Raw genomic sequence first — 72,089 nt, forward strand, 5'->3', positions numbered from 1 at the left:
TAGAACAGAATCGTCGCTCCCAAAAACAGAAAAAAAATAAAAGAGAAACTAAACAAAAATAGAGAACAGTTATTCCACAAACAAATTCATCAAACAGCCTCCAACAAGCAAAAAATAAAAGAAAAATTAAGAGTCGTCGCAGACCCGAGTCGTCTCCGCCGGTGCTTTTTGGGCTGCGCTACAAGAGAGGGAGAGTTGAGTCATCGTTGCTGCTGGTGAACTTGGATTATGGTGCTTTCTGGACGGGAGGGAGACAGATACATGAGGGAGAGAGAATGCGAGAGTGAAGAGGGAATGCGAGTCGTCGCGCGCCTTCAAAATCAAGTTGCGAGGGAGAGAGAGCCAGTGACGCCGGTGCAAGGGAGAGATCCAAGTCGTCGTCGCTGCCGGTGGGAGGGAGAGATTAGGAATGATTCAATGAGGGTTTAGAGAGAGAGCGCGCGCCTTCCAATCGAGTTGTGAGGGAGAGACAGAGATAATAACGCTGCCACGCCAGTGTGAGGAAGAGCGGGGATGTCGTCGGAGGGAGACGAAGGCTGCTGTGTGGTGACGTGAAGACCTATTTTACCATCCTTACTCTTTGTAGATTCTTCAACTATTAAGTAATAATTCTTTTTTATATTATATTACGTCTAGTATTAAAAATAAATAAATTAAACATGACTAAAATATTAAAATGCGAAGAAATTTGATTAATATATTTTAAATTATAAATATTTAAATATATTAATATTAATTTTTATATTATTTTTTTAATACTTTTACTCCTGTTATTAAATTTTCTTGAATCCGTCACTATATATAATCGTATAACTAAGGGATAAGTATTGTTTTGGTCCCTAACGTTGAGGGTCAGAATCGAAACCGTCCCTGGTATAATTTTGGATTTAAAATCATCCTTAATGTTATATTTCATTTTAAAATCGTCCTTTCTAATAATTTTTTTTGTAAATGACAAAACTACCCTTTTTTATAAATAATTTTTTTAATAAAAAATATATAAAATTAAAAAAAAAAGAAAAGAAAAGACACGAGGGGGGAGGGGAGACACGTGGGGGAAAGGTGAAAGGATGCGGGAGGGGGTGGGGTGAGGAAGAAAGGAAAAGGAGAAAGGGAGAGGGGGAAGGAGAAGGGGGAGAGGGACGGCGCTGGCGAAGCTTGGAGCTGCCGTCGCCGTTGTGGTCGCGAGTCAGGGAGAGAGCCTCGACTTCTGCACCGCTACTCCTCACTGCCGTGTTCTTGCCACTGTTCTTCGCCGCCTCGCCGCCTCACCGTTTCTGCTTCTTGCTTCGATCTCTGTTTCTGCTTCGTCTTCTGCTTCTTCTGGTCTGCTTGAGTGCTTCTGCTTCTGTATCTTCTGCTTTGTCTTCTACTTTTTGCTTCTGCTTGAGTGCTTCTACTTCTGCATCTTCTACTTCTGGGTTTGCATCTTCTGATTTTAATTTGTTATTTTTTGATTTTATCATTATTGTGTGTTGATTTGTTGAAGCTGATTTTGATTTGTTGAATCTGGATTTGAATAATAGATTTGTTCATCATAATCTCTAATTTCCTAATTTTATTGTTGGTTTTGTTGTTGTTTTGATTTCTGAATTGCTATTGCTTTTTGTTGTTTTTGGTTTTGTTGTTGTTTTTGATTTCTGAATTATGGATCCTTTAATTTAGAACAGCAGATTGTAGAATAAATGTGAGACACCAAAAATGAATTTGAGTGAAACAAAATGAATGAATGAAGTGAGATACCAAGAGGAGGAAGGTTGAATGGCTGAATCTTGAGTGTGTTAATGACAACAAGAATTTGTTAATGGAAGAAAAATGAAAGAAGAATTTGTTCTTCTTGAAGAAGAAGAGAATTTCTTCTCCTGGAAGAAGAAGAATGAAATGGTAAAAAAAGGGTATTTTTGTCATTTAAAAAAAAATTTATTAGAAAGGACGATTTTAAAATGAAATGCAACATTAAGGATGATTTTAAATTCAAAATTACACAAGGGACGATTTCGATTCTGACCCTCAACGTTAGAGATCAAAACAATTCTTATTCCTATAACTAACTACTTATACAAGCAGACAAGATTCTGATGAAGATGGCTGTTCATATCAAATTCTGCTGCTTTCTTTTTTAATGCGAACTTGAATTCAGCAGCATGGCATAATAACTGCATGGCCATGCCATGAGGCCATGGACAATCAATTCGATTTCCAAATGGTGGACCTCTTCTCTCACGACATAAAATATATATAGAAAAAAAACTCTGTTACATGGCGAATAATAATGTTGCAGTTATAGCATATAGCCAACAGAGTTTAACTAGGAGACTGTTTTTTTAACCAATATCAATTAATTTTTTAATTTTAAATTTAAAATCTTAAATTTTAAATTTTAACCGTAAATTCTATATCCTTAAAAATTATTTAAAGAATAATGTTATATTAACTGATTTAAAGTTGATTCCTATAGTTATTTCTCTGGAATATATATACATTGACATGCATACATTGAATTTAGGCCATCACGTGTTTTCACCTAACACTTGGGGACCAATTTAATTATTGATGACAGAACTAATAAAAATTAGAGTAATGCTATATATCTATCTAAATTTTTTTTAATCAAGTTTAATTAAATTAAACAATAAAATTTAAAACAATACTAACAATAATCGATATATTAGACTAATTTAATTGAATTTAGTTAACAACAAAAATTTAGATATACATCATTATTCTAAAAACTAATATATTTTTTATCTCTCTTGGATAATTCATCAACGAAAAGAATGATGAGAAACAATGTGCAGCAGCAGCAGCAGTTCAAAGATTCAGCTCTTAAGATGATCTCATTGTGCTCCCTAATTATTGTAGGTGTAGTTGAAACAAAATCAACAATAGAACCATGCAACTCCTCCCAGGCATGCCCCTCACTTCTCTCATACCTCTTGCCATGGGACTCAATGCTATCCGAAATAGCAACACGCTTCAACGTGAACGTCTCAGATATCATGGCCGCAAACTCTGCCTTCCCAATAACAGCATCGTGCGGCAACGAAATCGTGAGAGCAGGATCAACGGTGAAGATACCAGCCACGTGTCAGTGCGTGGATGGAATCAGAAGGTCGGTGTCAGCAGTGTACAGGGTGAAAGCATCGGACACACTGGAATCGATATCAGAGGGTTATGGAGGGCTTGTTACTGCAGATCAAATTAGGAGTTTCAACAAAGGCGTGCCTTTGGTGGATGGAGATGTGGTAGTTATACCGTTGCCGTGCAGTTGCATGAAGAACCAGAATAATGGGGAAAGTGCGGTTTATATGTCCTATGTGGTTCAGAAAGGGGAGACACTGGGAAGCGTGGCGGCTTATTTTGGTACAACTGTTTCTGATTTGGAATTTGTTAACGGTCTTGGACAACCTACCGTTCTACCTGGCGATATTCTATCGATTCCTATTCCAGGTACCTACCTAAAAATCTTATACAAAGTTACATTAAGAACTACTATATTTACTTACACGCCAAACATGTCAAATTATTTAATCCTTGTGTGAGTAATCACACCTATAATGATTGATGACATATCTTGTGTAGAAAATTGTAACGTCCTTTGCAGCATGTTCATCAGCTACTCTGAATTGGTACAATGAGAGTTTGATAGTCCCAAATGGCTCATATGCTTTAACTGCCACCAACTGTATTAAATGCACTTGTGCTCCACAGGGTCTCAAGTAAGCAACCATATGCAAATTCACTCTTAGTAACAATAACGAATTTTAATGCTTGTTGATCGATAAGCTATGTCTTGAATATGGCTAGGATGCAATGTTTTCCTTCTGGAATGGATGTACCTTGCTATAATTTACGTTGCAAGGGATCCAATCTTGCTATTGGGGATGAACATCTGGAATATTCCAATGCTGGATGCAATGTCACCCAATGTGTGTACCGTGGCCATAGGGGTGGAAAAATTCTGAGTAGGTAAGCAAATAAATTCAATAAACCTCTGCATAGCAGAATCCTAAAGACCTACCCAAAAAAAATTTTCTATTTTGGCTTCAAGTTTTTTTGTCTTCTTGTAGCAACACGTTCTTTGTTTTGAATTTTGCAGTCTGATAAACTCTTCTTATCTGCAATGTCCGGGTAACTTCTTCATATATAGCAAGAGCAGCAGAAATTTCAGAATTCTGATGTGAAATGTTTTTTTTTTATTTTATCATTCTTTAATGTCTTTATTTTATTAATTTTATTTTATCTGTGTTCTTTTGGGCAGATAATAAAAGCTCTAGTGGAGCAACATGTTGGCAACCCTCAGCACCATATTTGGCAGACCCATTTGTTTTGTCTCCAGGCCCAAGCCCAAGCCTATTCCCCTTGCCTGTTTCTGAGGCTGCTCTAATGACTCATGCCTATAACTATGACTATGACCATGAGAGAAGGCTCCATCTGTTCTCACTCATCTGTCGTATGCTACACTTGTTATTCCCAATGCTTCTACTTTGTTTTTTAATCTGATCAAGTGTATGTTGATGATGCTGATTTGTAATGAATAAATCGTCCTAAATCATGTGGTATGCTGCACTTGTTCTTCCCAATGCAATGGTACTAGTGTAAACACAGATTCCTCTGCATCTCACATTTTACATTTCATTATCCACTTGTGTTTCTCAATTCTGAGTATTGACCTGATAATAAAATCCAATAATGTTTCAGACAAGGAAAAGTTTAGGGTGAGTAATTTTATTAATTTTTGGTTAATTTTATTAATTTTTGATCAGTATGTAATCAATAAAAAAAATAAATAATTTTACATTATTAAAATTATCATTGATAACTATTTAATAATTACAAATTACAAAAATTATTAATTCTCTAATACTCCTCTCCAGAGAATATAGAAAAAGCTGACTACCTGCTTGAAATAGTACTAGTAGAAAATTCAAATAGAATTATCATGTTTCATACATGCTAACAATATTCTGTTTTCGAGTTTTTATTTAAGTATAGAAAAAATTTCAAGTATACTATGTGTTTTAATAATTGTTAATCGTTAATTTTAATTATAAAAAATATATATAATATATATAATTAAAATCAATTTATTGAAATACTGATATTCCGATATACTTTTACGTTTTTCGTAAGTATAATTCTACATTTCGTTATAAGACTAGATTTTCCATTGAAATATAAACGACAAGAAGTACAAATAAATTCTACTCATAGGAATAAGAAAAATGTGTATGTGTTTATTTAAGACTCATCATTATAATTTATATAGTGACCTCTTAGTTTAAATAGAATTTTATTAATTGAAGTATAGCGTCTAAGTATAATAATAAGGGTAAACTATTAAAACATACTTAAAAGTTATTTATATTGTTGATAAAAAATAATTTTAAAAGATAAAAAGACAAATAAATTATTAAAAGATTTAAAACTATAATAAAAATATCAAATATTAAATATATATTTTTAAAATAAATTTTACAAATTAGATTTTGATATATTTTTATAAATATAATTAAAAAAGATAATTTTTTTAAAAATTTGATAATTTTATACCAAAAAAATGTTTTTCGATTTTTTTTGCTGAATGATTGAAATTTTTTTAGATTTTTTTGTTATATTTTTAAATTGTTCAAAACTTATTTATCGTTTATATATCAGAACTATTTTTATCATTTGTACGAATTTTTGGATATTATATTAGTTTACCCTAACATTACATAATAAAAGTATCAGGACAGACATAACTTATACATAAGTACCAGGTTTCGAAGCTAGACCATACTTTTTTTCTTCTTTTTGGTGTCTGAAGGTAGACCATATTGATTCTGATAAATACGCGCAAATATGACTAAGAAATAATAACTACAAACACTGGTAGGCTTGGATAAAGTTGATAGTTATGGCTTATAAGCATCATCACAAGCAACAGGTTTTGGCAATAATATCTTGCCCCAATTCTAGCAAGAATATCTATCTGAACGATAAGTTGCATTCATGAGGTCGTTTGAACAAAACACAGGTGTCATCAGATAATTCGCTTCTACTTTTCCATCACTTCAAGATTTTAAAATGTATACCCATACCATCATCACATTGATATTTACATTATGCTAAGATTCCTAATTAATATTTAGCCACATGGCACTAGTTATTGCATAGTAACACACAAAGCTAAGTTTGTTCTATCTTTACTTGCCTTTGTCCCCTCTTTTTTTCCTCGTCAGCTGTTAACTTCCCTGATAAGGATATATATAGACAATAGAGAATTTAGTGACAAGAATACATGTTGGAGAATTCTGCATATCCGATGGAACCCCCAAAAAATTGAATCTATATATATACATACACATCCATCATGTGGCTTTGGTATATTTAAAATTTACTGTGAAAATAAATATATAATAAAATTCATGGTGATCTATTATTTGGATTTTGGACTGACTCCTATAATATCAACGGCCACCTCGGTTGATTTGTATAGGTTGTGTAGACTTATGTGCTTTCTGTTACATCAGTATTGCCTTTCATGCATGCAATTCTGAGTTAACCATAAACAGATAACATATCGGCAGAGAAACTAATTTGTTACCAAATAAATGAGTTATGAGTTATGACCAATTTGTAAAATTTGAACCCAATGGTAAGAAATTTATCCGTTTCTTGACATTAGGATATACACAACAATCTTAATTATCCCCTTTTAGTTTCATCAATTAGATCAACTTCTGTAGAGCAAAGAAAGGAAACTAATAATGATGAGGCAATGAATACTATGTGTATGTGGTTTTGAAACATAAAAATTGAAGGTGAGTCAAGCACGAACATTATGTAAAATAGGCAGGGAAGGCGAAGAGAATCTAATGGGTGAAAAGAAGTATGAGAAAGAGAGAGGGGAAGCGAAAGCAACATGAGTAGGGGACCGCAAGCAGGAATTTTAAAGTCTTAGGCGGAATTATTGAATCAATAGGGTGGATCCCAACAAAAGCGTCTTACTCAGAAATTTAACTCTCACCACTGCCCATAACACACAGTCGAGTAAACACTTAAACTTACCAGGTGCAGCTCCAAGTGGGGCCCATGTGAAATCCCGTTGTTACAAGCACAACCAATCACAATTCAGAGAACAAGATGAACATGAAATCACCAACCAATGGGATGTTGGATGAGCCCGAATTGCGGGGACCATTAGCAAAATGACCAAAAGTGCATAGGATGGTATAGGGTTTCTCCCACACCACACTGTCAAGTCTCAACACACAAATAATTGAATTGAAGTGAATCATTTTGGGGGTACCCCAAATAAATAGACTAAACACCTTGCAAAGTTCCTGTTGCAATTGCAACTTGCAATCACTAACTAACTGCCATTTTCATTGCTCTGACAAGTTTGTTATTTTTAGTTCTTCTATGAGCATAGACATGAAAGAAGCAGCTGCAACTGCAACAACTGCAAGTGCCTTGGGTGCCAAGACGGCCAGGGCTTGCGACAGCTGCTTACGGAGGAGGGCACGGTGGTTCTGCGCTGCAGATGATGCATTCCTCTGCCATGCCTGCGACAACTTGGTCCACTCCGCGAACCAGTTAGCGAGCAGGCACGAGAGGGTTAGGCTTCAAACGGCGTCGTGCAAGCTCACCAACAAGGTAACCACCGCACACGCATGGCACAGTGGGTTCACGCGCAAGGCAAGAACACCACGCCACAACAACAACAAGCACTTAGCCTTACAACAAAGGCTTAAGGACCAAGTTTTATTCAACACCGCTTGTGTTCTTCCCGTTGTGCCGGAGCTTGGAGTTGAAGAAACAGCTCTTCTGGATGATCATGAGAGTGAGGAGCAGCTGCTGTGTCGCGTGCCCGTGTTTGACCCTTTCGATGCAGAGCTTTGCAATGATGTGTACAGTGAAGTCAGGGACGAGAAGAATCACGAAGAACGAGGTTGTTGTGATGACTTGGAGAGCTTCTCTGAGTTTCTGCCATCGGATATGGATCTTGCTGAGTTTGCTGCTGATGTTGAAACCCTGCTTGGAAGTGGGATTGATGAAGATTCATTAGGAATTGATTGCAAAGAAGAAGTTCAAAGAGAAGATGCATGCGTTAGAGCCGAAACCACCATTAATATTAAGGAGGGTGCAATGGTAATGGTAAAGGTGAAGGATGAGGAGCTTGATTCAGATACAGCAAGTCATCTTCAGTCAGTTTTTGACATCACAAACGATGACGAATTTGATTGGAATATCGAATCGGTGCTCTTATCGGCGGAGGAAAAGGCGACCACTGCCGCACCAGTAAGTAATAATAGTGATAGTGTTGGTGAAGAGAAAAAGAGGGACATATTTTTGAGACTAAACTATGAAGAGGTTATAAATGCTTGGGCAAGCCAAGGTTCTCCGTGGACAACAGGAACCCCTCCTCCGTTCAACCCTCATGATCATTCCTGGCTAAATTTCTTGGTACTTATTAGTACTTCTCTACTCCGTCTATGTATATGTATTTTTGTACTAGTATTTGATGCAGATGCGCATACATATTTGTGAATTTCAGGATCCAAGTGGTGGAGATGTTCATCAGTGCTCTTCTTATGGGGATGGCAGAAGCGTGAGGGGACATGTTGGAGATGGGGGAAGAGAAGCAAGAGTATCTAGGTACAGAGAGAAGAGAAGGACTCGTTTGTTTGCTAAGAAGATAAGATATGAAGTGAGGAAACTGAATGCGGAGAAGAGACCTAGAATGAAAGGTAGATTTGTCAAGAGATCATGCCTTGTTGGAGGAGCCACATCTTCCTTTCAACCCTCCTATAACTGAGCGAGACTGACATCAATCAATCATTCAATCAAGTTCCTTGTTTGCTTTTTCTGCAAATCTGGAATGCTTCTGTGACATAATAATATCACTATTATTCTAGGTCAGGTTTCGCTAAAGTTGTTGCTTGGGATTGAATCTCTCTATCTCTAGCAGGTCTCTTAGTTGGGTAATCAGATTTAGGAATTCGGGTTATGTTGATGCATGCATTACCCAGTTAACTTTCTAGCTAGGCTACTGATATTTAACAATGTTTACTACATATATATATCAAGTTCAGATGTTAATTGTTGAATTAGTTTGTACATTATCTACATATATATATATATGCTTGTGACGATTTCGGTTTAATGTACTCCTTTGTCCCATGTACACGAAGAAGTAAAAAACAGGAGGGTGGTTGTTATATTAATTAGAAAGATGAACATGCTTACATACTAAGTTTAATTTCAGCAATGCGAATCCACCAAACTAGTTTTCACAATAAGCTATATGCAGATGTGGTTAAATTCTGGCCAGCACTTAACTATCAAAAGAAAATTGAATAATTCTATACCATTAGATATAATTTTACACTATTAAAAATATCATTAATGACTAATTAATGACTAACCACAAAATCTACTAACTTCCTAAACTTTCTCTATAAAAATGATGGAAACTTAAGTGTGCAATCTATTTTTAAAAGAAATGGATAGTCGTCAAATTATTAAATATGTTAAATTATTTAAAAATTTTTAATTAATGTCACATAAAAATAACATATTTTTATCTTTAAAAATTTATTAGAATAACAAAGTTACGAATGGTTGGATACAAATGAATAAATATTAAAAAATAATAATATAAAATTATTTTATTTATTTTAAAATATATATATATATATATATATATATATATATATAATCATTTATGTATTTTGAAAATAATTAAAAAACAAAGAATAAAGATATGAATGCATATATAAAAAAAGTTATGATTTCTCATCATTCTCAAATTATGCTTCTCAAACATTATTCTTCCAGTTATTTGGTTTAGTAAGAAAAAACGGAAACATCTAAGTTCTAATCATTATAATATTTAATTTGTACAATCTATAAAAGTTAATTAAGGAGGGAATGGTTATAATGGAAGCTATAACATTATAATAAAGTTTCGCTAGGTTATGTCGTGAATAACGTATTGTATTTTAGATTTATTAAACATTTAATTTTATTTTTGCTAAAGTGAAATTCGCGTGATGTGTAAAGAAGTATATTAATTATAGTTTTAACTATTTTATATGTTGTTATAATTTTATCGAAATTTTAATTAAATTTTTATATTTTTTTAATTGATTATTTATATTATATATTTTTTTAATTTAGTTCCTATTAACGTTAAATACCTAAAAAAACGTTAGTACATTATACATTTACTTATATATCTTTATCTTCATATTCAGAGACTCTCAAGTTTCATCAATAGCTTCCTTATTCCCCTTTTTCCTAATATTCAGTCTCTCTATCATTTATCTCTCCATTGCCCGACGCCAACGACATCCTCGCCGACTCAAGCTTCGTCTTTATAGCTCTTATAGCAGTAGAATTTCTCTTAGTGTTCTATTATTAGAAAAATTATTTTGATTGATTAGATATTACATAGAGATTCAAATATTTTCGTTGCGAAGCTGTCTAAGAATCTTGGAATAAGAGGCATCATTATGACATCCTGGTTTTTTTGCGATAGATTCGCGTATGTAAATTTTACGTTTTATTCGCATAACGCTTATGATAAGTTTTTCTGCAATTCTTAAATAAAATGAACAATAATGTGATATTAATATTATGTTATTATTTAATTTTATTTGATGAAAGACAGTCACTTGATATTGGTCTCGAAATATTGTAAAAATTCAACTTTACTAATGTCATTTACATTAGTAATTTACTCAATCCTTATTTTAATTAAGTACCACCACTTGATCAGATAATTAATTGAGTTTTTATCATGTCCAATTACCTTAATTACCTTTCAAGATAATTAAAAATTAACCTCGCTGACTCACCGGTTTAAAATCGCAGCATGCAACACTTGATGCGCCACGTGTCGTGACGCATGCCTCCTTCCCCTTGATTAAGTGATACTTAGTCACTAATCAAGCTATATAAAAGTATAAAATTCTCTCTCTTTTCTCAAGGAACATTCGAGGCATGCATGGAGAGAAAAGGGAGGATTTTGGTTGATTTTTGACTTTTCAAGCTTGATTTCTTGAGATCTGTGACCCCCACAAAAATTTTGATATGATATAAGTGACCGTATCTTCCTCCTCTACGCGGTGACGTGCATTTTGTTCAGTGGAATCACAAAATGGAGCTGCCCATGTCAAGAACTAGTTTGGCCGAACCAATTAAGGGAGGGGAAGAACCACCAAATTTTTTACGTTTTCACTCCGTTTGACCGATCAGAAACTTCCTCAAGTATCTTTTGTGTGTGTTCTGTGCTTCACAGAGGTAGAGTTTGACACTTTAATCGGTCAAAATTATGATTTAATTGATATACGTGATTGGATTATTGTTCGTTGATATTTGTTGTTTAAATATGTGATTATTGGCTGTTAAAATTTTAACTGAATTGCTGCTGGAATTGTTGTTGTGATTCGGCCATGTTGAGAAATTGAAAACTGAGATATTGTTGTTGAATAATTGGCTGAAATCTGAGTTATATAACAGTATGTAACTGAGTTTTGTCGGTTGGATGTTGATTTGGGATTAAATATAACCAAAACGAATATTTTGAATAGAAATTTCAAGTAAAAAGGAGAAGAGGCTTGCTTTGAGAAAGATTTAATGAATAAAAATTTTTTATTTATAAATATGTGAACTTTATTAAAATAAAATTGAGTTTAGTTTTTTTAAGAAAAATAATTGGTTTGAAATAAAGGGTTTAAAGTGGAAGACGGCTTTAGAAAAAATATGACTCTAATTGAACGAAATAATTTTTATTTTAAAATGGAAGAACCGTGCTCAATTTACTTATTTTAATGAATTTTTAAGTATTTGAAAATTGTACAATATTTTGAATAATTATAAAGTAACTAGTGATGACTGGGTGATTTTATAGAAGTTCAAAGTTATTTAGAGTGATTTTTAAAATACGCAATTTTAATAAAAGTAACTTACAGAATATGCCATTTTTTTTTTCAAATTTTAAGCATATTTATGTATTTTAGTTCAATGGGCATATTTATGCATTTTTTCAAAAAGTATTTATAGAATTTAAGCATAACTCTGAGATATTTAGAAAAGTGATTCTAAAGTTAAATCTTATGACCCGTTCTATTTTAGTTTATTATTTTAAGAAAATAATAAAATTTTGGATAAAGAATTATTATATCTTGAAAGTTATTTAATTATGTGATGAAATAATTTTGGTTGGAAGTGCTACACCAATGACTCTTCTTGTCATTGATTTATCCGATGATTTTTCGAAAAGCGGTATGGAAGCTATAGCCCAAGAGTGTGACCCGTCACTTTAATCGTAGGAGCGGTATGGGCGCTATAGCCCAAGAGCGTGCGGGCACTATAACCCAAGAGTGTACTCGACACTATTTAAGTATAGTCTCTAAACCAACAATAATCCTCTCATACAAAAATTTGTTTGTCACAAGTACAAACCCCTAAAATCTATAAACCGAAGTATTTAAACCTCGGGTCGTCTCTTAAAGGACTTGCAGGGTAGTGTTCTTGTTATTGGTTATGGATTTATTTATTTTAGGGTTTTAGATGAGAAAAATGAATAGCAAATGGTAATGAAATTGTATTAACAAAATGGTCTTGGCAAGGTTTGGTTGTCAAGGGTCTTCATCATTATCACTAGCCACAAGCATGGTAGTTGCAAGGATTAATCTCACTAAGTCATCCTTTAATCAAGTAGCAAAGGAAAGTCAAGTGAGTAATATCAATCCAAGTCCATAAGTCCTAGCTTTTCACTAATTGGATTATTGAAGGCTAGAGTCAATGGCTATCAACTATCAATCAATTGGACACTAGAAACTCAAGAAATCCTAAGTCACCTTCTCAAGCCAAGAACATAGAATTTTACTCTAACATCCTCTCAAGCATTTCATCAAACACTTGGAGGGTAATGAAAGAAAGCATTTTTATTTGTAAGAATAAAAGGAATCAACAACCAACAATTACAAAGAATTAACAAAACAACAATCAACAACATCACAATCATATGAATTATCTCAAATTGCATTATTAAAAGAAAACAAAAGAACAAAAATATCTCAATTACAAAACCTAGAAACAAAATAAGAGAAATTACAACAAGAGGATAGGGATAGAAAGAAGAACCAAAGTGTAGCAATCATCAAGTGAAGGTAGAAGTAGAAGGAGACTTGAATTAAACCTAGAACTATGAGATCCTAATCTAACCCTAATTCCTAATCCTAATTCTAGAGAGAAGTGAGAGCTTCTCTCTCTAACTCTAACTACTTCTAAAACTAAACTATGACTAATGATTAAAAGTATGAAAAGTATGAAAAGTATGAAAAAGTATATTGATTCCCATTCAATCCTTGGCTTAAATAGCATCATAAATGAGTTGGATTGGGCCCACAAGGCTTCTAAAATCGCTGGCCACGTGTTGCATTAAGTGGGTCATGTGCCACCATCGGCGCGTCCGCGTACCGTGCGCGTGCGCGCCCCTATGCGCAATGCAACTATGGCAAATCTTATATTGTTTCGAAGTCCCGGATGTTAGCTTTCTAACCCAATTGGAACGGCATCATTTGGACCTCTGTAGCTCAAGTTATGGTCAATTAAGTGCGAAGAGGTCAGGCTTGACAGCTTTTTGGTTCCATCATTTCTTCATGAGTTCTCCAACTTTACATGCTTTTTCTTCATTCCCTTGATCCAATCTTTGCCTCCTAAACCTTAAATCACTTAACAAACATATCAAGGCATCTAATAGAGTCAAGGTGAATTAAATTTATCTATTTTGAGTCCTAAAAAGTATGTTTTCACTCTCAAGCACAATTAAAGGAGAATATACAAAACCATGCTATTTTATTGAATAAATGTGGGTGAAAGGTGATAAAATCCCCTAAAATCAATACAAGATAAACCCTACAAATGGGGTTTGTCAACCTCCCCACACTTAAACCAAGCATGTCCTCATGCTTAAGCCAAGAGAAAGCAAAGGGCATCAACATTTATTCAATGTAAATAAACTATATGCAACCTAAACTATATGCAACTAATTGCGAAATGGTTTTACCTACTTGGTTAAAAATAAATCAATCTCCAAGACATATATGAACAAGTAGGGCCAAGATCATATAACGATTCATGAGTCCTACCAATTGAAGTATAAACATGAAGTTCACATAGACTTGCAAGAAGAACGCTCGTGAAAGCCGGGAATCAAGGAATTGAGCATCGAACCCTCACCGGGAGTGTTTGCACTCTAGTCGCTCGGTGTTTGGGGTTGATTCTCTCAATTCTCCCCTAATCATGCTTTCCAAGATTTGTTTTTTTATCTAACAATCAACAATTATTCAATGCACGCATGCAATTATCATGAGGTCTTTTCTTTAGGTTGTAATGGGGCTAGGGTCAAGGTAGGGTCATATATGGCTAGTGGACTTAGGATTTGAATCTTTGATTAACTTAAACTTTCCCACCTAACCTATATAATGACCTATACAATTAAGTACTAATCTAACTACCCATTCCTCACTTTTTCACATACTCATGCATTTTCTTTTCATTTCACAACACTTACGCATTGATTCTTATTGAGCTTCACTTTGGGGCATTTTGTCCCCTTTATTGCTCTTCTTTTTTTCTTTCTTTTTCTATTTACATTTTTTTCTTTTCTTTTCTTTTTTTTATTTTTCACTTTTATTTCTTTTTCTTTTCATTTTTTCTTTTTTTCTTTCAAACTATACACAAGGACATCAATGCATAAGGTCTATACATTTAATCAATACATGAGTATGTACCAATTCCCCAATATAAAAATACAAAACACAAACACCCTTTTATCCCAACCAATGTCCCAAAGTTTTCCCACTCTTGGATGACACTCACACTCACTAGCCTAAGCCAATCAAAGATCCAAATAAAGGACATTCATTGTTTTCCGCTTTAAGGCTTGTAATGTGCTAAAATAAGAACAAGTGGGTTAAGCGTAGGCTCAAAATCGGCTAACAAAGGAGAGTAAAAGGTAAGGCTATCTGGATAAGTGAGCTAATGAAATGATGGCCTCAATCATATAAATGCATGAATACAAGGAATAATGGACATATAGACTCAAACAAATCAAAGATTACAATCATAGAAAGAGAACAATTACACGTAAGAAGGAAAATAAGTGGTTATAAGATGTAACCACACCATTAGGCTCAAATCTCACAAGCTTGTGTTCTTAGCTCAAAAACCATGTTCCAAAATAAATTCTTTCAAGCAAGTTCAACAAAAATTTTCAAATTGGTAGGGTGCCCTAAAAACATAGTTTTTTTTTTGGAAAGGAAATCATCACCATAACCAAGTAGTCCTAATATGAAAGAAGTGGTAAGAATATGTACAAATTCTAACTAACATGCAACCTATCATGCAATGCAATAGCTAATCTAACAAAGAAAATAAAAAATTTGGTGTTGAAAAGGAAATCTTTACCCATGGAGATCGGTCGAACGACCTCCCCACACTTGAAGATTGCACCGTCCTCGGTGCATGCAAAGAAGAGCAAGGTGGATGGGTTGCTACAATTGATGAGCTTCTTCGAAAGATTGTGCGGATGACTTGTTCGTTGCCCCATTTAAAAGCCTTTCCGTTTCCTCCTTTCTTGGTGGCCAGCCTAAAAGGAGAGAAAAAGAAAGAAAATTAAGCCTACAACAAAGATATCAAAGTAAATAGAACATAGGCGGGGGCTAATGCCAAATAAGAGTATGATTCTCTACTACATGGTAGCTACAACATGTGAGTGAGAAATCAATATAAGCAAAAGGCATATCAACTGATACTTGATGCAAGAGTAAAGTTAAAGCATGGAGAGTATATTGAGCATCAAGATCAAATAAGAATTGACACAAACAAGATTAGTGATACGCATGAAAGCATTTAATTCTATCCTAACTCAATGATGAAGCGGTACAAGAAAAAAACAAAGGGTAATGAATTAGGAAGGACTAAAGCACTAATCTTGTGTGTTGACAAATATTACAATGAATGTAACAAGTCATGAAGCACCAAAACAAATGCAAGAAATTCTCAACAATTGAGTGAGAGAATTCAACACCATTATTAAAATGAGAAATTTAGAAAAGAAAATGAGAACAAATTATAGAAACAAAATTAAAATGCAAAGAATAAAAGTATGCAAATGTAATAGACAAAAGGAAATGGAAGAAGAGAAAAATTTTTTTTTTATATTTTTAGTAATTTTTTTATTTTTTTAGTATTTTATTTATTTATTTATTTATTTATTTATTTATTTATTATATATTTTTTATTAAAATTTTTTTTTATATTAAAAGAGAAAAGAAAAAAAATCTTTCAAGAGAGGAAGAAGAAAAAAAAAATGAGAAAGAAAGAAGAAGAGAAGAGGAAAGAAGGAGAAAGGAGGAAGGAGAAAAGCAGGGAGCAAATCCGCGCGCGCGCACAGCGCGCTTACGCGTGGATGAGGTTGGGACGATCTGCGCGCGCGCACAGCGCGCTTACGCGTGGATGAGCTTGTGCTCTGGTGGACGAAATTGTGATCACTTGTTCTTTGTTTATAAAGGATGTATACTCTGAGGGCATTGTTTATTTTCTTCACAACTCCGTTCAACTAACCAGCAAGTGTACTGGGTCGTCCAAGTAATAAACCTTACGTGAGTAAGGGTCGAATCCACAGAGATTGTTGGTATGAAGCAAGCTATGGTCACCTTGCAAATCTCAGTTAGGCAGATTTAAAATAGTTTTATGGGTTTTCGAATAATTAATAATAAAAAGAAGAAATAAAAGGGATAGAACACTTATGCAGATTCATTAGTAGAGGTATCAGTTAAGTATATGCAGATGCTGCATGGCTCAAGCACGCCTGCTCTCCTACTGCTTCTACTCAATCCTTCTTACTCCTTTCCATGGCAAGCTTTGTATAGGGGTTCACCATCAACTGTGGCTACTTTCATTCCTCACGGGGAAATATCCTGTGCGGCTGTCACTCGCACAGCTAACCAGTCTGGAGGCATCACCCATGGCTGATGGCTACATCCCATCCTCGCAGTGAAAACTATGCTAACGCACTCTGTCACAGTACGGCTAATCACCGGTTGGTTCCCGCTCCTACTGGAATAGAATCCCTCTTTTGCGTCTGTCACCAACGCCCAGCAGGTTAAAGTTTGAAGCACGTCACGATCATTCATTACCGGAATCCTACTCGGAACACCACAGACAAGGTTGGACTTTCCGGATTCCCAGGATCCTACTCGGAATACCACAGACAAGGTGAGACTTTCCGGATCCTCATAAATGCCGCCAACTATCTAACTTATACCACGAAGATTCTGTTGGGAATCTAAGAGATACACATTCAAGCTCTTGTTGCATGTAGAACGGACATGGTTGTCAATCACGCGCATTCATAAGTGAGAATGATGATGAGGGTAATTTTGACTCATAACATTCATCATGTTCTTGGGTACGAATGAATATCTTGGAATAAGAATAAAAGAGATTTGAATAAAAGATAATAGAATTTCATTAATACTTGAGGTACAGCAGAGCTCCACACCCTTAATCTATGGTGTGCAGAAACTCTACCGTTGAAAATACATAAGCAAAGAGTTCAGGCATGGCCGAATGGCCAGCCCTCTCTAACGTGATCACAGGATTCAAAATACAATCCAGGATGTCTAATACAATAGATAAATGTCCTATATATACTAGACTAGCTACTAGGGTTTACATGAGTAAGTAATTGATGCATAAATCCACTTCCGGGGCCCACTTGGTGTGTGCTTGGGCTGAGCTTGATGAATTCACGTGTAGAGGCATTTCTTGGCGTCAAACTTCAGGTTATGACGTGTTTTGGGCGTTCAACTCCGGATCATGACGTTTTTCTGGCGTTTAACTCCAGACAGCAGCGTGTACTTGGCGTTCAACGCCAAGTTACGTCGTCATTCTTCGAATAAAGTATGGACTATTATATATTGCTGGAAAGCCCTGAATGTCTACTTTCCAACGCCGTTGAGAGCGCGCTAATTGGAGTTCTGTAGCTCCAGAAAATCCATTTCGAGTGCAGGGAGGTCAGATTCCAACAGCATCAGCAGTCCTTTTGTTAGCCTTCTTCAGAGTTTTGCTCAAATCCCTCAATTTCAGTCAGAATTTACCTGAAATCACAGAAAAACACACAAACTCATAGTAAAGTCCAGAAATGTGAATTTAACATAAAAACTAATGAAAACATCCCTAAAAGTAGCTTAAACTTACTAAAAACTATATGAAAACAATGCCAAAAAGCGTATAAATTATCCGCTCATCATGCTCCCAGCACAATGCTGGCACGACGCGCGCACAACTCTCTGGTTTTTGTACCAGAAGTTGCGGAAGTGCAATGTGCGCGCGCGCGCACAGAGTGCTAGCGCGCCGATAGTCGTTTTTTTTTGCCCAAAAAGTAGAAAAAAATGCATCCTTATTGTCATGGTGGCTTATGTTTGTACTCATCCTTGAATCTCCAAGGATCTTTGCTTCTCAATTGATTGAGAGAATTTTCAACCATCTTCATCAGGCTTGGGCAAAGTTCTACCCAAGATATGAGTCCCCATAGTTGGTCTTCACATAGCGAACCGGGATCCCATATCTTGTTTTCGCACCCGTCTTCGATTTGGTCTTCATACTCTCACTTTCCGGGTGGTTGACATATAGAATTCTCTTTAACATACCAAGCCTTCCGTTGAGACCCTTGTAAAGTGGCATTCTTCCAATCATCGTTCCTATACCTTGAAGCTTTGACCTTAATGAGCCTAATTCCTAACTTGCAACCACTACACAACTCTCTTATACTTTTAACTCCACAAAGAGCTCTAAGTTGACCATCATTTTCAATTAAACCATATTCAAGTGAGAAAGTAAAGCTTAGGGATAAGAGTTTTACCCACTTGAATGTTGTGTTGGATGGTGACTTGGGAAGGGAGACCTCCCCACACTTAGACAATGCAAGGTCTACTTCCTTGTGCTCTTCTTTGTGTATTTCCACCTCTTTGCGAGCTTCCTCGATTTCAACCTTTTCCCTTTTATCACATGGCTTGGTGTTGTCTTCAAGAACTTCATCTTGCCCAATGGGAGGTGAGTCAATTTTAGATAGGAATTCATTGATGAATGAATCCATCTCTTGATCAACCTCTTCATATTCTTCAACTTCAATATACACCATGCCAACTTTTTCCTCATGGTAGCTCTCTTTTGATTCACTCTCTTCTTCATTGTTCACCAAGGGTATGGGAGGTTATGCACATTCTTTTATAATTTCAACTTCATGTCCAATGGGGGAGGATTCCATTGTATAGAGAAATTCATCCATGATTGAATCCATCTCTTGATAAGCCTCTTCCAAGTCTCCAACGATGACATGCCTTGGAGATTGCGCACCCTCCTCAACATCAATATCAAGCTTCTTGGAAGAGTTCTCCATGATGCTACATTCCCATGGACTTTCAACATCTCCTAAATCTTCAACCACTTCTTCCTTTTCTTCAAAAATCATAGGCTCCTCCAAATGTTCTAACACAAAATTTGATTCCTCTTTCTCCACCGGATTTTCCAATTTCTCCTTCATGCTTTGCTCTTCTTTTGACATTTCACATGTGGTCACGGAATTACCTTGAGTCTTCAAACATTGGTGGGCTAAAGTATGCACCACTTTGGTCAAATTGGTCACAAACTCAAGTGTATCCCGCTTCATGGCCTCTTGTCCTTGAAGTAACAAAGTGAGAGGATCGTCTATTGGGGCTTGGGGTGAGTAAGAAGGTTCATTACTTTGGAGAGAGGGTTCATAATGGGAAGGTGATTCTTCTTGGTAAGGTTGTGGAGATTGTGTGTATTGAGGTGGTTCTTGGGAGTAATCTTGATAGGTTTGTGGTGGTTCTAAAGGTTCTTGCTCATAATGGTCACAAGGATGTGGTGTGGGTGATTGGTTATATGATGGATAAGGGTCACATAAAGGTACTTGGTAGAAAGGAGCTTGTGAGTATGGTTGAGCATCATGTTGAGGATAAGATTCATAAGTATATGGTGGTGGTTGATTGTCATAAAAGGAGTCACCATAACCATTGAATTGACATGCATTAGGATGAGAATTATACCTATAAGTGTCCGGAAGTTGATGCCAATAGGAGTGATCAATTCCTTGAGGCTCCTCCCATCTTGGAGTGTTCCATCCTTGGTACATGTTAGCATTGAAGTCCACATTTCCTACAACACAATTAGAACCAAACTCAAAGCCAAAGTGAGAATTCATAGTGAGAGAACAAAATAAAACTAACAAAAATTAAGAAACAAACAAAAGATAAACCTATTCACAATATTCACATATGTACAATAACCAATAACACAACACCATTGTAAATCCCCGGCAACGGCGCCATTTTTATGAACGGATTTTTGACGGTTTAGAATTTCACTAATGAAATCTCGTTGTAAAGTATAGTTTCTAAACTAAACAATAATCCTTTCATACAAAAAGTTGTTTGTCACTAGTACAAACCCCTAAAATTTATAAACCAAAGTATTTAAACCTCGGGTCGTTCTCCCTAGGAATTACAATAAAATGTCTTGTTATTGGTTGTGAGTTATATTTGGGGTTTTTAAGATTTTAGACAAGAAATATAAATGGCAATGAAAATAAACTAACAACTATAAAAGACTCTTGGTAAGGTATGAAAATTAGAAGTCCTATCCTAGTTATCCTTCTCAATTGTGATGAGAGTTGTTCATTGCTACCACTTAGTTAACCTCTAACCATAGAGGAAAGTCAAGTGGATGAATCAATTTGATTCCTCAAGTCCTAATCAACTCCTAAAGGAAAGACTAGCTTTAGAGGCATTCAAATCAATTAGCAACTTCTAATTATCAATCAACAAAGGAATTAGATAACTCAAGAGTCACTAATTACTCTACCTAGGCCAAGAGGAACAAAAAAACCTACCCTAAAATCCAACCAAGCATTTTATCAAACACTTGGAAGGCATATAAGAAAAGCATAGTAAATGGATAACAAGAATAGAATCTAACAACAATTATTGCAAAGAATTAACAACAACAATCAAGGAAATCACAATTATCATGAATTACCTCAAATTGCATTATTGAAAGAAAACAAAGGAACAACAATCTATCCAAAATAAAATGAAGAATTACAATTATTAAAGCACATAACTAGAAAGAGGAGGAGGAGAAGATTAAGAATTGGTAAAGGAAAAGTGAATCAAAGTATGAATTAAACCTAGATCTAAGAAGAGAGATTAACCTAAACCTAATCCTAATTCTAGAGAGAAGTGAAGGCTTCTCTCTCTAAAACTAACTCTAAACTAATCCAAATTAGGCTATATGCTAGATTGATTGCCTTACCCTCAATCCTTGATCTTTTTATTCCTTTCTATCAGCATTTGGCGCCAAAATAGGTTCAGAAACCCTCTCAAATCGCCAGGCACGTGTTGCTTTAATGAAGTCATGTGCGGTCATCAACGCGTGCGCGCACGGTACGCGTGCGCGTCTCTGGTCGATTCTGCAATGTGCGCGTGGGTGCCTTGTGCGCGTGCGCGTGCATGGCTGACTTTGCTTCTTTGACTTTTTATGCTTCTCTCCACTTGTATGCTTCCTTCCTTGCTTCCTTTGATCCATGCCTAGCCTATTTCAATCCTGGAATTACTAGCAAACACATCAAGGCATCTTATGGAATCAAGGAGAAATTAGAATTCATCAAAATAAGGTTTAAAAAGCATGTTTTTACACTTAAGCACAAACACGGGAGAGATAACAAAACCATGCTAATTCACAGGTTAAATGTGAGAAAAGGTCATCAAAATACTCTAAATTCAATACAAGATAAACCCTAAAAATGGGGTTTATCAATGGCAATGAGAGACAATGTCTGTAAGGATGTAATGTCGGGTGTGGGTCGAAAACAGACAGATGAGCTCATCACCCGCACTTGGGCTAGACATGCATCATACTTGGTTTCGCATATCTCTTGTAAGTTTTTTATTTGTTCTTGTAATTGTATGTTATGTTTCTATTTGCTTTTATTTGTTGTTTGCTCTATAGTCTTTTGTTGTGATTTGATTGATCTGGGACACGAGGCCGTTATAGAAAAAACAAATTAACTTGTTTCATCTCGACCCTACTAAAAACTCTTCAGTTCTTATTCCCTGTCTTCCTACCCCCTATAGATAGGGACGAATGTTATCTTCTACGAGATCGAGCAGCCTTATATGTACGAGGATCTTGTCCTTTTTAGCTTCTACGTGGTGGCCACGGAACCTCGAGTCCATAAGTACGTAGTTAGAGATCATCCCTTTCAGCACTCGCTAGTTTCACCTCTCTTTAATCATGATGCATTGTATGTTTTTCCACTATCTTGGTTACATCCCGATTCTGTCCATTATCCTTTTGATCACATGCATGGAGGTCCAGTTCCAGCACAACAGAATGGTCAGGCGGTGCCTCAGTCTGACCCTGTTGTTGATGACTACATCCCTGAGTCTCCTCCAATAAGTTTAGATATGTCGATAGAGTCTCTTTCTACTCGTTCCTCTTACCCTTTCACCATATAGCTTATCAGGACTTTTGCCGCGACTTCTGGTCAGCTCTCAGCAGTTTTCGAGTAGATTTCTCCTAGTAGTACAGTTTTTACAGGCAACAGCAGTGATGGTAGTCCTTAGAGTACATCAGAGATCATCATTATTTCTGATGACGAGGATATCGAGGAGATAGAGATTGTGGATCTAACTTCTGAGGATGATGAGGATCCTGATATGGATATGGAGATCGTGGACTTGACTTCTGACAGCGATTAGGTAATGACATCAACATCTTCTTTTGGCAGCTCTCTGGTTTAGTATTTCTTTTGTCTTAGACTCTCACTTTTGTTTTTCGAGAGATTAGGTCAGAAGGCTATGCTAGTCTGGGAGTCAGATTGGGGGCTTCCTATATGGGCCAGGCCCCGGAGATATTGAGTTATATATATGTATATAACTGTGAATGAGTAACTAACTCTTCATAAAAATTGAGTTTCGTTAACCCGATTTCAAGCTTGATATTATTAATAATATTGTCGGTGTACTTTCAAGTTGGTAACACTTGATGTTTCAGTATAAGCATGCGAAATTGGGTCATTACAATCATGGTCATCACGCATAGCATTCTGTCGCCATATCTTAGTGGCCCTCCTCAGATATTCCTCCGCCGTGTCCAACTACTCTAGCAGCCATCCTATCACACCACCACTCCCCACTTCCCTTCTTGAATCCGCCGTCCTGTCCGATGCACGACTCACAAGGTTCCTCATGTTCGCGATCTCCAACTCCGACAAGGGCGATGCCTTGTGGTCTTTGAAGTAACCTCTGTCATCCTTGCCTACTCAAGCTTCGTTTCCATGGACTTTACCCTCCAAGTTGTGGTAGAATCTCTCTTGGAGCAGTCCCCTTCCATTACCATCTTCGTCCCCACTGACTCTGCCTACAAGAAGTCTGGTCAGCCCTCTCTCTACCTCTTCCACTTCCACCTTGCTCCTCTTCCTTTATCGCCGTAGAGACTCTGCCTCCTCCCAGCCAGCACCAAGATCCCGACCATGCTCCCTGACCAGTCCCTCGTCATGTCCACATCTCCCTCCAACCGCATTACCTCCCTCAACATCCTTGAACCACCTCATTCGTAGTTGAAAACTTTGAAATTCGCCACAACATATGAAAGGCTCGATTATCAGTCGCAACCGATACCCTCAGACTCCTCTTCGAAAAACTGCGATTCCGGCCATGTGGTTCAAGAACTATTCTCTCCCTTCTGCACACAAACACAATTGAGCCAAGATCTTGAATATAAGCTCCGTTAGGTTTTTCTCCATTGGTTTATCAATGGAGAGTTCGATAAGTTTGGCAATTGCACCGGATTCCATGATCTTCGTTTCTTTCCAAGGGTTATTTTTGAATTTTAAAAATATAGAGGTGTCCTCAGTTAGATTTTCAACCCTAACAGTGAAAATATTCATTTTTTTAACAGAATATTTTGCTATCTAAAACGTTTTTGTCATGGTAGGGACTAAATTGAAAAAAAATTATGGTATAAGGACCCAGTTGAAAAGAAAAAAAGTATAAAGACCTAATTGAGAATTCGATAAAACTATAGGACCTGCAGAAAAATTAAACCTTAATTATACTATATAGTCCATTCTAATAAGTGTTATATTATTTAAAAATTAATTAGATAATATGTAAACTAATGTTAAATTTGAATTGTATTATATTAAAAATATTTTGTAGAATGCTTATTTGATAATTTGTATATAATTTCATATAATTATTCAACTAAAATATAATATAAATTAAAATATAATTTATTATTTTAAAAATTCATTTATTTTTAAAAAAGACATAGGCTTTTTATATTAGAGTTATACAAAACTGCATTTTCATTTATTGCTTCCATTTTTATATATTTGCTTTAGTTGTCATATTTTGAGTTTTCATATGGTGTTTTTTGGGTTGTAAATAATTAAAAAAATTAAAAAATGAATGAGAGTGAAAAATAGAAAAAATATAAATTAGTTTTATAATCATGATGTGTTTAAATATACCTAGTAAGGAAATAAGTCGAATTTGAACTTACTTGGGTTTAGAAAGATAAATGAGAATGAAAAATATAAAAAATATAAAAATTATGTATTAATTTAATAATCATGATATATTTGAATGTATATAGTAAGAAAATGTGGCCAATTTAAACTTATTTGAAAGAATTTTTGTTAATTATTAGTATAAGAGAGTAAGAAATAAAGGGTAATAGAATCTTATGTAGTAAGAGTATTAACATGTATAAGTTATAAAATTTTAATATTTATAACTAAAATTTTTATAATAATTATTATTATTATGACACTTTTTATTGTATTTAATTAGTACTTTATGTTTTAATTGAATAATAATAATAATAATAATAATAATAATAGAAAAGAATTTTTTGTTTATTTTTTTTAAAAAAATTTTACTAAAAGATGATTGGTTAATTTTCAAGTTTTGGCAAATAAACAAAATTGCTGACATGACATTGTTAGAAGGAAAAATATAGCTTAAACACAATATAAAAAAACTTAGATATTAACTTTTATATAATAAGAATAGATTCTTCACCCTCGCTTTTACTTAATTTCACCACTCTTAACCTTAAACATTTTTCAACACAACTATCCCACCGCCCATCAACCCTAGCACGCAGCCAGTGTCGTCAGCAACGAAACTCCCCAGCGTGGCCCTTGCCCGCCGTCACTAACCCCATGAGGAGAATTGTTGTTCCATCATCACCCCAATGCCACACCACTGCCCCCTTGTCAACAACGCATTGTCGCGTTTCATCCTCAACCACCATGCGCTGCTGCTCTTGTCGCTAACCCACTGAAGAGAATCACATTTCTCCCATTATCAGACGTCGCACCACTACCCCTGTGTCACTGCCGTGCAGTCGCGTCTTCTTCCCATCCTTTTGTGCACCACTATTTTGCCCATTTTGAAGCCCACGAAGTGACGTCGCACCGTCGCCAAGCTAGAGACATTGTTCCGTGTGCCGCTGCTCCAACGCTACACCTCTGTCTTTGCTTCCATGCCGCTGTGTCGTGTTTTGCCACTTCCATCGCGTGCCGCTTTGCTTCATTCACTCAAATAGTATGGCCCAAATAAACATCCACATCTTAGTGAAAAGAATCATCCGCATACATAGTAAAATAAACATCTTGCGGAGCATGTGTATGTAAAATCAAACAAATAAAGTAAAATATCAATCATATACTCAAATAAACATCCACTTTAAAATGAAAAAAAAACATCAACATATATAGTAAAATGAGTATCAAACTTAATTGATAAAAAATAAATAACGAGACTGTAGCTGCAGAGACACCGGGGTTGTGAAACAGCAGCGGCGGTAACACATAATTGCGAGAGAGCAGTTACAGCAAAAATAAAAAAAGTCAAAATTATAATTTAACTTAATTAATTTAAATTTTAATTTTTAAAATTAAAATTAAATTTCTTTTTTTAATTTATTATTTACGTTATTAAAAAAAACGTTATTCTCCTATATTTTATCTTAAAATAATAATGGTATTAAAGTTAATTTAAGTAATAATTAGTATGTCGATTCCATGAGGTTTATTATTTGGTTTAATATTTGGTCCTTAAATTTTATCTAATTTATTTTTTATTACAAATTTAAAATATTTAAAAATTATTTATTTTTATGTTTTTAAAATTAAATATTAATTTTTAAACATTTTTTTAATATCTTAATTACTATCTTTTAGACACAACATCAATTACCTAATTAGTATATTGATTTATTCATATATATGCACGATGTATAAATTGAATTAGATGAAAACGGATCGACTGGTGCTAAATTGCCAAATCCATCATTTTCTAAAAAAATAAACAGAAGAAGCACAACATCATCATGGCCTCCTTGTAAGGTGATATGTTTAAATAAATTAGTAAAAAAGAGTGAGAATTTATCTTATTTAATATTTAATAATTATTATAATAATAATTAATAAATATTAAATAAAATAAATTTTAGTTAAATTTTTATCTCTCTTACAAAATTGAATAGTTAAAATTTTAGTTTAGCTAACCTGTATTTTTAAGACACAAATTAAGATTGTTAATAATAAAAAATTTTAAATAATTTATTTTAATAAATACATAATAAATAAATTAAAAATTTAGATTTTGCATCGTTTTTTGTAAATATTTTTTAATTAGTAACTTTATCATGTATCTTAAGAGTATATAGTAGTTAAATTTTTATAATTTAATGAAAATATTTAAAAAAAAAATTAGCAAAAAATAGTACGAATTTATCTTATTTAATATTAATTAATTATTGTAATAATTAATAAATACTACATAAGATAAGTTACGACTATTTTTTTTCGTCTTTCTAACATTATTGATAATTTAATTGAAAAAATTTTATGTGTTCCATTTACTTTATTGAAACAGCTGTAACACCTTAACTATCAAAATGTCACGCTTCCAGCTGCACCACTCTGATAGCTCGAGTATTATGACGACTCTTATAATATTTAATACTAAAATATGAGCCTGTTTAAAACTTAAAAACCGTATAACCTTTCATAAACACTTTTTTTGTGAAAACATAAACATATATGTACATACAAACCAAATACCTATATATATATATATATATATATATATAACACTAGCTTACAACCATACATATCACAATTTCCTATCCCTCTTACAAACTTAATAAAGATAAAGGCGAGGGAAAATAATAGCTAAGATAATACAACAATACCGAATAAACAAAAAATAAACATAACTATTCTGAAGCTCCGTCGTCCATATCCTGAAAGGAAATAACCTGTAGGGGAGTGAGAACGTCGTCCTCGCTTGTTCTCACTATAGGATTACAGAAATTGCTATAACAAGATACTTAAAATAAAATTTATTCTTAGAATACAGTGATCATTGCTCGTCTTATGAGTCTTAAAATAAAAACCTTGGGTACATATTCGAAATCCAGAAAATCCCTTTTTGAAGACTTGGTAAATTTCTCAAAAAATTTAAAACAAAATCTTTTTCCTTTCTTGTAAAATCTGAAAAGTTTTTCCTAAACAGTATGAATGACCAACATGTCCCAAACATAGGTTCAATTAAGTCTATGCTGTAAGAGTTTGATTTTTCATACTTTTCTAGACTACAACCATGAAAGCAGTTACCTACGTGGTATAAATGACCATCCCATTCTAAGCATAGGTTCATTAAGTCTATGCTGAATCGGTCAGATACTTTATATAAAATTAGAACTCAATATACCAATCACGGCCTCAAGCCCATCCAATCCAACACGGCCCCCAGCACAAACAACTCAATCATCAACCAATTCATCACAAATCACCCAATCAAACACAATCACAATTAATGTAGTTTAAACACAATCAATAGCAATTACAACAAGTATAACAATTAGCAATTAACATAAGTATTCACATGGGCAAACCAATTACAATATGCACACCCAAATAATGTCATATAAATGCAAATGATGAATGTATGCCCTACTGGCTGTGATATCACATTGTCGGTTCAACTGCCAACCCGACACATCCCCATGGAGATGTTGCCCTTCGGATTCATGGTGTGAAAACCCCCCGAGATATAGTACTCGGATCACTATTCAGGGTTTTGCGCCTGTACGCTCTGATGATCCAAAGGGATGCGAGCGGGATCTATTGCCGCCGACCTCACATCTAAGCGCAAGCAAGATGAACCACCACCCTTACGCCGCTGCTACCTCGACAGGCGGGATCCAACCACAGCCCCTGCCGGGCGCATAGCATCTCATAATCTCAATATAAACAGTAGTTCAGTGGTTTTTCATAAACATTTTCAACACATCAATCGGGCTTAATATCTTACTTCAAAATCATTCTTGGCCAATTTACTTTTAAATACAACCATATCCAACTCACATCTTGGCAAGAATTCACTTTTCAAAATGGAGCCACTTTTCACGTCTTTCCAACACTTCCGAACAATCTCAAAACCATGCCAAATTCAAAATCATCTTTCAAAAGACTTAAAATCATTCATTTCTAAATCAGGATTTTGGTCATAAAATTCCTCAGCAGAGTCTCAATACTTCAGAGGAGAGTAACCTAACTCATTTCTTAAATTCATTGAAAACCTCTGAAACATTAACTTCTTGTTTTAAGTAAAAAAAAATTGAATTTAAACCAAAACAAGTCATGTGTCCAATTATTCCGAACCAATTTCAAAATCAACTCACTTAGACCAAAACCAAGTTATTTGAACCGAAAATCAATTTCAGTTTCATTCTTAAATATGTTTCCAAAGGCTCGGGAATGGTATCAGTTTTACTAAGTCAAAGTTTCCTAAAATACTTCAAACTTTTCTTAAAACGTCGTAAAGTGAAATTAGTTAATCAAAATCCAAGTTCCTTTTAAATCCATTAAAACTCCTTCAAATTTGCTTATTTAATCAATTTCCAAAACATAATTATTTTCATCTTTAAATTTAACTTTAAAACCTAATTCTTTTCTAAAATAGTTTACATTCAAAATATAACAATTTTCTTAATAAAAGAGTTCAAACCTATTTCATATATTCATAATTCAATTCAAGGTATAATTCATTCTTTTCAAAAACTTCGTTTGAAATAAAGTATCAGATTTTATAAAAATTTTGACAGCATCTCTCCTAAAACTTGGACTTTGCCACCCTTTCCGGGTTCCAACAAAACCAATCATCAACTCTTTCCAACAGGTTCAAGACCAAATCAGTTTCCAATAAAACAAAAACTCAACTTTCAGATTATCAAAAGCATTCAAATAAGCCAATCCAGAAATCTCCAATTTATCAAAATCAGACATTGTTTCAATCAAACAGGCAACCATATTCATTCAAAATAAAATCAGACAATTCATAAGACTCACATAACCACCAGAAATACATTTTGTACAGTATATCTATTTATAACAATTTCCAATTTAAACAAAATTAGTTTGTATAAAAAGCCCCTTTCTCGATGTCGCAATTGCATAACTTAATACAAAAATCCCTTTATTCCCAATTGTGGCAGCAGCAGCGATAATTCCCAATGTAACCGGGATAGAGACAGTGGCACCAACTATGATCACACTCACAGCAACAATTTTGACACTCCCAACAGAACACAGCAGTACTAAAACAAGGATATCGGCTATCGTAATTAAAATAAGAATATAACAGAGAAACAAAATGCTAAATAGAACAAGAGTGGAAGCATTATAGCGTTATGAACGGGAGAATCAATTCAGAATGAAAAAGGATGGCACAGCAGCTTGTTTTCTCCAGTGACCAACTCCAGCTGCGATGATTCCAACAAACCCAGCAGAGTCAAGAACTTCATAAACAAACACAGGGCTGTTACAGAACAAATAAGATCCAGAGGTGGTGCTAATGGTAGCTAGGCATGATTAACTCACCATAAATTCCGGCAACGACCATGAATTCCGGCGGCCTGAACCCCTTTTCTGACGGCGCATGTTCTGACGGAGGCGGCGCCGGCGACGCGAGAACAGCTGGGCACGATGGTTGAACCCCACTCAGCCTCAGATCTCTCTGTCTCTCACCTTTTGCAGGCTCTCTCTCTCTCTCCGACGGTAGCGTCCGGCAGCAGGGATGATGAATGGCGGCGGCGCAGGCAACGGGACGCGGCGGCGAACTCCTTCCTGCGGTGACTCCCTCACGAGTTCTCTCTCTCCCTTTGCCCGATCTCTCTCTCTCTCTCTCTCTCATCGGCGTTTGGGTTGCAACGGCGGGTGACGTGAGCAGAAATTGGCAGATTAAAAATTATTTAGAAAAATGGCGTTGCGAGTACAGTTCTTAACCGGCGAAAATCCACTTATCAATTTAGAAAAGAGTTGTCACAAATTTTAGAAATAAAATACTGGGAGTATGAGTCCCAAGTTGTCTCCCAACGAGTTGCAGGAAAATGTGCTATTTTATCAATCAGAGGTTTTTCAAATGGGTTTTTGAGTTTGATAAACAGAAAATTAAATTAGAGAATTTATATTATTTAAATAAAATATTGACCAGGAGAAGATTAATTGGAAGTTCTATCCTTGTTAGAATTTTGTCACGATCAATTAATAATTAGTCATTGTTTCCATTTAGTTAACCCTCAACGAATGAAGGAAAGTCAAATTAAAAGTCAACTTCTATTCACAAGTCCTAATTCTCTCCCTTGGGAAGGATTAGAGTTAGTAACTAACAAGCCAACCAACAATGAACCAATTACAATTGAACTCTTGAGTATTCCAACTCAAGGTTCTCCTTTTAATCAACTCCCAATCAAGTTGGGGAACTACTCCATCATCATAAATGTAGACTTCAAAAAATCAATGGGAAAAATAAAAAGAGACATAATAAATAATAATGAAAGAGATTAATTAAAAGTAAAAATAGTTTTGTATTAATAAACTCTGAAAATAATCCAATATCAACTCTGGACAAATTAAGAATATGGAAGAGTAAATGAAAAGTAAATAACAAACTATAATGACCAGTTCCAGAGGTAGACTCTTCTCAAAAGTCAAAGCCAAAAATCTTCAAATCCTAATTTATGAATGTCAAAAGAGAAACCTAGGGGAGGAGTAAAATCAGATCTAAAAACTAGAAATTATGTGGAATGAATTGTTCTTCTTGTCTCTGCATGTTCCCTGGCTCTAATCTGTGTTTCTAGGCCAAAAACTGGGTTGAAACGCGGCCCAGAATCCACGCGTTCGCATCACTCAGCATTTTCCGTGCCACGCGTGCGCGTCGTCCATGCATTCGCGTCACTTGTGCAACTTCCAATCCACGCGGTCGCATTAGGCATGCGAGCGCGTCACTGTGATTTCCTCCATTTTGTGGCTGCGTGAGCCATGCGCCCGCGTCACTTCTCGCTGGTCATCTCCTTAATTCCTTGTGTTCCTTCCATCTTTGCAAGCTTCATCTCAATTCCTTACGCCATTCCTGTCCTATGAAGCCTGAAACACTTAACACACAGATCATTGCATCGAATGGTACGAAGGAGAATAAAAATATACAATTAAAAGATCTTTAGGAAGCAAGTTTTCAATCATGGAACATTTTCAGGAAAGAATTGTAAATACATGCAAATTATATGAATAAGTGGGTGAAGACTTGATAAAACCACTCAATTAAACACAATATAATTCATAAAATAATGTTTTATCAACCTCCCTACCATAGTTGTAAGAACCGGACCGGACCGGCCGGTTCGACCGGAAAACCGGTGAACCGGACCTATAACCGGTCCGGTTGAGTGATGTAACCGGATAAGGAAGAGAATCGTTTTGAACCGGGTTGAACCGGTCGGTTTTGATAAAAACCGGAAAACCGGCAGTTTCTAGTTAACCGACCGGTTCGAAAATGTTTTTTTTTTAATTCCTTTTCCAAAACGACGTCGTTTTGGTTTATTTTTTTTTTAAAAAAAAAGAAAAGCCCTACGGGTACCCCAGCCCCAAACCCCACCGGCCCACCCCCAGTTTCCACTTTCCACATTTCTGATTTCCCCCCAACCCTAATGGCGCCTAACCCTCTCTGCCTCACCTCACTCTTTTACAGTGTCACCCAGCCGCCAGCCGCCTGCCGCCCGCCGTCATCCTCTTCGTCTCACCGCCGGCCTGAACTCTGAAGGAACTAAGGAAGTAGGAACAGCCGAACAGAACAGAGCCGCGGCTGTCCATCATTGCCGTCGCCGTCGCGCTTGCTGCGCCGTCAAACTCGCCCTTGCTGCGCCGTCGAACTCGCCGTTGCCTCGCTCTTCTGCTCTGTCAAACAGGTTAGCTCCAGTTCTCCTCTGTAGTCTGCTCTGTTCTGCACTTCTTGCTGTTACAGTGTTATGAATATGCTTGTTGAAATTTCTGGGATGAATATGCTTGTTGAAAGCTTGAATCTATGAAATATGAATTATGTTGTTTTGTTGATTTGTTCTGTGTTTTACATGCTTGTTAAAAACGTGAAAATTTGTTGTTTTATTGATTTGTTCTTGAAATATGAAATATAAATTATATGCTTGAATCTATGAAATATGAATATCCTTGTCTTGCTGAATAGGAAATTTAACTATTTAAGATTGCTTGTTGACTAATGCTTGTCTAGGTCTCTAGGATGAATATGCTTGTGCTGTGAAATACTTGTATTCATCTTCTGCTTTCAGTTGCACCAAACACACACTCACAACAATACAGAACAAATGCACCAACCCTTTCTAGATCATTTATCTCAAGTATGATTACATCAAACTGAGAAGTTTCTTCATATTTAAACACAACTAAATGTCCTTCATTAAGAGAGTAGTTTTTGGTAAATTCCTTCCATCCTTTTACAAACCAAACTTCATCACTATTCTTTTTTGTCCAATACACTTTCCATAGAGTGCCATCTGGAGGCTTAAGAAACACTGGATTTGAAAGAGCGCTTCCATGTCTCCTTGAAAACTTATTGGGTATTTTCTGTGTGAAAACCTGTTAGTTAGTGTGCCAAAAGTTCTAACACCTTAACTAGAAATAAAAAAACAAACAAAGAAAATAGCCTAAATTATAATTTTCATCTATGTATAAAAATAAATAAATTCCTGCTTTTAGTTTTTTATTTTTGTTCTGAAGATGGCTATTACATCCGGAATGCTCTCGCCTGTTGATGATGATAATAATAATGAATAGATGAATAAATTACCTTCTAAATAAAAACTCTCTTTGTTAACTATTATATATGATATGATCATAAAACCAATAGCAAATATGTATAGCTCTAATGCAAATAAAACAAAAATATGCTTACAATCCTTTGAAGATTAGTTTTGAGTATAGCCTTGAAGAAACGGAAATGCAACATAATGTTGAATTTATTAAGTTTATGACTATTTTTAGTATTTTATATTTTTTATTTATGTGAAACCGGTTTTACCGGTTTAACCAGCGGTTTATCGGTTGAACCAATAAACCAGTAAACCAGTAACCTGACCGGTTCGATCATCGGTTCGGTTCTTACAACTATGCTCCCTACACTTAAACATTAGCATGTCCTCATGCTTAGTTGAAGGAGACAAATCTAAATGGATAGGGACATGTGAGATTCATGCAATGCAATACAACCTATATATACATAAATGCAACTATATGATTTTATCTATATGATTAAAAATAGATAAGTTCTCTAAGACAAAACATGGGGGCAGATTCCACTAATTCAAATCATACAGTAAAAGCAGGTAAATTTGTAAGAAGATAGCTCGTGAAAGCAGGGAACACAGGATCAAGCATTGAACCCTTACTATTGGTGTGTGTGCACTTTAATCCTCTCTAGTATATGGGGCAATCACTCTATCTTTCTCTAATCATGCTTTCAAAAATTTTGTTTTTCACCTAACCAATCAACAATTTTAAAGTGCCAATGCAAACATCATGAGGTCTTTTCACGGTTGTAATGGGGCTAAGGTAAGGTGAGGGTACACATATGGCTAAGTGAGCTTATACATTGAATCTTTAATTAACATAAGCTCTCACCTAACATACATATACTCTATATAATTTCAACATTCATACTTAGCTACCCAAAATTTCCTTTTCACATTCCATAGTCATGCATCAACCTTTATTTTAATTTTATCACATGTGCATTGATTATTGAACTCTGACTTATCATTGGGGTGATTTTGTCCGCTTATTCACTAAAATAAAGATTTTTTTAATTATAGCTTATCAATGCACATAGATTTGTAATCTTTCTTTTATGGTTTCACATGAATAGGTACCCAAATTCCCTTTATTTTATCATGACATATTCTCCTATTACCCTTTATTCCCACAATTTTCCCGTACTCAGTTAACACACAAATTCTATCTTAAGCTAACCAAAGATTCAATTGGGATTTTCAATTGTTTTTCTGCTTAAGGCTAGTGATGAGCGGATAATTTATACGCTTTTTGGCATTATTTTTAGGTAGTTTTTAGTAGATCTAGCTACTTTTAGGGATGTTTTCATTAGTTTTTATGTAAAATTCACATTTCTGGACTTTACTATGAGTTTATGTATTTTTCTATGATTTCAGGTATTTTCTGGCTGAAATTGAGAGACCTGAGCAAAACTTTGATAGAAGGCTGACAAAGGATTGATGATGTTGTTGGATTCTGACCTTCCTGCACTCGAAATAGATTTTCTAGAGCTATAGAACTCCAAATGGTGCGATCTCAATGGCGTTGGAAAGTAGACATCCAGAGCTTTCCAGCAATATATAATAGTCCATACTTTGTTCGAGGTTAAACGATGTAAACTGGCGCTCAATGCCAGTTCCATGCTGCATTCTAGAGTCAAACACCAGAAACACGTCACAAACCATAGTTGAACGCTAAAAACACGTTACAACTTGGCGTTCAACTCCAAAAGAAGCCTCTGCACGTGTAAAGCTCAAGCTCAGCCCAAGCACACACCAAGTGGGCCCCGGAAGTAGATTTCTGCATCAATTACTTACTTCTGTAAACCCTAGTAGCAAGTCTAGTATAAATAGGACATTTTACTATTGTATTAGACATATTTGGTCTCAGTTTTATTCTATTATTCATCTTAGGAGACTATTGATCACGTTTATGGGGGCTGGCCATTCAGCCATGCCTGGACCATCACTTATGTATTTTCAACGGTGGAGTTTCTACACGCCATAGATTAAGGGTGTGGAGCTCTGCTGTACCTCAAGTTTTAATGCAATTACTACTATTTTCCATTCAATTCAGTTTATTCCTGTTCTAAGATATTCGTTGCACTTCACCATGATGAATGTGATGATCCGTGACACTCATCATCATTCTCACCTATGAACGCGTGACTGACAACCACCCCCGTTCTACCTTAGACCGAGCGCATATCTCTTGGATTCCTTAATCAGAGTCTTCGTGGTATAAGCTATAATTGATGGCGGCATTCATGAGAGTTCGGGAAGTCTAAACCTTGTCTGTGATATTCCGAGTAGGATTCAGGGATTGAATGACTGTGATGAGCTTCAAACTCGCGATTGTTGGGCGTGATGACAAACGCAAAAGAATCAATGGATTCTATTCCGACATGATCGAGAACCAACAGATGATTAGCCATGACGTGACAGAGCATTTGGACCTTTTTCACTGAGAGGATGGGATGTAGCCATTGACAACGGTGATGCCCTACATACAGCTTGCCATGGAAAGGAGTAAGAAGGATTGGATGAAGGCAGTAGGAAAGCAGAGATGCAAAAGGAACACAACATCTTCATACACCTATCTGAAATTCCCACCAATGATTTACATAAGTATTTCTATCTTTATTTTCTGTTTATTTATTATTATTATTATTATTATTCGAAAACTCCATAATCATTTATTATCTGCCTAATTGACATTTACAAGATGACCATAGCTTGCTTTATACCAACAATCTCCGTGGGATCGACCCTTACTCACGTAAGGTTTATTACTTGGACGACCCAGTGCACTTGCTGGTTAGTTGTGCGAAGTTGTGAAGTTATGTTTGGACCATGGTATCGTGCACCAAGTTTTTTTTGGCGCCATTACCAGGGAGAGAACGAACATGAATGCCATTATCAGAAATCACAATTTTGCCTATCAAGTTTTTGGCGCCGTTGCCGGGGATTGTTCAAGTTTGGACAACTGACGGTTCATCTTGTTGCTCAGATTACGTAATTTTCTTTTCAAAAAGTTTTCAAAAATCTTTTCAAAAATTTTTTTCTTCTTTTTTCATTTTTTTCTAAAAATTATTTTCGAAAAAAACCAAAAAAATTTAATAAAATAAAAAAAATTGTGTTTCTTGTTTGAGTCTTGTGTCATGTTTTAAGTTTGGTGTCAATTGCACATTCATCTTGTTCTTGTATTTTTCGAAAATTCATGTATTCATAGTGTTCTTCATGATCTTCAAGTTGTTCTTGGTAAGTCTTCTTGTTTGATCTTTAAATTTTCTTGTTTTGTGTTGTATGATGTTTTTCATGTGCATTTTTGCATTCATAGTGTCTAAACATGAAAGATTTCTAAGTTTGGTGTCTTGCATGTTTTCTTTACTTCAAAAATTTTTCAAAAATATGTTCTTGATGTTCATCATGATCTTCAAAGTATTCTTGGTATTCATCTTGACATTTATAGTGTTCTTGCATGCATCATGTGTTTTGATTCATAATTTTCATGTTGTGAGTCATTTTTATGTTTTTCTCTCTCATAATAAAAAAATTCAAAAATAAAAAATATCTTGTCCTTATTTTTCACAAAATTTTGAAAATTTGAGTTGACTTAGTCAAAAATTTTTAAAACTTAGCTATTTCTTATAAGTGAAGTCAAAATTTCAATTTTAAAAATCTTATCTTTTCAAAAACTTTTTCAAAAATAAATTCTCTTTCATTTTTTTTATTTTTCGAAAAGTTAAAAATATTTTTCAAAATCTTCTTCTTAATTTTATTTCAAATTTTCGGAACTTAACTAATAAGTAATGTGATTGATTAAAAAATTTGAAGTCTTACTTTCTTGTTAAGAAAGGTTCAATCTTTAAATTCTAGAATCTTATCTTTTAGTTTCTTATTAGTCAAGTAATTAATTTTAATTTTAAAAATAAAATCTTTTTCAACCATATATTTTTAATCATATCTTTTCCATCATATCTTTTTTAAAATTTTATCTTTTTCAAAAATTTGATTTCAAAATATCTTCCAACTTCTTATCTTTTCAAAATTAAATTTCAAATCTTTTTCAACTAACTAGTTGAGTTTTTGTTTGTTTTAATTATATTTTATCTTTTTCAAAACCACCTAACTACTTTCCTCTCCCTAATTTTTGAAAATTACCTCTCTCTTTTTCAAAATTCTTTTAATTAACTAATGTTTTAAATTTTAATTTTAATTTTATTTCTTCTCTTAATTTTCGAAAATCACTAACTTTTTTTCAAAATTTATTTTTGAATTTCTCCTTCTCTCATCCTATTCTATTTATTTATTTATTTACTAACACTTCTCTTCATCTCAAGAATCTGAACCTATCTTCACATTTGTGTTTGGATTCTTACCTTTTCCTTCTTCTATTCCCTCCTTCTTCTACTAACATAAAGAAATCTCTCTACTGTGGTAAAGAGGATCCCTATTATTATTATTTTCTGTTTCTTTCTTTTTCATATGAGCAGGAGCAAGGACAAGAACATTCTTGTTGAAGCAGATCCTGAACCTGAAAAGGACTCTGAAGAGGAAATTAAGAGAAGCTAAATTACAACAATCCAGAGACAACCTTACAGAAACTTTCGAAAAAGAAGAGGAGATGGCAGCCGAAAATAATAATCCAAGGAGGATGCTCGGTGATTACACTACACCTACTTCCAAGTTTGATGGAAGAAGCATCTCAATTCCTGCCATTGGAGCAAACAATTTTGAGCTGAAACCTCAACTAGTTGCTCTACTGCAATAGAACTACAAGTTCCATGGACTTCCATCAGAAGATCCCTACCAGTTTTTAACTGAGTTCTTGCAGATCTATGAGACTATTAAGACTAATGGAGTAGATCCTGAAGTCTATAGGCTCATGCTTTTCCCTTTTGTTGTAAGAGACAGAGCTAGAATATGGTAGGATTCCCAACCTAAAGATAGCCTGGACTCCTGGGATAGGCTGGTCACGGCCTTCTTGGCTAAGTTTTTTCCTCCTCAAAAGCTGAGCAAGCTTAGAGTGGATGTTCAGACCTTTAAACAAAAAGATGGTGAATCCCTCTATAAAGCTTGGGAAAGATACAAGCAGATAACCAAAAGGTGTCCTTTTGACATGCTTTCAGAGTGGACCATTTTGGATATACTCTATTATGGTCTATCTGAATTCTCTAAGATGTCACTGGACCATTCTGCAGGTGGATCCATTCACTTAAAGAAAACGCCTCCAGAAGCTCAAGAACTCATTGACATGGTTGCAAATAACCAATTCATGTATACTTCTGAGAGGAATTCCGTGAGTAATGGGACACCTCAAAGGAAGGGAGTTCTTGAAATTTATGCTCTAAATGCCATATTGGCTCAAAACAAAATGTTGACTCAGCAAGTCAACATGATTTCTCAAAGTCTGAATGGATGGCAAAATGCATCCAACAGTACTAAAGAGGCCTCTCCAGAAGAAGAAGTTTATGATCCTGAAAACCCTGCAATAGCAGAGGTAAATTATATGGGTGAACCTTATGGAAACACCTATGATTCATCATGAAGAAATCATCTAAATTTCTAATGGAAGGATCAACAAAAGCCTCAACAAGGCTTTAATAATGGTGGAAGAAATAGGCTCAGCAACAGCAAGCCTTATCCATCATCTTCTCAGCAACAGACAGAGAATTCTGAGCAGAGCACTTCTAATTTAGCAAACTTAGTCTCTAATCTGTCTAAGGCCACTTTAAGTTTCATGAGTGAAACAAGTTCCTCCATTAGAAATTTGGAGGCACAAGTGGTCCAGTTGAGTAAGAAAGTCACTCAAACTCCTCCTAGTACTCTCCCAAGCAATACTGAAGAGAATCCAAAAAGAGAGTGCAAGGCCATTGATATAATCAAAATGGCCGAACCTAGATAGAAAGAGGAGGACGTGAATCTCAATGAGGAAAACCTCATGGGACGTCTCCCAGGCAAGAAGGAGTTCCTTATTGAGGACCTGAAGGAATCTGAGGCACATATAGAGACCATAGAGATCCCATTAAATCTTCTTCTGCCATTCATGTGCTCTGAAGACTATTCTTCCTCTGAAGAGGATGAAAATGTAATTGGAGAGCAAATTGCTCAATATCTAGGAGCCATCATGAAGCTGAATGCCAAATTGTTTGGTAATGAGACTTGGGAAAATGAACCTCCCTTGCTCATTAATGAACTAGATACATGGGTTCAGCAAACTTTACCTCAAAAGAGACAAGATCTTGGCAAATTCTTAATACCCTGTACCATAGGCACCATGACCTTTAAGAAGGCTCTGTGTGACCTAGGGTTAGGCATAAATCTTATGCGACTCTCTGTAATGGAGAAGCTGGGGATCATTGAGGTACAACCTACCATATTCTCATTGCAAATGGCAGACAAGTCAATAAGACAAGCTTATGGATTGGTAGAGGACGTGTTAGTGAAGGTTGAAAGCCTTTACATCCCTGCTGATTTCATAATCTTAGACACTAGGAAGGAGGAGGATGAATGCATCATCCTTGGAAGACCTTTCCTAGCCACAGCAGGAGCTGTGATAGATGTTAACAAAGGAGAATTAGTCCTTCAATTGAATGGGGACTACCTTGTTTTTAAGACCCAAGGGTGTTCTTCTTTAACAATGGAGAGGAAGCATGAAAAGCTTCTCTCAGTACAGAGTCAAACAGAGCCCCCACAATCAAACTCTAAGTTTGGTGTTGGGAGGCCACAGCCAAACTCTAACTTTGGTGTTGGGAGTCTACAACATTGACCTGATCACCTGTGAGGCTCCATGAGAGCCCACTTTCAAGCTAGTGACATTAAAGGAGCACTTATTAGGAGGCAACCCAATTTTTATTTATCTAATTTTATTTTTCTTTTATTTTTTTATGCTTTATTAGGTTCATGATCATGTGGAGTCACAAAATAAATACTAAAATTAAAAACAGAATAAAAAATAGCAGAAGAAAAAGCACACCCTGGAAGAAGAGCTTACTGGCGTTTAAACGCCAGAAATAAGCAACATCCTGGTGTTTAAATGCCAGGAATACACCCTGAGGAGAGTTGGCGCTGAACGCCAGAAACAAGCATGGAACTGGCGTTCAACGCCAGAAACATGCTGCAAATGGGTGTTGAACGCCCAAAACAAGCATGAAGATGGCGTTCAACGCCATAAACAAGCATCAATCTGGCGTTGAACGCCAAGATTGCATGCAAAGGGCATTTCACACGCCTCATTGGTGCAGGGATGTAAATCCTTGACACTTCAGGATCTGTGGACCCCACAGGATCATCTCAGGATCTGCGGACCCCACAGGATCCCTACCTACCTGAACTCACCCTCTCTCTCTTTTTCACACAGCCCAATAAACACTCTTCCCCAAAACCCTTCAGCAATCACCTCAATCTCTCTTTTCAATCACCTCTTCACCACTCACATCCATCCACTCTTCCCCAGAAACCCCACATACCTTCAGAATTCAAAATTTCTTTCCCACCCAAACCCACCCTAAATAGCCGAACCTACTCCCTCTCCCTTCACTATATAAAGCCCTCTATCCTTCTTCATTTTCACACACAACAACCCTCTCTTCTTCACCTTGGCCGAAACCACACACTTCTCCCCTTCCTCCATATCTTCTTTTTCTTCATCTATTCTTTCTTCTCTTGCTCAAGGGCGAGCAATATTCTAAGTTTGGTGTGGTAAAAGCATATCTTTTTGTTTTTCCGTAACCATTGATGGCACCTAAGGCCGGAGAAACCTCTAGAAAAGGGAAAGGGAAGACAAAAGCTTCCACCTCCGAGTCATGGGAGATGGAGAGATTCATCTCCAAAGCCTATCAAGACCACTTCTATGATGTTGTGGCCAAGAAAAAGGTGATCCCTGAGGTCCCTTTCAAGCTCAAGAAAAATGAGTATCCGGAGATATGACATGAGATCCAAAGAAGAGGTTGGGAAGTTCTGACCAACCCCATTCAACAAGTTGGAATCTTAATGGTTCAAGAGTTCTATGCCAATGCATGGATCACTAGGAACCATGATCAAAGTGTGAACCAAATCCAAAGAATTATCTTACAATGGTTCGCGAGAAATACTTAGATTTTAGTCCGAAAAATGTGAGGTTGGCGTTCAACTTGCCCATGATGCAAGGAGATGCACGCCTCTACACTAGAAGGGTCAACTTTGATCAAAGGTTGGACGAAGTCCTTACGGACATATGTGTGGAAGGAGCTCAATGAAAAAGAGACTCCAAAGGCAAGCCGGTTCAATTAAGAAGACTGGACCTCAAGCCTGTGGCTAGAGGATGGTTGGAGTTCATCCAACGCTCCATCATCCCCACTAGCAACCGATCCGAAGTTACTGTGGATCAGGCCATCATGATTCATAGCATCATGAATGGAGAGGAAGTAGAAGTTCATGAAGTTATCTCCCTTGAATTCTACAAAATAGCCGAAAAGTCCTCCACCATGGCAAGGCTAGCTTTTCCTCATCTTATTTGCCATCTATGTTACTCAGCTGGAGTTATCATAGAAGGAGACATCCCCATTGAGGAGGATAAGCCCATCACTAAGAAGAGGATGGAGCAAATAAGAGAGCCCATTCATGGATCCCAAGAGACGCCTGAGGAAGCTCATCACCAAGGGATGCACTTTCCTTCCAACAATTATTGGGAACAACTCAACACTTCTCTAGAAGACTTGAGTTACAATATGGATCAATCAAGGGTGGAACATCAAGAGCACTCCATCATTCTCCATGAAATTAGAGAAGATCAAAGAGTAATGAGGGAGGAGCAACAAAGGCAAGGAAGAGACATAGAAGAGCTCAATGACATCACTGGTTCTTCAAGAAGAAAGCGCCACCATTACTAAGGTGGACTCATTCCTTGTTCTTATTTCTTTATTGGCATGCCGGCAAGGCCATGAGTAGCATAGATCAAGCATTCAATGTCCAAGTTAGATTGCCACGTCTGCCAAACAAACAATATGCTTGTAATAACACTTATATAAAAATTAATAAAATAGGAAAATAGTTTTGTGAAAAGCAAGCATTTAGAGTAGTAGATTAAAAAAAACCTAAAAATAGTGCACAATGCCATATGGGCGTTTTCACAAACACATAGCATGCATGTTAAATAAGGTATGGAAAATATTAACTTGAACATGCAAGTAACCCTATAAAAATAATATATAACTGTTAAACAAGTCCTAAACAATCCACAAGTAACATATAAAAATAATGACCTAAATAAATTTTCAACACCAATAGGGGAAAAAAGAAAGAAAAAGAAAACATGGATAGGAAAAGTAGAAGAGGAAGAAAAAGAAAACATGAAAATAAGAAGAAGAATGAAAAAGTAGGGAGGGAAGAAGAGAAGAAAAAGCTTGATAATGGTGGTGAGAAAGAGGGAGTAGAAGGGAGGAAGAAGGGAGAAGGAAGAAGGGGGGAAAGTAGGATTCGGAAAAGAAAAGATAAGATAATCTGGCAGATTTGAATGAGTTGGGCGGCGCAAGCGACGCGGACGCGTGGTGCACGCGGTCGCGCGGAGAGCCCTTGAAGGAAATGACGCGGACGCGTCGGTCATGCGGACGCGTGACATGATTTGTGCTAGTGGCGATCGCACAACTCTCTGTGTGAAAAATATTTTGCCAAATTTTTGGGTGACGCGGTCGCGTGGTTGACGCGATCACGTGGATGACCAAATTAAGAAAATGGCGCGAACACGTGGGGCACGCGTTCGCGCGGCAGGGCTTGTGCGGCTAGCACAGGTTTAGCCCAGCTCTAGCGCAACTCACTGCCATAAACCCTTTTACGTCGAATTGCAGAGCTACGCGTTCGCGTGGTTGACGCGGACGCGTGGGGAGGCCATTTTACAAATGACGTGATTGCGTCATTCACGCGGTCGCGTGGGTCAAATGGTGCCAGGGGAATGCCTACAGCCACACTCCTGCGTAACTTGATGAGCAGATATTTTATACGCTTTTTGAGGGTAATTTCATGTAGATTTTAGTATGTTTTAGTTAGTTTTTTTAGTAGATTTTTATTAGTTTTTAGGCAAAAATCATATTTTTGGACTTTACTATGAGTTTTTGTGTTTTTCTGTGATTTCAGGTATTTTCTGGCTGAAATTGAGGGAGCTGAGCAAAAATCTGATTCAGACTAAAAAAGGACTGCTGATGTTGTTGGATTCTGACCTCTCTACACTCGGAATGGATTTTTTGGAGCTACAGAAATCCAATTGGCGTGCTCTCAATTGGGTTAGAAAGTATACATCCCGGGCTTTCCAGCAATATATAATAGTCCATACTTTGCGCGAAAATAGATGACGTAAACTGGCATTCAACGCCAATTCCATGTTGCAGTCTGGCGTTCAGCGCCAGAAACAGGTTACAAGTTGGAGTTCAGCGCCAGAAACAGGTTACAACCTGGCGTTCCACTCCAGAAACAGCCCAGGCACGTGAGAAGCTTAAGTCTCAGCCTCAGCACACACCAAGTGGGCCCCAAAAGAGGATTTCTGCACTATCCATCTTAGTTTACTCATTTTCTGTAAACCTAGGTTACTAGTTTAGTATTTAAACAACTTTTAGAGACTTATTTTGTATCTCATGACATTTTTAGATCTCAATTTTATACTCTTTGATGGCATGAGTCTCTAAACTCCATTGTTGGGGGTGAGGAGCTCTGCAGCGTCTCGATGAATTAATGCAATTATCTCTATTTTCCATTCAAACACGCTTGTTCCTATCTAAGATGTTCATTCGCGCTTCACCATGAAGAAGGTGATGATCCGTGACACTCATCACCTTCGTCAATCCATGAACGTGTGCCTGACAACCACTTCCGTTCTACATTAGATTGAATGAGTATCTCTTAGATTCCTTAATCAGAATCTTCGTGGTATAAGCTAGAATTGATGGCGGCATTCATGAGAATCCGAAAAGTCTAAACCTTGTCTGTGGTATTCCGAGTAGGATTCAAGGATTGAATGGCTGTGATGAGCTTCAAACTCGTGATTGTGGGGCGTAGTGACAGACGCAAAAGAATCAATAGATTCTATTCCGACATGATCGAGAACCAACAGATGATTAGTCGTGCTGTGACAGAGCATTTGGACCATTTTCACTGAGAGGATGGGAAGTAGCCATTGACAACGGTGACACCCTACATACAGCTTGCCATGAAGAGAGCCTTGCGTGTGTGAAGAAGAGTACAAGAGAAAAGCTGAAATAAAGAGGACAAAGCATCTTCAAAACTCCAACATATTCTCCATTACTGAGTAACAATTACTTATTCCAAACACTTTCACTTTTTACAATTAAATTCAAAAAACCTTATTGGCATCCTGACTAAGATTAATAAGATAACCATAGCTTGCTTCATACCAACAATCTTCGTGGGATCGACCCTTACTCACGTAAGATATTACTTGGACGACCTAGTGCACTTGCTGGTTAGTTGTGCGGATTGCAAAGGTGTGATTGCAATTTCGTGCACCAAGTTTTTAGCGCCGTTGCCGGGGATTGTTCGAGTTTGGACAACTAAAGGTTTATTTTGTTGCTTAGATTAGGAATAATTTATTTTTGATGCTATAGAGTCATTAAATATGAATACTTTATTTTCTTTTCAAAAATTTTTCAAAAATATTATTTTTTCTTATTAATTTTTAATTTTTATGTGAGTTAGTTTTATATTTTAGGTTTGGTGTCAATTACATATTTTATATTTTCCTTTAAATTTTCGAATTGCATGTTATTTATTTTTTCTTGATCTTCAAATTGTTCTTGTCAAATTTTCTTGTCTGATTTTTTGTTTTTTCTATTTTTGTGTGTTTTTCGTGTTTTTCTTGTGCTTTTTCAAAATTTTAGTTTTCAAAAATATATTTTTTATATACAGTATTAAAATACGTTACATTTATAGCTCAGTTGGCTAGAGCGTTGGTTTATGTTCTTGGCAATTGGGTATCTTCTTTTTAAAATCTTTTTCAAAAATAATTTTTCTTTGATTGAATCTTGTACCAAACTTTAAGTTTGGTGTTTTCTTGTTAATTTTCTTTAAATTTTCGAAAATTTATTTTGGTTTTTTAAAAACTTTAAGTTTGGTGTTCTTTCTTTTATTCTTGTTGTTCTTGTGAATCTTCAAGGTGTTCTTGAGTCTTCCTTGTGTTTTGATCTTAAAAATTTTTAAGTTTGGTGTTCCTTGGTGTTTTCCCTCCAAAATTTTCGAAAACAAGGAGCATTAGATCTAAAAATTTTTAAGTCTTGTGTCTTCTGTGTATTTTTCTCTTTCATCATAAAACTCAAAATTCAAAAAAATATCTTTTCTAACTAATTTTAAGCCATCTTTTTGAATTTTTTTTTAAAAAAATTTTAGATTTCAATTTCAAAAATATCCTAATCACTTTCTCTCTCCTCACTTTTTCGAAAATCTTCATAAAATATTTTTAATTTTTTTATTTTATTTTTGTTTTTATTTATTTTTATTTTCATTGTCGTCTTTATTTAATCTTATTTTATTATTATTATTTTGAAATGTTTCTATATAATAAAATAAATAAAATAAATTCACATCATCTCCCTTTTTTCATTATGGACTTAAGTGGAAATGAACAGTCCAGAAGGACTCTAGGGTCATATGCTAACCCCACTACTGCTTCATACGGGAGTAGTATCTGAATACCCTCCATTGGAGTCAGTAGTTTTGAGTTGAATCCTCAGCTCATTATCATGGTGCAACAAAGTTGCTAGTATTCTGGTCTTCTACAAGAAGAACCTACAGAGTTTCTGGCACAATTTTTACAAATTGCTGACACAGTACATGATAAGGAAGTAGATCAGGATGTCTACAGATTATTACTGTTTCCATTTGCTGTAAAGGACCAAGCTAAGAGGTGGTTAAATAACCAACCTAAGGACAGCATAAAGACATGGAAACAGCTGTCAGAAAAATTCCTGAGTCACTATTTTCCTCCAAAACGGATGACACAGCTAAGGCTGAGCATCCAAGGCTTCAAACAAGGAGATAATGAATCCCTTTATGATGCCTGGGAGAGATACAGAGATATGCTAAAAAAATGCCCCTCTAAAATGTTTTCAGAGTGGGTGCAGTTAGACATCTTCTACTATGGGCTTACAGAAAGAGCTCAGATTTCTCTAGACCACTCAGCTGGTGGATCTATACACATGAGAAAGACAATAGAAAAAGCTCAAGAGATTATTGATACAGTTGCTAGAAATCAGCATCTGTACCTAAGCAGTGAATCTTCCATCAACGAAGAGGCTAAAACAGTAACTGCTGAACTCAGTCCCACAGATCAAGCTGCTGAATTCAATTAGCAATTTGATTTTCTAACAAAACAATTAGCCAAATTCAAGGAGATACTACAAGAGACAAGAATGGCTAATATGAATATGGAAGTACAGTTGAAGCAAACAGAACAGCAGTTATCAAAACAAATAACAGAAGAGTGCCAAGCAGTTCAATTAAGAAGTGGGAAAATATTAAATACCTCACTTCAAGGTAGCAGGAAGCCAAGAGATGAGCATACCACCCAAAATCCATCCGAGGACAATAAGAGCCTAGAGAAGAATAATCTTGGCGCTCAAACGCCAGAAAATGGGTGGAAAGCTGGCGTTGAACGCCCAAACCATGCTCAGTCCTGGCGTTCAACGCCAGAAACAAGCAAGGAAATGGCGTTGAATGCCCAAAAGGAAGCACAGTTCTGGCGTTCAAACGCCAGAAACAGGTAAGGAGTTGGCGTCTAACGCCACTCCAGCTTCCACCCCTGGTATTCACACACCAGTGGGAGATCAGACACATACAAGTGCTGATAGCAACCCCTCTAAAAAGGCTTCTGGTGCACGAAATTGCAATCACACTGTTGCAACTCTGCACGACTAACCAGCAAGTGCACTGGGTCATCCAAGTAATACCTTGGGTGAGCAAGGGTCGATCCCACGGAGATTGTCGGCTTGAAGCAAGCTATGGTTATCTTGTAAATCTTAGTCAGGATATCAGAAATTATCAGGATTGATTGTGAAAAAGAACAAAAGAACATGAAATGATTACTTGTTTTGCAGTAATGGAGAATAGGTTGAGGTTTTGGAGATGCTCCATCTTCTGAATCTCTGCTTTCCTACTGTCTTCTTCTTCAAACACGCAAGGCTCCTTCCATGGCAAGCTGTATGTAGGGTTTCACCGTTGTCAATGGCTACCTTCCATCCTCTCAGTGAAAATGTTCCTATGCTCTGTCACAGCATGGCTAATCATCTGTCGGTTCTCGGTCAGGCCGGAATAGAATCCAATGATTCTTTTGCGTCTGTCACTAACGCCCCGCCTGCTAGGAGTTTGAAGCACGTCACAGTCATCCAATCATTGAATCCTACTCAGAATACCACAGACAAGGTTTAGACCTTCCGGATTCTCTTGAATGCCGCCATCAGTTCTAGCTTATACCACGAAGATTCCGGTTAAAGAATCCAAGAGATAACTACTTAATCTAAGGTAGAACGGAGGTGGTTTTCAGTCACACGTTCATAGTTGAGAATGATGATGATTGTCACGGATCATCACATTCATCCGGGTTAAGAACAAGTATTATCTTAGAATGGAAGCAAGCATGATTGAATGAGAAACAGTAGTAATTGCATTAATCCATCAAGACACAGCAGAGCTCCTCACCCCAACCATGGGGTTTAGAGACTCATGCCGTGGAAGATACACAAAGAAAACGTGTAAAGTGTCATGAGGTACCCATACAATGTCAAAAGATCCTATTAATAGTGAACTAGTAGCCTAGGGTGTACAGAGATGAGTAAATGACGTAAAAATCCACTTCTGGGCCCACTTGGTGTGTGCTTGGGTTGAGCAATGAAGCATTTTCGTGTAGAGACCTTTTCTGGAGTTAAACGCCAGCTTTCATGCCAGTTTGGGCGTTTAACTCCAAGTTTTATGCCAGTTCCAGCGTTAAACGCTGGAATTTCTGAGGCTGATTTGCCACGCCGGTTTGGGCCATCAAATCTTGGGCAAAGTATAGACTATCATATATTGCTGGAAAGCCCAAGATGTCTACTTTCCAACGCCGTTGAGAGCGCGCCAATTGGGCTTCTGTAGCTCCAGAAAATCCACTTCGAGTGCAGGGAGGTCAGAATCCAACAGCATCTGCAGTCCTCTTCAGTCTCAGAATCAGATTTTTGCTCAGAACCCTCAATTTCAGCCAGAAAATACCTGAAATCACAGAAAAATACACAAACTCATAGTAAAGTCCAGAAAAGTAAATTTTAGCTAAAAACTAATAAAAATATACTAAAAACTAACTAAATCATACTAAAAACATACTAAAAACAATGCCAAAAAGCGTATAAATTATCCGCTCATCACAACACCAAACTTAAATTGTTGCTTGTCCCCAAGCAACTGAAAATCAAAGTAGGATAAAAAGAAGAGAATATACTATAGACTCCAAAATATCAAGGAAACATAGCTCCAATTAGATGAGCGGGACTAGTAGCTTTTTGCCTCCGAACAGTTTTGGCATCTCACTCTATCCCTTGAAGTTCAGAATGATTGGCATTTATAAGAACTCAGAACTCAGATAGTGTTATTGATTCTCTTAGTTGAGTATAATGATTCTTGAACATAGCTAGTGTATGAGTCTTGGCTGTGGCCCAAAGCACTCTGTCTTCCAGTATTACCACCGGATACATACATGCCACAGACACATAATTGGGTGAACCCTTTCAGATTGTGACTCAGCTTTGCTAGAGTCCCCAATTAGAGGTGTCCAGGGTTCTTAAGCACACTCTTTTTGCCTTGGATCACAACTTTATTATTATTTTTTTTCTTTTTCTCTTTCTTTTCTTTTCGTTTTTTTTTTCTTCTTTTTTTTTTGTATTCACTGCTTTTTCTTGCTTCAAGAAACACTTTGATGATTTTTCAGATCCTCAATAACAGTTCTCCTTTTCCATCATTCTTTCAAGAGCCAACAATTTTAACATTCTTAAAACAACAAATTCAAAAGACATATGCACTGTTCAAGCATTCATTCAGAAAACAAAAAGCATTGTCACCACATCAAACTAATTCAACTAGTTTCAAGGATAAATTTCGAAATCCTGTACTTCTTGTTCTTTTGTGATTAAAGCATTTTTCATTTAAGAGAGGTGATGGATTCATAGGACATTCATAGCTTTAAGGCATAAAATTTCAATTATATTAACTATGAATTAAGAACAAGACTCAAAGATAAATATAAGATGAGACAAAAAAATAAAAATAGAGAACAAAACAAAAGAAAAAAAACGCAAAAACATAGGCTCCTAATGATAGAGGTTTTCACAGAGTTAGGACTCAACAACCTTGATTTTGAGAAGTGGATGCTCCCTCAGCTTGAGAGGAGAACTTTTGGCGTTTCATCTCTTGGAGTTCACGCCCCTGCTTCTCTTGTTCCTTCAGCAATTTGCAGAGCATGCAGTTCTGATTCTGCTGTTCTTCCTTTAGTTGCTCCATAGTCTCTTGCAATTTGGTAATAGATGCTTCTAGGCTGGTCCAGTAGTCAATTTTTGGGAATTCAGGGAAGAATTCCTGCGCCCTCCTCTTGATAGAGTTGTCTTGCATTTGTCCTTCCATTGACTTCTTGGTGATTGGGTGTTCAATGGGTATGAACTCATCTACTCCCATCTTCACCCCAGCCTCTTTACAGAGCAAGGAAATCAAGCTTGGGTAAGCTAATTTGGCTTCAGTGGAATTCTTATTTGCAATTGTGTAGATCTCACAAGCAATCACATGATGAACCTCCACTTCTTTTCCAAGCATAATGCAATGAATCATCACTGCTCTCTTGATGGTGACCTCAGAACGGTTGCTAGTGGGCAATATGGAACGCCCAATAAAGTCTAGCCAACCTCTTGCAATTGGTTTGAGGTCTCCCCTCTTGAGTTGGTTTGGGACACCCTTTGAATTGGTTATCCACTTAGTTCCAGGGAGGCATATGTCCTCTAGAACTTGATCCAACCCTTTATCTGCTCTCACCATCCTCCTATTAAAGGATTCAGGATCATCTTGCAGTTGAGGTAGTTTGAAGATTTCTCTTATTTTGTCCAGATGGAAGTACATAACTTTCCCTCTGACCATGGTTCTGTAGGTATGGTAAGCAGTTCCAGTCATTCTCTGCTTATCTGTTAGCCACAGATTTGAGTAGAATTCCTGAACCATGTTCCTTCCAACCTTTATTTCAGGATTGGTTAGAACTTCCCATCCTCTGTTTCGAATTTGCTCTTGGATCCCCGGATATTCATCTTCTTTCAGATCAAATTTTACTTCCGGGATCACTGACCTCAGACCCATTATTTTGTGATAATGGTCTTCATGTTCTTTGGTTAAGAACTTCTCTTGATTCCAAAGATTCTTTGGATTATTCTCTTTCTTTCCTCTTAAATTGGTTTGTTTTCCCTTAGGAGCCATGATCTTGATGAATCTTGGCTTAGTGATCACGGAAAAGCACACCAAACTTAGAGGTTTGCTTGTCCTCAAGCAAAAGAAAGGAAAGAAGAGAGAGAGGAAGAGTAAATTCGAATGGTGTGGTGGAATGAGGGAGGCCAAACGTGTATTTATAAGGTGGGGAGGGGAGTTTTCGAAAAAAAAAAGAGAAATTTGAAAGGAGATTTGAGGAGATATGGAAAGAAATTGAATAAAGGGTGATTTTTTTGAACAAAATTTGGGAATGATTTGAGAGATTTGAAGAGTGATTTTAGATATTTGAAAATTTGAAAGTGAATGATGAGAGATTGAAATGTATTTTTGTAGAAAAGTATGGGTAAGAAAAGGAAAGTTTGAAAAAATTTGATTTGAAAACAAAATTGTGGTCCCCCCACCTTTCTGGCGTTAAACGCCCAGAATGGCACCCATTCTGGCGTTTAACGCCCATTTGGTGCCCCTTTTGGGCGTTTAACGCCCAGCCAGGTGCCCTGGCTGGCGTTAAACGCCAGAAATCCTTTATCACTGGGCGTTTTTCTGAACGCCCAGGATGCTGCACACCTGGCGTTAAACGCCCAGAATGGTGCCCATTCTGGCGTTTAACGCCCAAAATGGCACCATTCCTGGCGTTAAACGCCCAGAATGGGTACCATTCTGGGCGTTTAACGCCCAAAATGCCCCTTACTGGCGTTTTTTCGCCAGTAAGCTTTTTTTCTCTGCTTTTTGAGCTGAATCCTTCTGTAACTCTGTGAATTCCTTCATTTTTGATACTTGCCTCTGTAAGAACAATTCATACAACCTCCTAATGACTGGGTTGTCTCCCAGCAAGCGCTTCTTTACTGTCTTTAGCTGGACCTTTACTGAGAATCACTCAAGTCTCAGTTTTGAGCATTCCTGCTCAAAATTGCCTTCAAGATAATGCTTGATTCTCTGTCCATTAACAATGAACTTTTTGTCAGAATCCATATCCTGAAGCTCAACATATCCATATGGTGATACTCCTGTAATCACATACGGACCCCTCCACCGGGATTTGAGTTTTCCTGGAAACAGTCTGAGCCTAGAGTTGAAGAGCAGAACTTTTTGTCCTGGCTCAAAGACTCTGGTTGACAATTTCTTGTCATGCCATTTCTTTGCCTTTTCCTTATAAATTTTTGCATTTTCAAAGGCATTGAGTCTGAACTCCTCTAGCTCATTTAGCTGGAGCAATCTTTTTTCACCAGCTAACTGAGCATCCATGTTTAGGAATCTGGTTGCCCAGTAGGCTTTATGTTCCAGTTCCACGGGCAGATGACAGGCCTTCCCATACACCAGTTGGTATGGAGAGGTTCCTATAGGAGTCTTGAATGCTGTTTTGTATGCCCACAGAGCATCATCCAAGCTCTTTGCCCAATCCTTTCTTCGGGCTATCACAGTCCGTTCTAGGATTCTTTTTAGCTCTCTGTTAGAGACCTCAGCCTGCCCATTTGTCTGTGGATGATACGGAGTTGCCACTTTGTGGCTAATTCCATATCTAACCATAGCAGAGTATAGCTGTCTATTGCAGAAATGGGTGCCCCCGTCACTGATTAGTACTCTGGGAACACCAAACCTGCTGAAGATGTGTTTCTGGAGGAATTTTAGCACGGTCTTGGTATCATTAGTGGGTGTAGCAATTGCTTCTACCCACTTAGATACATAGTCCACTGCCACCAGAATATAAGTGTTTGAGTATGACGGTGGGAATGGCCCCATGAAGTCAATGCCCCATACATCAAACAACTCTATCTCTAATATCCCTTGTTGAGGCATGGCATATCCGTGAGGCAAGTTACCAGCTCTTTGGCAACTGTCACAGTTACGCACAAACTCTCGGGAATCTTTATAGAGAGTAGGCCAGTAGAAGCCACATTGGAGGACTTTAGTGGCTGTTCGCTCACTTCCAAAATGTCCTCCATATTGTGATCCATGGCAATGCCATAGGATCCTTTGTGCTTCTTCTCTGGGTACACATCTGCGGATCACTCCGTCAGCACATCTCTTAAAGAGATATGGTTCATCCCAGAGGTAGTACTTGGCATCTGAAATTAATTTCGTTTTTTGCACGCTGCTGTACTCCTTGGGTATGAACCTCACAGCTTTATAATTTGCAATATCTGCAAACCATGGAGCTTCCTGAATGGCAAAGAGTTGCTCATCTGGGAAAGTCTCAGAGATCTCAGTAGAAGGGAGGGACGCCCCAGCTACTGGTTCTATCCGGGACAGATGGTCAGCTACTTGGTTCTCTGTCCCTTTTCTGTCTCTTATTTCTATATCAAACTCTTGCAGAAGCAACACCCATCTGATAAGCCTGGGTTTTGAATCCTGCTTTGTGAGTAAGTATTTAAGAGCAGCATGGTCAGTGTACACAACCACTTTGGATCCCACTAGATAGGATCTAAACTTGTCAATGGCATAAATCACTGCAAGTAACTCTTTTTCTGTGGTTGTGTAGTTCTTCTGTGCGTCATTTAGAACACGGCTAGCATAATAAATGACGTGCAGAAGCTTGTTATGCCTCTGTCCCAACACTGCACCAATGGCATGGTCACTGGCATCACACATTAATTCAAATGGCAATGTCCAATCTGGTGCAGAGATGACTGGTGCTGTGACCAGCTTAGCTTTCAGGGTCTCAAATGCCTGCAGACACTGTGTGTCAAACACAAATGGTGTGTCAGCAGCTAACAGGTTACTCAGAGGTTTTGCAATTTTCGAAAAATCCTTTATAAACCTTCTGTAGAATCCTGCATGCCCCAGAAAGCTTCTGATTGCCTTAACATTGGCAGGTGGTGGTAATTTTTCAATTACCTCTACCTTTGCCTTATCCACCTCTATTCCCCTGCTTGAAATCTTGTGCCCAAGGACAATTCCTTCAGTCACCATAAAGTGAAATTTCTCCCAGTTTAAAACCAGGTTAGTCTCTTGGCACCTTTTCAGGACAAGTGCTAAGTGGTTAAGACAGGAGCTGAATGAGTCTCCGTATACTGAGAAGTCATCCATGAAGACTTCCAGAAATTTCTCTACCATATCTGAGAAGATAGAGAGCATGCACCTCTGAAAGGTTGCAGGTGCATTGCACAGACCAAAAGGCATCCTTTTGTAGGCAAACACGCCAGAAGGGCAAGTAAATGCTGTTTTCTCTTGGTCCTGAGGGTCTACTGCAATTTGGTTGTAGCCTGAATAGCCATCCAAAAAGCAGTAATAATCATGACCAGCTAGTCTTTCTAGCATTTGGTCTATGAATGGTAAAGGAAAATGATCCTTTCTGGTGGCTGTATTGAGCCTTCTGTAGTCAATACACATACGCCACCCTGTGACTGTTCTTGTGGGAACCAGTTCATTTTTTTCATTATGAACCACTGTCATGCCTCCCTTTTTGGGGACAACTTGGACAGGGCTCACCCAGGGGCTATCAGAAATAGGATAAATAATCCCAGCCTCTAGTAATTTAGTGACCTCTTTCTGCACCACCTCCTTCATGGCTGGATTTAGCCTCCTCTGTGGTTGGACCACTGGTTTGGCATTATCCTCCAACAGGATTTTGTGCATGCATCTAGCTGGGCTAATGCCTTTAAGGTCACTTATGGACCACCCAAGAGCTGTCTTGTGTGTCCTTAGCACTTGAATCAGTGCTTCCTCTTCCTGTGAATTTAAGGCAGAGCTTATAATCACTGGAAAAGTTTCACCCCCTCCCAGAAATGCATATTTCAGGGATGGTAGTAGTGGTTTAAGTTCAGGTTTGGGAGGGTTATCCTCCTCCTGAGGAATTTTCGAAAATTCCTTTGCTTCCTCTAGTTCTTCTTGATCAGGCTGAGCATCCTTGAAGATGTCTTCAAGCTCTGATTCTAAGCTTTCAGCCATATTGATCTCTTCTACTAGAGAGTCAATAATGTCAGCGCCTGTGCAGTCATTTGGTGTGTCTGGATTCTGCATGGCTTTTACAGCATTTAACTTGAACTCATCCTCATTGACTCTCAAGGTTACTTCCCCTTTTTGTACATCAATGAGAGTTCGTCCAGTTGCTAGGAAAGGTCTTCCTAGAATAAGAGTTGCACTCTTGTGCTCCTCCATTTCCAGCACCACAAAGTCAGTTGGAAAGGCGAATGGCCCAACCTTGACAATCATATCCTCTATTATGCCTGATGGATATTTAATGGAGCCATCAGCAAGTTGGAGGCATATCCGGGTTGGTTTGACTTCTCCAGTCAACCCAAGCTTTCTGATAGTGGATGCAGGTATTAGATTGATGCTTGCTCCAAGATCACATAGGGCTGTCTTGGTGCAAGCACCCTCTAATGTGCATGGTATCATAAAGCTTCCTGGATCTTGAAGCTTTTCTGGTAAGCTCTTTAGTATGACTGCACTGCATTCTTCAGTGAGAAACACTTTTTCAGTTTCTCTCCAATCCTTCTTATGACTTAAGATTTCTTTCATGAACTTAGCATAAGAAGGTATTTGCTCAAGTGCCTCTGCAAACGGAATCTTTATTTCAAGAGTTCTTAGATAGTCTGCAAAGCGGGCAAATTGCTTATCCTGCTCCGCTTGGCGGAGTTTTTGAGGATAAGGCATCTTGGCTTTATATTCTTCAACCTTAGATGCTGCAGGTTTATTCCTTACAGAAGTGGTTGAAGAAGCCTTGTTAGAGGGATTACTGTCAACACTCTCAGGTGTCTGATCATCCCCTGGCGTATGAACGCCAGGATTGGGTGGAAAATGGGCGTTTAACGCCAACTTTTCCCCCTTTTCTGGCGTTTGAACACCAGAACTGGGCAAGGAATGGGCGTTTAACGCCAGCTTTCCTTCCCTCTCTGGCGTTTGAACGCCAATAACATTCCTCTCCGGGCTCTTACTGTCCTCAGAGGGATTTTGAACAGTGGTTTGGTTGTCCCCTGTCAATTGTTCATTGTTTGGCTTTTTGCTACCTTGAGCAGTGTTATTCAGTGTCTTTCCACTCCTCAGTTGAACTGCTTGACATTCCTCTGTTATCTGTTTAGATATTTGCTGTTTTGCTTGATTCAACTGCAGTTCTATGTTCTTGTTAGCAACTTTAGTTTCATAGAGCATCTCTTTAAATTCTGCTAACTGTTCTGTCATCAGGAGCAATTGTTGATTAAGCTCAATCATCTGTTCTTGAGGATTAGTGTCAGTGACTATTGTCATGACCTCCTCTTTTGGAGAGAACGCATTGCTAGAGTACAAATATTGATTTCTAGCAACAATGTCTATAAGCTCTTGAGCTTCTTCAATTGTCTTCCTCATGTGGATAGATCCACCAGCTGAGTGATCTAAAGACATCTGAGCTTTTTCTGTAAGCCCATAGTAGAAGATGTCTAGCTGTACCCAATCTGAAAACTCGGAGGGGCATTTTCTTAGCATACTTCTATACCTCTCCCAGGCATTATAAAGGGATTCATTATCCTCTTGTTTAAAGCCTTGGATATCCAGCCTTAGCTGTGTCATCCTCTTTGGAGGGTAAAAGTGATTCAGGAATTTGTCTGATAACTGTTTCCATGTCTTTATGCTTGCTGTAGGTTGGTTATTTAACCACCTTTTAGCTTGATCTTTTATAGCAAATGGAAACAGTAATAGTCTGTAGACATCCTGATCCACCTCTTTATCATGTACTGTGTCAGCAATTTGTAAGAATTGTGCCAGAAACTCAGTAGGTTCTTCCTGTGGAAGACCGGAATACTGGCAATTTTGCTGCACTATGATAATGAGTTGAGGATTTAGCTCAAAGCTGCTTGCTTTGATGGGAGGTGTACATATGCTACTCCCATATGCAGCTGTAATGGGGTTAGCATATGACCCCAGAGTCCTTTTGGACTGATCAATTCCACTTAGATCCATAATGGATTGCAAATTGATATATTTATCTTTATTATTTTTTTGAATTAAACGAAAAAAATAAAATAAAATAAAAGGAAATTAAGATAAAAATTCGAAAATCAAAAAGAAAATAAGATCAAAGCAAATTGAGAACTGAATCAATTAGTTAATTAAAAAGATTTTGAAAAGAGCAATTAAAAAGATATGATTGAAAAATTTTTACGAAAAAGATTTGATTTTTGAAAAGAGGAAAGAGAAGAACAACAAAATGACACCAAACTTAAAATTTTTAGAAAATCAAACACTAATTTTCGAAAATTTTTTTTAAGGAAAAACACAAAGAGGACACCAAACTTAGAATTTTTAAAGATCAAAAGGAGACTAAAAACATGCAAATTTGAAAATTAAAAGAAAAACAAAAGCATGCAATTGACACCAAACTCAAAATATGAAACTAGACTCAACTAAAAGACTCTAAACCAACAAAAACAAAATAGTCCTAATCTAAGCAACAAGATAAGCCGTCAGTTGTCCAAACTCGAACAATCCCCGACAATGGCGCCAAAAACTTGGTGCACGAAATTGCAATCACACTGTTGCAACTCCGCACAACTAACCAGCAAGTGCACTGGGTCGTCCAAGTAATACCTTACGTGAGCAAGGGTCGATCCCACGGAGATTGTCGGCTTGAAGCAAGCTATGGTTATCTTGTAAATCTTAGTCAGGATATCAGAAATTATCAGGATTGATTGTGAAAAAGAACAAAAGAACATGAAATGATTACTTATTTTGCAGTAATGGAGAATAGGTTGAGGTTTTGGAGATGCTCCATCTTCTGAATCTCTGCTTTCCTACTGTCTTCTTCTTCAAACACGCAAGGCTCCTTCCATGGCAAGCTGTATGTAGGGTTTCACCGTTGTCAATGGCTACCTCCCATCCTCTCAGTGAAAATGTTCCTATGCTCTGTCACAGCATGGCTAATCATCTGTCGGTTCTCGGTCAGGCCGGAATAGAATCCAATGATTCTTTTGCGTCTGTCACTAACGCCCCGCCTGCTAGGAGTTTGAAGCACGTCACAGTCATCCAATCATTGAATCCTACTCAGAATACCACAGACAAGGTTTAGACCTTCCGGATTCTCTTGAATGCCGCCATCAGTTCTAGCTTATACCACGAAGATTCCGGTTAAAGAATCAAAGAGATAACTACTTAATCTAAGGTAGAACGGAGGTGGTTGTCAGTCACACGTTCATAGTTGAGAATGATGATGATTGTCACGGATCATCACATTCATCCGGGTTAAGAACAAGTATTATCTTAGAATGGAAGCAAGCATGATTGAATGAGAAACAGTAGTAATTGCATTAATCCATCAAGACACAGCAGAGCTCCTCACCCCCAACCATGGGGTTTAGAGACTCATGCCGTGGAAGATACACAAAGAAAACGTGTAAAGTGTCATGAGGTACCGATACAATGTCAAAAGATCCTATTAATAGTGAATTAGTAGCCTAGGGTGTACAGAGATGAGTAAATGACGTAAAAATCTACTTCTGGGCCCACTTGGTGTGTGCTTGGGTTGAGCAATGAAGCATTTTCGTGTAGAGACCTTTTCTGGAGTTAAACACCAACTTTCATGCCAGTTTGGGCGTTTAACTCCAAGTTTTATGCCAGTTCCAGCGTTAAACGCTGGAATTTCTGAGGCTGATTTGCCACGCCGGTTTGGGCCATCAAATCTTGGGCAAAGTATGGACTATCATATATTTCTGGAAAGCCCAGAATGTCTACTTTCCAACGCCGTTGAGAGCGCGCCAATTGGGCTTCTGTAGCTCCAGAAAATTCACTTCGAGTGCAGGGAGGTCAGAATCCAACAGCATCTACAGTCCTTTTCAGTCTCAGAATCAGATTTTTGCTCAGAACCCTCAATTTCAGCCAGAAAATATCTGAAATCACAGAAAAACACACAAACTCATAGTAAAGTCCAGAAAAGTGAATTTTAGCTAAAAACTAATAAAAATATACTAAAAACTAACTAAATCATACTAAAAACATACTAAAAACAATGTCAAAAAGCGTATAAATTATCCGCTCATCAGCTTCTCAAACCACAACTGTAGGCAATAAACCTACAGCAACTAAGGTTGAGGAATACAAAGCCAAAATGCCTTATCCTCAGAAACTCCGCCAAGCGGAACAGGATAAGCAATTTGCCCGCTTTGCAGACTATCTCAAGACACTTGAAATAAAGATTCCGTTTGCAGAGGCACTTGAGCAAATACCCTCTTATGCTAAGTTCATGAAAGAAATCTTAAGTCTTAAGAAAGATTGGAGGGAAACTGAAAAAGTTTACCTCACTGAAGAATGCAGTGTAGTCATTCTAAAAAGCTTACCTGAGAAGCTTAAAGATCCCGGAAGCTTTATGATACCATGCACATTAGAGGGTACTTGTACAAAGCAAGCTCTATGTGATCTTGGGGCAAGTATCAACCTAATACCTGCATCTACTATCAAAAAGCTTGGTTTGACTGAAGAAGTCAAACCAACCCAGATATGTCTCCAACTTGCTGATGGCTCCATTAAATACCCATCAAGCGTGATTGAAGACATGATTGTCAAGGTTGGGCCATTTGCCTTTCTTACTGACTTTGTGGTGCTAGAAATGGAGGAGCACAAGAGTGCAACTCTCATTCTAGGAAGACCTTTCCTAGCAACTGGCCGAACCCTTATTGACGTCCAAAAAGGGGAAGTAACCCTGAGAGTCAATGAAGATGAGTTCAAGTTGAATGTTGTCAAAGCTATGCAGCATCTAGACACCCCAAATGACTGCATGAGCATTGATATTATTGACTCTCTGGTAAAAGAGGTCAATATGACTGAGAGTCTCGAATCAGAGCTAGATGATATCTTTAAAGATGTTCAGCCTGATCTGGAGGAATCAGAGAGAATAATAGAACCTCTGAAAATCCCTCAGGAAGAGGAGAAACCTCCTAAACCTGAGCTCAAACCATTACCACCATCCCTGAAATATGCATTCCTGGGAGAAGGTGACACATTTCCTGTAATCATAAGCTCTACCTTAGAACCACAGGAAGAGAAAGCACTAATTCAAGTGCTAAGGACACACAAGACAGCTCTTGGGTGGTCCATCAGTGATCTTAAGGGCATTAGCCCAGCCAGGTGCATGCACAAAATCCTATTGGAGTGTGATGCTAAGCTAGTGGTTCAACCACAGAGGCAGCTAAATCCAGCCATGAAGGAGGTGGTGCAGAAGGAGGTCACTAAATTACTAGAGGCTGGGATTATTTATCCTATTTCTGATAGCCCCTGGGTAAGCCTTGTCCAAGTCGTCCCTAAGAAGGGTGGCATGACAGTGGTTCATAATGAAAAAAAATGAACTAGTTCCTACAAGAACAGTTACAGGGTGGCGTATGTGTATTGATTATAGAAGGCTCAATACAGCTACCAGAAAGGATCATTTTCCTTTACCCTTCATAGACCAGATTCTAGAAAGACTAGCAGGTCATGAATACTACTACTTCCTGGATGGATATTCAGGTTATAATCAAATTGTAGTAGATCCCCAGGATCAAGAGAAAACAACATTCACATGTCCATCTGGAGTATTTACATACAGAAGGATGCCATTTGGTCTGTGCAATGCACCTGCAACCTTTCAAAGGTGCATGCTCTCAATTTTCTCTGATATGGTGGAAAAATTTCTGGAAGTCTTCATGGATGACTTTTCAGTATTTGGAGATTCATTCAGCTCCTGTCTTGACCATCTAGCACTTGTTCTAAAGAGATGCCAAGAGACTAACCTGGTTTTAAACTGGGAGAAATGTCACCTCCGAAGGAATTGTCCTTGAGCACTGATAGCGCGAAATTGTGATCAATACTTTTTCACAACTCAAATAATCCCTAGTAATGGCCCCAAAAACTTGGTGCTCAATACCATGGCATAAACACAACTTCGCACAACTAACCAGCAAGTGTACTGGGTCGTCCAAGTAATAAACCTTACGCGAGTAAGGGTCGATCCCACAGAGATTGTTGGTATGAAGCAAGCTATGGTCACCTTGTAAATCTCAGTCAGGCAAACTCAAATGGGTATAGTGATAAACGCATAAAACATAAAGATAAAGATAGAGATACTTATGTAATTCATTGGTAGGAACTTCAGATAAGCGTATGAAGATGCCTTCCCTTCCGTCTCTCTGCTTTCCTACTGTCTTCATCCAATCCTTCTTACTCCTTTCCATGGCAAGCTTAAGCAAGGGTTTCACCGTTGTCAGTGGCTACCTCCCATCCTCTCAGTGGAAATGTTCAACGCACCCTGTCACGGCACGGCTATCCATCTGTCGGTTCTCAACCAGGCCGGAATAGAATCCAGTGATTCTTTTGCGTCTGTCACTAACGCCCCGCCCTCAGGAGTTTAAAGCACGTCACAGTCATTCAATCATTGAATCCTACTCAGAATACCACAGACAAGGTTAGACCTTCCGGATTCTCTTGAATGCCGCCATCAGTTCTAGCCTATACCACGAAGACTCTGATCTCACGGAATGGCTGGCTCGTTTGTCAGGCGAGCACTCGGTTGTCAGGTGATCAACCATGCATCGTGTATCAGGAATCCAAGAGATATCCACCCAATCGAAGGTAGAACGGAGGTGGTTGTCAGTCACACGTTCATAGGTGAGAATGATGATGAGTGTCACGGATCATCACATTCATCAAGTTGAAGAACAAGTGATATCTTAGAACAAGAACAAGCATAATTGAATAGAAGAACAATAGTAATTGCATTAATACTCGAGGTACAGCAGAGCTCCACACCTTAATCTATGGTGTGTAGAAACTCCACCGTTGAAAATACATAAGAACAAGAGTGATCATTGGCTTCGGTCCCAGAGAGGGAACCAGAAGAACCAAGATGATCTAGAGATCTAAAGTGATCAAAAGATTATAATACAATAGTAAAAGGTCCTACTTATAGAAACTAGTAGCCTAGGGTGTACAGAGATGAGTAAAAGACATAAAAATCCACTTCCGGGCCCACTTGGTGTGTGCTTGGGCTGAGCAATGAAGCATTTTCGTGTAGAGACTCTTCTTGGAGTTAAACGCCAGCTTTTATGCCAGTTTGGGCGTTTAACTCCCATTTTGGTGCCAGTTCCGGCGTTTAACGCTGGAATTCCTGAGGGTGACTTTGAACGCCGGTTTGGGCCATCAAATCTTGGGCAAAGTATGGACTATCATATATTGCTGGAAAGCCCAGGATGTCTACTTTCCAACGCCGTTAAGAGCGCGCCAATTGGGCTTCTGTAGCTCCAGAAAATCCACTTCGAGTGCAGGGAGGTCAGAATCCAACAGCATCTGCAGTCCTTTTTGGTCTCTGAATCAGATTTTTGCTCAGGTCCCTCAATTTCAGCCTGAAAATACCTGAAATCACAGAAAAACACACAAACTCATAGTAAAGTCCAGAAAAGTGAATTTTAACTAAAAACTAATAAAAATATACTAAAAACTAACTAGATCATACTAAAAACATACTAAAAACAGTGCCAAAAAGCGTATAAATCATCCGCTCATCACAACACCAAACTTAAATTGTTGCTTGTCCTCAAGCAACTGAAAATCAAATGAGATAAAAAGAAGAGAATATGCAATGAATTCCAAAAACATCTATGAAGATCAGTATTAATTAGATGAGCGGGGCTTTTAGCTTTTTGCCTCTGAATAGTTTTGGCATCTCACTCTATCCTTTGAAATTCAGAATGATTGGCTTCTTTAGGAACTCAGAATCCAGATAGTGTTATTGATTCTCCTAGTTAAGTATGATGATTCTTGAACATAGCTATTTATTGAGTCTTGGCCGTGGCCCAAAGCACTCTGTTTTCCAGTATTACCACCGGATACATACATGCCACAGACACATAATTGGGTGAACCTTTTCAGATTGTGACTCAGCTTTGCTAGAGTCCCCAATTAGAGGTATCCAGGGTTCTTAAGCACACTCTTTTTGCCTTGGATCACAACTTTATTTTTCTTTTTCTTCTCTCTTTTTTTCGTTTTCTTTTTCTTTCTTTTTTTTTTCGAAATTTTCTCCCCTTTTTTTTTGTATTCATTGCTTTTTCTTGCTTCAAGAATCATTTTTATGATTTTTCAGATCCTCAGTAACATGTCTCCTTTTTCATCATTCTTTCAAGAGCCAACATTCATGAACCACAAATTCAAAAGACATATGCACTGTTTAAGCATACATTCAGAAAACAAAAATATTGCCACCACATCAAAATAATTAAACTGTTATAAAATTCAAAATTCATGCAATTCTACTCTTTTTCAATTAAGAACATATTTTATTTAAGAGAGGTGATGGATTCATAGGACATTCATAACTTTAAGGCATAGACACTAAGACACTAATGATCACAAGACACAAACATAGACAAACATAAGCACTAAAATTCGAAAAACAGAAAAATAAAGAACAAGAAAATTAAAGAACGGGTCCACTTTAGTGATGGCGGCTTGTTCTCCCTCTTGAAGATCCTATGGAGTGCTTGAGCTCCTCAATCTCTCTTCCTTGTCTTTGTTGCTCCTCTCTCATGATTCTTTGATCTTCTCTAATTTCATGGAGGATGATGGAGTGTTCTTGGTGCTCCACCCTTAGTTGTCCCATGTTGGAACTCAATTCTCCTAGGGAGGTGTTTAGTTGCTCCCAATAGTTTTGTGGAGGAAAGTGCATCCCTTGAGGAATCTCAGGGATCTCATGATGAGTGGGGTCTCTTGTGTGCTCCATCCTCTTCTTAGTGATGGGCTTGTCCTCATCAATAGGGATATCTCCCTCTATGTCAACTCCAACTGAATAACAGAGGTGACAAATGAGATGAGGAAAGGCTAACCTTGCCAAGGTAGAGGACTTGTCCGCCACCTTATAGAGTTCTTGAGCTATAACCTCATGAACTTCTATTTCTTCTCCAATCATGATGCTATAAATCATGATAGCCCGGTCTATGGTAACTTCGGATCGGTTGCTAGTGGGAATGATTGAGCGTTGAATAAACTCTAACCATCCTCTAGCTATGGGTTTGAGGTCATGCCTTCTCAATTGAACCGGCTTCCCTCTTGAATCTCTCTTCCATTGGGCGCCCTCTTCACATATGACTGTGAGGACTTGGTCCAACCTTTGATCAAAGTTGACCCTTCTAGTGTAAGGATGTTCATCGCCTTGCATCATAGGCAAGTTGAATGCCAACCTTACATTTTCCGGACTAAAATCCAAGTATTTCCCCCGAACCATAGTAAGCCAATTCTTAGGATCCGGGTTCATACTTTGGTCATGGTTCTTGGTGATCCATGCATTGGCATAGAACTCTTGAACCATTAAGATTCCGACTTGTTGAATGGGGTTGGTAAGAACTTCCCAACCTCTTCTTCGGATCTCATGTCGGATCTCCGGATATTCACTCTTTTTGAGTGAAAAAGGGACCTCGGGGATTACCTTCTTCAAGGCCACAACTTCATAGAAGTGGTCTTGATGCACCCTTGAGATGAATCTCTCCATCTCCCATGACTCGGACGTAGAAGCTTTTGCCTTCCCTTTCCTCTTTCTAGAGGTTTCTCCGGCCTTGGATGCCATAAATGGTTATGGAAAAACAAAAAGCAATACTTTTACCACACCAAACTTAAAAGGTTTGCTCGTCCTCGAGCAAAAGAAGAAAGAAGAGAGTAGAAGAAGAAGAAATGAGGAAGAAGGGAATGGCTTTGTGTTTGGCCAAAAGGGGAAGAAGTAGTGTTTAGGTTGTGTGAAAAAGAAGGAGTGAAGATGGGTTTATATAGGAGTGGGGAGAGGGGTAAGGTTCGGTCAAGTGAGGGTGGGTTTGGGTGGGGAAGTGGTTTGAATTTGAATGGTGGGGTAGGTGGGGTTTTATGAAGGATGGATGTGAGTGGTGAAGAGAAAGATGGGATTTGATAGGTGAAGGGTTTTTGGGGAAGAGGTGTTGAGGTGATTGGTGAATGGGTGAAGAAGAAGAGAGAGTGGTGGGGTAGGTGGGGATCCTGTGGGGTCCACAGATCCTGAGGTGTCAAGGAAAAGTCATCCCTGCACCAAATGGCAAGCAAAATTGCGTTTTTAGCCATTTCTGGCGTTAAACGCCAGGCTGGTGCCTATTTCTGGCGTTTAACGCCAGCTTCTTGCCCTTTTCTGGCGTTTAACGCCAGTCTGGTGCCCCTTTCTGGCGTTAAACGCCCAGAATGGTGCCAGACTGGGCGTTAAACGCCCAGCAGCTAACCTTACTGGCGTTTAAACGCCAGTAGGTGCGTCCTCCAGGGTGTGCTGTTTTTCTTCCTGTTTTTCATTATGTTTTTGCTTTTTTCATTGATTTTGTGACTTCTCATGATCATCAACCTACAAAAAACATAAAATAACAAAAGAAAATAGTTAATTATAAAACATTGGGTTGCCTCCCAACAAGCGCTTCTTTAATGTCATTAGCTTGACAGAGGACTCTCATGGAGCCTCAGAAATGCTCAGAGCTATGTTGGAACCTCCCAACACCAAACTTAGAGTTTGAATGTGGGGGTTCAACACCAAACTTAGAAGTTGGTTGTGGCCTCCCAACACCAAACTTAGAGTTTGACTGTGGGGGCTCTATTTGGCTCTGTTTTGAGGGAAGCTCTTCATGCTTCCTCTCCATGATGATAGAGGGATATCCTTGAGTCTTAAACACCAAGGATTCTTCATTCACTTGAATGATCAACTCTCCTCTATCAACATCAATCACAGCCTTTGCTGTGGCTAGGAAGGGTCTGCCAAGGATGATGGATTCATCCATGCACTTCCCAGTCTCTAGGACTATGAAATCAGTAGGGATGTAATGGTCTTCAACTTTAACCAGAACATCCTCTACAAGTCCATAGGCTTGTTTTCTTGAATTGTCTGCCATCTCTAGTGAGATTTTTGCAGCTTGCACCTCAGAGATCCCTAACTTCTCCATTACAGAGAGAGGCATGAGGTTTACACTTGACCCTAAGTCACACAAGGCCTTCTTGAAGGTCATGGTGCCTATGGTACAAGGTATTGAAAACTTCCCAGGATCCTGTCTCTTTTGAGGCAGTTTCTGCCTAGACAAGTCATCTAGTTCCTTGGTGAGCAAAGGGGGTTCATCCTCCCAAGTCTCATTTCCAAATAACTTGTCATTTAGCTTCATGATTGCTCCAAGGTATTTAGCAACTTGCTCTTCAGTGACATACTCATCCTCTTCAGAGGAAGAATACTCATCAGAGCTCATGAATGGCAGAAGTAAGTCTAATGGAATCTCTATGGTCTCATTTTGAGCCTCAGATTCCCAGGGTTCCTCTTGGGGGAACTCATTGGAGGCCAGTGGACGTCCATTGAGTCCTTCCTCAGTGGCGTTCACTGCCTCTCCTTCCTCCCAAAATTCGGCCATGTTGATGGCCTTGCACTCTCCTTTTGGATTTTCTTCTGTATTGCTTGGGAGAGTACTAGGGGGGAGTTCAGAAATTTTCTTGCTCAGCTGACCCACTTGTGCCTCCAAGTTTCTAATGGAGGACCTTGTTTCAGTCATGAAACTTTGAGTGGTTTTGATTAGATCAGAGACCATGGTTGCTAAGTCAGAGTTATTCTGCTTAGAACTCTCTGTCTGTTGCTGAGAAGATGATGGAAAAGGTTTGCTATTGCTAAACCTGTTTCTTCCACCATTATTATTGTTTAAACCTTGTTGAGGTCTCTGTTGATCCTTCCATGAAAAATTTGGATGATTTCTCCATGAAGGATTATAGCTGTTTCCATAGGGTTCTCCCATGTAATTCACCTCTTCCATTGAAGGGTTCTCAGGATCATAAGCTTCTTCCTCAGATGAAGCTTCCTTAGTACTGCTTGGTGCATTTTGCATTCCAGACAGACTTTGAGAAATCATATTGACTTGTTGAGTCAATATTTTATTCTGAGCCAATATGGCATTCAGGGTGTCAATCTCAAGAACTCCTTTCTTCTGACTAGTCCCATTGTTCACAGGATTCCTTTCAGAAGTGTACATGAATTGGTTATTTGCAACCATTTCAATCAGCTCTTGAGCTTCTGTAGGCGTCTTCTTCAGATGAAGAGAGCCTCCTGTAGAGCTATCCAAAGACATTTTGGATAGTTCAGAGAGACCATCATAGAAAATACCTATGATGCTCCATTCAGAAAGCATATCAGATGGACACTTTCTGATTAATTGTTTGTATCTTTCCCAAGCTTCATAGAGGGATTCTCCTTCCTTCTGTCTGAAGGTTTGGACTTCCACTCTAAGCTTACTCAATTTTTGAGGTGGAAAGAACTTTGCCAAGAAGGCATTGACTAGCTTTTCCCAAGAGTCCAGGCTTTCTTTAGGTTGAGAGTCCAACCATGTCCTAGCTCTGTCTCTTACAGCAAAAGGGAATAGCATAAGTCTGTAGACTTCAGGGTCAACCCCATTAGTCTTGACAGTGTCACAGATTTGCAAGAATTCAGCTAAGAACTGATGAGGATCTTCCAATGGAAGTCCATGGAACTTGCAATTCTGTTGCATTAGAGAAACTAATTGAGGCTTAAGCTCAAAGTTGTTTGCTCCAATGGCAGGGATATAGATGCTTCTCCCATAGAAGTCGGGAGTAGGTGCAGTAAAGTCACCCAGCACCTTCCTTGCATTGTTGGCATTGTTGTTTTCGGCTGCCATGAGTTCTTCTTCTTTGAAGAATTCGGTCAGGTCCTTCACAGAGAGTTGTGCCTTAGCTTCTCTTAGCTTTCGCTTCAAGGTCCTTTCAGGTTCAGGATCAGCCTCAACAAGAATGCCTTTGTCTCTGCTCTTGCTCATATGAAAGAGAAGAGAACAAGAAACTATGGAATCCTCTATATCACAGTATAGAGATTCCTTGAGGTGTCAGAGGAAAAGAAAATGGAAGGCAGAAGTAGAAAATTCGAACTTATCAAGAAAGATGGAGTTCGAATTTTGCATTAAGGTATAGTGTTAGTCCATAAATAGAAGGATGTGAGAAGAAGGGAAATGATTTTCGAAAATTAAGTAAGAAATTTTGAAAACATTTTGAAAAACACTAATTAATTTTCGAAAACCAAGAGTGGGAAAGAAGTAAAGTGATTTTTGAAAAAGATTTTGAAATTAAAAGTTAAAAAGATTTGATTGAAAACTATTTTGAAAAAGATGTGGTTAAGAAGATATGATTGGTTTTAAAAAGATGTGATTGAGAATATATGATTTGAAAAACATTTTAAAAAGATGTGATTTTGAAAATTAATAACTTGCCTAACAAGAAAAGATATGATTCAAACATTAAACCTTTCTCAACAGAAAAGGCAACATACTTGAAATGTTGAATCAAATCATTAATTGATAGCAAGTATCTTTGAAAAAGGAAAGAAATTAATTTTGAAAACATATGATTGAAAAGATATGATTTGAAAAAGATTTGATCTTGAAAAACTTTGAAAACTTAGAAAAACATTGATTTGAAAACAAAATCTTCCCTCTTGTGCCATCCTGGCGTTAAACGCCCAGAATGGTGCACATTCTGGCGTTTAATGCCCAAAACTATACCCTTTTGGGCGATAAACGCCCAACCAGGTACCCTGGCTGGCGTTTAAACGCCAGTCTGTCCTTCTTCACTGGGCGTTTTGAACGTCTAGCTTTTTCTGTGCAATTCCTCTGCAGTGTGTTCTGAATCTTCAATTCTCTGTATTATTGACTTGAAAGGACACAAATTAAAAATATTTTTGGATTTTTAATAATAAGGAATAATCAAAATGCAACTAAAATCAAATAACAATGCATGCAAGACACCAAACTTAGCAGTTTGTATACTGCTGACACTAATGAGAATGCATATGAGACACATAAACACTCAAGTCAAAAGAATTTAAAGATCAGAGTAAGAAATCATCAAGAATTACTTGAAGATCCTTAAGACACATGAATGGATGCATGTAATTGACACCAAACTTAAAATGAAACACTAGACTCAAGCAAGAAATATTTTTGGATTTTATGATTTTGTAATATTTTTTTGTGTTTTTCGAAAATTAAGTGGAAAAAGGTATCAAAATTCTTAATGAGAATTCCAGGAATCATGCAATGTTAGTCTAAAGCTTTAGTCTAAAGAAATTAGACATGGCTAAACAAGCTTCAGCAGGACATTGCATTCAAGAGCTAAATTGATGAAAATCAATCAGCTTTGGTGATGATAAGAACGTCACCTTGAAACACTAGAATTCATTCTTAAGAACTCTGAAAAAATACCTAATCTAAGCAACAAGATGAACCGTCAGTTGTCCATACTCGAACAATCCCCGGCAACGGCGCCAAAAACTTGATAGCGCGAAATTGTGATCAATACTTTTTCACAACTCAAATAATCCCTAGTAATGGCCCCAAAAACTTGGTGCTCAATACCATGGCATAAACACAACTTCGCACAACTAACCAGCAAGTGTACTGGGTCGTCCAAGTAATAAACCTTACACGAGTAAGGGTCGATCCCACAGAGATTGTTGGTATGAAGCAAGCTATGGTCACCTTGTAAATCTCAGTCAGGCAAACTCAAATGGGTATAGTGATAAACGCATAAAACATAAAGATAAAGATAGAGATACTTATGTAATTCATTGGTAGGAACTTCAGATAAGCGTATGAAGATGCCTTCCCTTCCGTCTCTCTGCTTTCCTACTGTCTTCATCCAATCCTTCTTACTCCTTTCCATGGCAAGCTTAAGCAAGGGTTTCACCGTTGTCAGTGGCTACCTCCCATCCTCTCAGTGGAAATGTTCAACGCACCCTGTCACGGCACGGCTATCCATCTGTCGGTTCTCAATCAGGCCGGAATAGAATCCAGTGATTCTTTTGCGTCTGTCACTAATGCCCCGCCCTCAGGAGTTTGAAGCATGTCACAGTCATTCAATCATTGAATCCTACTCAGAATACCACAGACAAGGTTAGACCTTCCGGATTCTCTTGAATGCCGCCATCAGTTCTAGCCTATACCACGAAGACTCTGATCTCACGGAATGGCTGGCTCGTTTGTCAGGCGAGCACTCGGTTGTCAGGCGATCAACCATGCATCGTGTATCAGGAATCCAAGAGATGTCCACCCAATCGAAGGTAGAACGGAGGTGGTTGTCAGTCACACGTTCATAGGTGAGAATGATGATGAGTGTCACGGATCATCACATTCATCAAGTTGAAGAACAAGTGATATCTTAGAACAAGAACAAGCGGAATTGAATAGAAGAACAATAGTAATTGCATTAATACTCGAGGTACAACAGAGCTCCACACCTTAATCTATGGTGTGTAGAAACTCCACCGTTGAAAATACATAAGAACAAGAGTGATCATTGGCTTCGGTCCCAGAGAGGGAACCAGAAGAACCAAGATGATCTAGAGATCTAAAGTGATCAAAAGATTATAATACAATAGTAAAAGGTCCTACTTATAGAAACTAGTAGCCTAGGGTGTACAGAGATGAGTAAAAGACATAAAAATCCACTTCCGGGCCCACTTGGTGTGTGCTTGGGCTGAGCAATGAAGCATTTTCGTGTAGAGACTCTTCTTGGAGTTAAACGCCAGCTTTTATGCCAGTTTGGGCGTTTAACTCCCATTTTGGTGCCAGTTCCGGCGTTTAACGCTGGAATTCCTGAGGGTGACTTGGAACGCCGGTTTGGGCCATCAAATCTTGGGCAAAGTATGGACTATCATATATTGCTGGAAAGCCCAGGATGTCTACTTTCCAACGCCGTTAAGAGCGCGCCAATTGGGTGTCTGTAGCTCCAGAAAATCCACTTCGAGTGCAGGGAGGTCAGAATCCAACAGCATCTGCAGTCCTTTTTGGTCTCTGAATCAGATTTTTGCTCAGGTCCCTCAATTTCAGCCTGAAAATACCTGAAATCACAGAAAAACACACAAACTCATAGTAAAGTCCAGAAAAGTGAATTTTAACTAAAAACTAATAAAAATATACTAAAAACTAACTAAATCATACTAAAAACAGTGCCAAAAAGCGTATAAATCATCCGCTCATCAAGCACAAAATTTCGAACAAGGGAATAGAAGTGAATCAAGCTAAGGTAGAGGTAATTGAAAAATTACCACCACCTGCCAATGTTAAGGCAATCAAAAGCTTTCTGGGGCATGCAGAATTTTATAAAGGATTTTTCAAAAATTGCCAAACTTCTGAGTAATCTGCTAGCTGCTGACACGCCATTTATCTTTGATAAAGAGTGTCTGCAGGCATTTTAAACTCTGAAAGCTAAGCTGGTCACAGCACCAGTCATCTCTGCACCAGACTGGACATTACCATTTGAATTAATGTGTGATGCCAGTGACCATGCCATTGGTGCATTGTTGGGACAAAGGCATGACAAGCTTCTGCATGTCATTTATTATGCCAGTCGTGTTCTAAATGACGCACAGAAGAACTACACAACCATAGAAAAAGAGTTACTTGTAGTGGTTTACGCCATTGACAAGTTCATATCTTATTTAGTAGGATCAAAAGTGATTGTGTACACTGACCATGCTACTCTTAAATATCTACTCACAAAGCAGGATTCAAAACTCAGACTCATAAGATGGGTGTTGCTTCTGCAAGAGTTTGATATAGAAATAAGAGACAGAAAAGGGATAGAGAATCAAGTAGCAGATCACCTGTCCCGAATAGAACCAGTAGAAGGGGCGTCCCTCCCTCTTACTGAGATCTCTGAAAACTTTCCAGATGAGTAACTCTTTGCCATCCAGGAGGTGCCATGGTTTGCAGACATTGCAAACTACAAGGCAGTAAGATTCATACCCAAAGAGTACAGTAGGCAGCAATCAAAGAAGTTGATCACGGATGCAAAGTACTAGCTTTGGGATGAACCATATCTCTTCAAAAGATGTGCAGTTGGAATAATTCGTATATGTGTGCCTAAAGAAGAAGCACAGAAGATCATCTGGCACTGCCATGGATCACAGTATGGAGGACATTTTGGAAGTGAGCGAACAACCACAAGAGTCCTCCAATGTGGTTTCTACTGGCCTACTATCTATAAAGATTCTCGAGTGTTTGTACTTAATTGTGACAGTTGCCAAAGATCTGGCAATCCACCTTACAGTTATGCCATGCCTCAATAAAGGATCTTGGAGATTGAGTTGTTTGATGTATTGACTTCATGGGGCCTTTCCCAACATCATACTCAAACACTTATATTCTGGTGGTAGTGGATTATGTATCCAAATGGGTGGAAGCTATTGCAACACCCACTAATGACACCAAGACAGTGCTAAAATTCCTCCAGAAACACATCTTCAGCAGATTTGGTACCCCTAGAGTATTAATCAGTGATGGGGACACTCATTTTTGCAATAAACACTTTACTTTGCTTTGGTTCGATATGGAGTTAGCCACAGGGTAGCCACTCCATATCATCCACAGACAAATGGGCAAGCTGAAGTC

The 72,089-nt window shown here is 37.7% G+C and overlaps 2 protein-coding genes, 1 long non-coding RNA gene and 2 other non-coding genes across 5 annotated transcripts; 3 read left to right on the top strand and 2 right to left on the bottom strand.

Annotated features, from left to right (window-relative positions):
• The first annotated feature begins 2,694 nt into the window (after nt 1-2,694).
• On the top strand, nt 2,695-4,711 carry LOC112790284 (lysM domain-containing GPI-anchored protein LYP6). Its single transcript, XM_025832613.3, has 5 exons — nt 2,695-3,450; nt 3,605-3,719; nt 3,808-3,969; nt 4,100-4,131; nt 4,262-4,711. The coding sequence occupies exons 1-5, from the start codon at nt 2,778-2,780 to the stop codon at nt 4,501-4,503; spliced, it is 1,224 nt and encodes a 407-aa protein (XP_025688398.1). The 5' UTR covers nt 2,695-2,777; the 3' UTR covers nt 4,504-4,711.
• Nucleotides 4,712-6,802: 2,091 nt separating this feature from the next.
• LOC112790285 (zinc finger protein CONSTANS-LIKE 16) lies at nt 6,803-9,151 on the top strand. Its single transcript, XM_025832614.3, has 2 exons — nt 6,803-8,451; nt 8,543-9,151. The coding sequence occupies exons 1-2, from the start codon at nt 7,408-7,410 to the stop codon at nt 8,801-8,803; spliced, it is 1,305 nt and encodes a 434-aa protein (XP_025688399.1). The 5' UTR covers nt 6,803-7,407; the 3' UTR covers nt 8,804-9,151.
• Nucleotides 9,152-32,816: 23,665 nt separating this feature from the next.
• Nucleotides 32,817-33,470, bottom strand: LOC112770254 (uncharacterized). The gene is made up of 2 exons (XR_003186592.2): nt 33,414-33,470; nt 32,817-33,085 (listed from the first exon to the last, which is right to left on the bottom strand). It is a non-coding gene; the product is annotated as an uncharacterized lncRNA (long non-coding RNA).
• A 4,835-nt stretch (nt 33,471-38,305) lies between these two features.
• On the bottom strand, nt 38,306-38,413 carry LOC112793086 (small nucleolar RNA R71). Its single transcript, XR_003197795.1, has one exon. It is a non-coding gene; the product is annotated as a small nucleolar RNA R71 (small nucleolar RNA).
• A 28,402-nt stretch (nt 38,414-66,815) lies between these two features.
• Nucleotides 66,816-66,923, top strand: LOC112793063 (small nucleolar RNA R71). The gene has a single exon (XR_003197772.1). It is a non-coding gene; the product is annotated as a small nucleolar RNA R71 (small nucleolar RNA).
• Nucleotides 66,924-72,089: the final 5,166 nt, after the last annotated feature.

The sequence above is a fragment of the Arachis hypogaea genome, chromosome 3, assembly GCF_003086295.3.
Source record: "Arachis hypogaea cultivar Tifrunner chromosome 3, arahy.Tifrunner.gnm2.J5K5, whole genome shotgun sequence".
NCBI classification, from domain to species: Eukaryota; Viridiplantae; Streptophyta; class Magnoliopsida; order Fabales; family Fabaceae; genus Arachis; species Arachis hypogaea.

Excerpts from the sequence above, each read along its gene's own strand:
- LOC112790284 (XM_025832613.3), top strand. The coding sequence starts at position 2,778 with ATGATGAGAAACAATGTGCAGCAGCAGCAGCAGTTCAAAGATTCAGCT. Across the intron at positions 3,720-3,807 it reads TGTGCTCCACAGGGTCTCAA|GATGCAATGTTTTCCTTCTG; the intron begins GTAAGCAACCAT and ends GAATATGGCTAG. Across the intron at positions 3,970-4,099 it reads GGTGGAAAAATTCTGAGTAG|TCTGATAAACTCTTCTTATC; the intron begins GTAAGCAAATAA and ends TGAATTTTGCAG.
- LOC112790285 (XM_025832614.3), top strand. The coding sequence starts at position 7,408 with ATGAGCATAGACATGAAAGAAGCAGCTGCAACTGCAACAACTGCAAGT. Across the intron at positions 8,452-8,542 it reads ATTCCTGGCTAAATTTCTTG|GATCCAAGTGGTGGAGATGT; the intron begins GTACTTATTAGT and ends TGTGAATTTCAG.